The sequence below is a fragment of the Xenopus laevis genome, chromosome 3S (assembly GCF_017654675.1).
Source record: "Xenopus laevis strain J_2021 chromosome 3S, Xenopus_laevis_v10.1, whole genome shotgun sequence".
In the NCBI taxonomy this organism is placed as follows: Eukaryota; Metazoa; Chordata; class Amphibia; order Anura; family Pipidae; genus Xenopus; species Xenopus laevis.
Window position 1 is genome coordinate 30,396,079 of NC_054376.1, and position 72,089 is coordinate 30,468,167.

The 72,089-nt window shown below is 41.7% G+C and overlaps 1 protein-coding gene across 3 annotated transcripts; it reads left to right on the forward strand.

Annotated features, from left to right (window-relative positions):
- Nucleotides 1-22,143: 22,143 nt before the first annotated feature.
- prnp.S (prion protein S homeolog) lies at nucleotides 22,144-37,874 on the forward strand. 3 transcript variants are annotated; one of them, XM_018254266.2, is made up of 3 exons: nucleotides 22,144-22,286; nucleotides 22,585-22,635; nucleotides 34,349-37,873. In XM_018254266.2, exon 3 carries the CDS (start codon nucleotides 34,359-34,361, stop codon nucleotides 35,064-35,066), a length of 708 nt encoding a protein of 235 aa, XP_018109755.1. In that variant the 5' UTR covers nucleotides 22,144-22,286; nucleotides 22,585-22,635; nucleotides 34,349-34,358; the 3' UTR covers nucleotides 35,067-37,873.
- Nucleotides 37,875-72,089: the final 34,215 nt, after the last annotated feature.

Consider the following 72,089-nt stretch of genomic DNA (forward strand, 5'->3'; position numbering starts at 1 on the left):
ATAATGGATTCTAGTTTGGTCAGACTTTTTAATTTTGAAAAAATCTGATAAATTTGGGTTTTGATAACTAACCCCCTATGAGTTGACTTTATTGTAATGATAAAGTTATAAGGATAATGAATGTAATAAACCAAGCGATGCAATGGGGTTGCCCTATAGAATGGGTAAAATTAGGGATCAGGGGTAGAATTAGGGATCATGGGTAGAATTAGGGAACATGGGTAGAATTAGGGATCATGGGTAGAATTACGGATCATGGGTAGAGGAGTCTCCAAATGGTTGTGGGCTCTGGTTGCTGGAACGGGGTATGTGGTTAGAAGATTGATAAAAGATGGGGGCTCAGAGGGACTTTTGGGCAATGTCCCCTCTAATTCCTTATTGACTGTGTGTGCAAAACAATTATTTCTCTAGACCGGCCCTCTGTCAGTACAGACACTATGGGGTTAAGTTCCACGTCCTGAGGCAGGACAGAAGAAGAAAGACTTTGGCTCCTCCCTCCTGATATAAAGGCATGTTCCTCTATTTTCCCTCAGTTCCTTCTTCTGTCCTGCTGGAGGTTAGGACAGTAAAAATCTTTTTTTTTTTCTTCTTTCTTTTTCTTTATAGGGATCCTGGATCTACTTCTTCCTTGGCCAATTACCAACCCACAGGTCTGGTGGCGCTTAGAAGGATTCGGCACTTATACAGCACATTGAAATCTTTCAGAAATACCACTGCTGTGTGCTGCCGGATCACTAGTGGCAGGAGAACATTATCGCCACTAACATGGTGAAATCTTCTCAAAGATACCACCGCTGTTCAGGGGTTTGGACCGTGCATTCTGGATCCTGCGCAACCTCCATTCACAGTCTCGGCGATAAAGCACCCATAGACTGACCGCACTTCCAGCTTTGCGAAGGCACCAAATGTCACGATGTGCGCTGCGTGGGCACCGTTTTGGTTTCCCATTGCGCGCTGGTTCACAGCTCCGGAGCGGTGCAAACTTGAAATTGGAACAGGTAGAGCCTCTTTTAAGAGCTACTCTTTATGGAACAGGGGAAACATCTTACCTGGGTGTTACAGACTATAGGATATGTACCACGGCCACAATTTATACATTTATTACCTTTAGAGTATGTGATCATAGGTGGCTTAGGACACGTGTTGCTCTCTTCAGGAGCCAACAAGTCTATATATGGAGGAGCATAGAACCCTTACACGGTACTAAGCACTTATTTGTCCACAGATAAACTTCACACCCTGGGAAACACCATTGACAAAGACAACATGGAATCAGATTTGGCACTCGAGGACATTAGAAAAGACATTTCCAACCACCACCACAACACCTAGGAAAAGGGCAACAGATAAGAGGTCTCAACTTAAAAGTGCAGAGTCTGCAAGCACTCATTACGCAAGGGAGACCAAGGGATTTGCAGGGACTGCTCAGAACCACCAGAGTCGGCTCCAACTTTGTCCCCACACCCTATCCCACAAACTACAGAGGAAAGTTCCTTAAAGGGATACTGTCCTGAGAAAAAAAATTTTTCAAAATGAATCAGTTAACAGTGCTGCTCCAGCAGAATTTTGCACTGAAATCCATTTCTCAAAAGAGCAAACAGATTTTTTTATATTCAATTTTGAAATCTGACATGAGGCTAGACATTTTGTCAATTTCCCAGCTGCCCCAAGTCATGTGACTTGTGCTCTGATAAACTTCAATCACTCTTTACTGCTGTACTGCAAGTTGGAGTCAGCAGCCAAACAAAAGAACAATGGGAAGGTAACCAGATAACACCTCCCTAACACAAGATAACAGCTGCCTGGTAGATCTAGGAACAACGCTCAATAGGATAAACCCATGTCCCACTGAGACACATTCAGTTACATTGTGAAGGAAAAACAGCAGCCTGCCAGAAAGCATTTCTCTCCTAAAGGGCAGGCACAAGTCACATGACCAGGGGCGGCTGGGAAATTGACAAAATGTCTAGCCCCATGTCCGATTTCAAAATTGAATATAAAAAAATCTTTTTGCTCTTTTGAGAAATGGATTTCAGTGCAGAATTCTGCTGGAGTAGCACTATTAAGTAATGCGTTTTTAAAAAAACATGTTTTCCGATGACAGGATCCCTTTAAGTGATTGATTTTAGACTTATATTATTTCACTCTGTATACCAGCCATTCACCCATCAAGGAATAGGTTGTTCTCAAATTGTTATTATCACCTTTTTTTTCACATTTTTTTTTAAATTATTTTTTTTATTAATTTTCACAATAAAGTACAGATGTTTACAGTTGTGCCAGTTATCTGTGTTTGTTTTCACTTTTACAATACTGGCATTTGCACTTTACTTGTATAATCCAGTCGAGAACATAACAATATGAATAAAAACCATAAGCAGCAATGAGAGAGGGGGAAGAGTAAACAGAAAAAGGAAAGAGCACTATAAAATGACATAAAGTGAAATTAAAGGAGATGGAGCAAGAGGACAATCTCTTTTACATATATATATATATCTCAACAGATCTTTTTTCATTAATCTTGGGTGTCAGCATCCCTGGTTGTTAGAAAGTAGTCCCAATTACCCCATACCTTACTATGTAATTGCAGTGTGTTACTTATTGGAGCGGTCATTTCCTCAAATCTCTTATTGCTTTCATGCCTAGAGATAACCTCCTTGATTGTAGGAATTACTGGGGATTTCCAGTAAAAAGTGATTGCCAATCGGGCGACCGTAGAGACCTGGTTAACCCACTTTTGAGTTGCATTGTTGATTCTAGTGATAGGGAGGGTTAGTAACATGGAAAATTACAAATTGGGCTTCTTGTTTAAATAACCAAAGGTAGTGCATAAAAACGGAGGACAGATAGGGAATAGGCCACACTTACTTAGGTACCTCTGAGAGGACAAAGCGGCAGTTACTCTATGCACACCGTATTGGAAACATATATGTCTGTATAATCCTGCAAGGTGCAGTACACTGGGTCTGTCCTCCGTTTGTATGCACTACCTTTGGTTATTTAACCTATTGTGTTCATGTCCAAACTTTTGGTGTTGCTTTAACACAAGACATAGGGAATAGGCCACACCTACTTAGGTGCCTCTGAGAGGACAAAGTGTCAGTTTAATCTCCTTGCACACCATTTTGGAATTAACACTTGTGCGATACTTCAAGGTCCAGCATACAACGTGTTGGTTTGTCCATTGTTTTTCCCACAATGGGAGCAACCTAATTTCTCTTACTATAGACACCCTCCTGCTCCCCAACTCATACTACTATCAGAGGGCATATAGGTTGATGTAATGATCTAGGTGGGACCAGTATTTTCATTACTCAGATATACTGCAATCCTTATAACTGTGAAACCAGATCGGGATACATCATATTTTTAAGTGTTTTTATATTTCATTAAATCCCTCTTTTGATTTTAAATGAACTATTAAATGTTATGTTTTATTGAGTGATTCCTTCTTCTACAGACTAGTGGAATGCCAACTGTTGCTTACGTAATTAGCACCCCTTACACTATTGCACTTTATTAATAGGGATGTAGCGAACTGTTCGCCGGCGAACTTCGACCGTTCGCGTCCGCCGAATGTTCACGAACGTCGCGCGACGTTCGCATTTTGAGTTCGCGTTCGATTCGAATACAAATCGTTCAACCATTCGACCATTCGAATTCCTTCGACCGCTAAAAATCGAACGATTTCCATTCGTTCGAACGATTGTAAGCATTCCATCGAAGGAAAAGCATTCGATCGAATGCTTTGATCGTTCGATTCGAATGAAAATCGTTCGATTCGAATGAAAATCCTTCGATCGTTCGAATCGAACGATTTTAGCGGGTGTTCGAAGTTCGCGAACGTTCGCATTTTTTGCCGGCGTTCGCGAACACCAAATCGGCAGTTCGCTACATCCCTATTTATTAACTCTTTATTGTTTATCACAAGATATAATAATGACAACACATCAAAGTGTGGACACAATGAATTTATTTTGAATGAATTTGCACTCATCAAGAACATCTTTTAAAGGAAAACTATACCCCCAAAATTAATGCTTAAGCAACAGACCCTTTTACATCTCTTGCCTTGAACCACCATTTCGTGACTCTATCTGTGCTGCCTCAGAGATCACCTGACCAGAAATACTACAACACTAACTGTAACAGGAAGAAGTGAGGAAGCAAAAGGCAGAACTCTGTCTGTTAATTGGCTCATGTGACCTTACATGTGGTTTGTATGTGTGCACAGTGAATCTTACAATCTCAGGGGGCGGCCCTTATTTTTTAAAATGGCAATTTTCTATTTATGATTACCCAATGGCACATACTACTAAAAAGTATATTATTATGATAATGGTTCATTTACATGAAGCAGGATTTTACACATGAGCTGTTTTACTCAGTATCTTTTAATAGAGACCTACATTGTTTGGGGGGTATAGTTTTCCTTTAAGGCATTAATTATTCCTTTCATGGTTTCCAAGTTACATACAATCTAATTATATTTATTAATAAGGCTGTGCGACCTCGTTAGCTCTTCTTTGCAGTTCCTTTCTTTTTGGTACAAATTCATGTTCATTTTTAAGAGCTGTCTGCACGTCTAAGATTAAAGGACTTCTAAACAGTGGTGATGGGTGGTTAGAAGGTGCGGAAAAACCAAGAAACCCAATTTGTAATTTTCCTTTAAGGTTTAACAAAACCCTGAACGGGGATAAACCTTCATTTCCAGCTCCTCATCAACACTATTATCTTACAATATCCATCTAGACCAGATAAACATGTCCTCTTTACAATCCCGCATTGGAAAATGGGAGGGTAAAATGTTAGAAACCTTTTCTCGGGATAAAACTGATTCCCAATTACAATCTGATCAGACACTAATGACATTGTTAAATGAATATCGGGGAGATAATGTTAAATTACTAAAGGCTTGGTGGAATAAAACCACCTATATGAAATACCTGGAGGATCAGATTATTCCCAGGGGCCTAAGAGTCAAATTATTCCCGGCCTTCATTACCAATGCACCCACTTTCAAACAAAGATGGGAGGATATCTTATCGAAATGTTCCTTTGAACTGATAAAATTACTCAGTGAATATAAGGACACAATGGTCAATGAGCTCACAGAAAAAATTAAAAATAAAGAAGAGTTATAAGAGTATAAAGATTGTCTAGAATAAACCTCTTTCATCCACAAGATGGATGAACACTTGGATAAATAAGAACAGGAAACGACTGCCAAGGAAAGACAGAAATTTATGAGAGATGTACATGATTTCAAAACAGGTAACATTTATAGATGGGGAAAGAAAAGTGAAAGATACACACACAATCGATCGTATTCTGAACATGATTTAACGGGCACAGGTACATCTGATGTATAAACAAATGAAAACATTAAAGCTCATTCTGACCATCCAATTGATTCCCAATCCACCAATGATTCTACTTCTAACACAAACGTTTTTTTAGGCCTAGGAGACACAAGCCGACCAGAAGGGGATATAAGAAGGTTAAGAAACAGAGACAGATGGGGTTATCCCAGACAGAATATGTGGGTGAGAAACAGAGGGAGGGATCATTGGAAATACAAGAGACATCAGATGAACTAAGCGTTATTAATTTAAGTGAACATGTATTGACAGACACACAAAAGGAGGTTCTTCAAAAAGGTCTGTCTTTTTCACCGAGTTCTAATGTCGATAAATTTACACTATACAAAGACTTATTTCTATTTTGCAGAAAATTACTGCTAAAGAAACTTTTCTCCTCCAGTAATAATTCTAGAACCAATGAATTCAATCCCATATCACAATTAACAAGATGGGACAACCCATTTGATACTCATAATGCACAACAAATACTCAATGAAGAAGACATGATGTTTGATCATGCCTTAAAAGATCTATGCTCCTTACTTAATGAGGACAATGTACCCCAGAGACAGTTTAAAGCACAAAGCACCTTTACCCCCACTGGGCAAATATGTCCTGCAGAACAAATATTCGGGGAATTGGTAATGAAAGACTTCAGCCTTTTACCCGATAAAGGTATTGATAATAATTTATCTCACGCAGAGAGATGTGCCATCAACCAAATCAGTAAATGGGATGATGTTGTTATAAAGGCCACTGACAAAGGGGGAAATATAATCAACACAGCAGGGGTGATCTATATGATCACATGTCCTTGCAAACTACACTACATAGGCAAAACCAAGAGAGCTCTGAAGAAACGAATTTCGGAAAATCTGTCAAGTGCCATGTATATGGCTGAGGCCTTAAGCAGAGTGACAATATCTGCTATGAGAAACTTGATTACGACCCTACAGATTTATTTAGCAAAAAATACCACAAAATATTAAAAGATGCTAAAGATTCTGGAATGCTATTGCCACAGGAGCACAAAGCACTAACTAATTTGAACCCGATGATACCAACTTTCTACATGTTGCCAAAAATACATAAAAACAAAGATAAACCTCCAGGCCGACCAATTATATCTGGTAATGGCAACTTATGTGACGTTGCCGGGCCAATTCATCGATACAAAATTACGTCCCTTCATTTCATCACTGCCCTCCTATGTCAAAGACACAGGAGATGTCCTGCGAAAACTAAAAGAAATCAGAGTAGGCAAAGAAATTATATTGGCAACTTGCGATGTTACATTGCTATATACATGTATCGACCACAAAATAGGTATCAAAGCAGTTAATGCTTTTCTCGAAAGTGAAAGCGATTTTGGCATAGACTTCAGAACCTTTCTTTCAGACTTATTACATTTCTGTCTTACACACAATTATTTTGTCTTCAATGACTGATACTACTTACAAACACAGGGGACCGCCATGGGAGCCCCCTTTGCGCCCACCTATGCCAATTTATTTTTGGGATGGTGGGAACAGTATTATGTTTTCTCAGAAAAGACAGACCAATGGACCTGTAACATCAATCAATGGATACGCTATATTGATGATCTGCTTATCATATGAGAAGGATCACATGAATCTCTACAGCAGTTCATCACTTTTTTGAATGACAATAAATTGAATCTCAAATTAACCTTTGTTGCTGATCTGCACCAAATTGACTTTTTTGGACATTACTATAATAAAGGATAAAAATGGTTTCTTACAAACAGATATATACAGAAAGGAAACGGCAACCAACTCCACATTACATTTCTCCAGCTACCATGCATATAATGTAAAGAAGGCCTTCCCAATAGGGGAATTCCTGAGGATTAGGAGAAACTGTTCAGATGACACCAACTTTAAGAAAAGAACTCATGAACTAGCAGACAGACTTAAAAAGTGTGGTTACAGTAACAAAACTATTAGGGAAGGAAAAAGAAGAGCCTTCAAAACACCCATATCACAAACTTTATGTTCCAAAACGAAGAAGACCAATCCTGAAACTATAAGATTTATTACTATATATATTAACCAGTGGCATGCTATTAAAACAATTCTAAAAAAAAACACCGGCCAATTTTACATACTGATACAGGGCTTTCCAACCATCAACCATATTAAAGAGATTCCACAGATCACTTTGAGACGAGCCTCTAGCAGTGGCGGAACTACCGGGGGAGCAGGGGGTGCGAGCCAGGACCCGCACCCCCTCAGGGCCCCCCCCGGCAGTCCGCGCGCCCCGGACAGTTTCCGGGTGTATGGAGGGGGGCGGGGGCCCGGCTGCGCGTCCTGTGCCAGGGCCCGTCCCCTCTAGTTACGCTTCTGGCCTCTAATTTACAAGACAAACTAGTACGCAGTCATTTCTGTGACAGTAAAAACAAGTTACAAATAAGGGACCATAATCAGGGTACTTTTCCCTGTGGAACATGTAACATCTGTCCCTTTGTTGTAAATAGGGATGCACCAAATCCAGGATTCGGTTCGGGATTTGGCCAAGATTCGGCCTTTTTCAGCAGGATTCGGATTCGCCGAATCCTTCTGCCAGGCCGAACCGAATCCTAATTTTCATAAGCAAATTAGGGGTGGGGAGGGAAAACACTATTTGGCACAAATCAAGGAAGTAAAAACAGTTTTTCCCAACCCACCCCTAATTTGCATATGCAAATTAGGATTCGGTTCGGTATTCGGCCGAATCTTTCGCAAAGGATTCGGGTGTTCGGCAGAATCCAAAATAGTGGATTCGGTGCATCCCTAGTTGTAAACACTAAAAAAAATTGTAGATAGGTATGGAAAAGTATAGCATCTTAGACATTGGAGCAATTGCAACACAGCAGGGGTGATCTATATGATCACATGTCCTTGCAGACTACGCTACATAGGCAAAACCAAGAGAGCTCTGAAGAAACGAATTTCAGAACATCTGTCAAGTATTAAATCCACCTATACTGTGATGAACAAAATGCAGACACAAAACCTGACCAGGACAGAAATGGAAACCAATAAAAATAAAAAAGTGAGCCCACTTGGAAAACACTTCTATTTACATCATAATGGAAAAATGGAGGGAATAGAAGTGACTGTCTTAGAAAAAGTATCTTTGGGCATCAGAAAGGGTGATTTGGATCGGAAACTATTATCTAATGAGTGCAGATGGATATATAAACTGAACACCTTGATCCCTTGTGGATTGAATGAAAACCTGTCACTACACACTTTCATTGGTCAATAATATTTCATCTAAAATCATAATACAATATCTGCTTAGATATAATCTGCTAGAATTGGACAAGTTATCCCCCTCATCTGTATGAATTAACACATCTCTCTTTATGCTAAATACACAATAACACATCGACTAGTTTAGTGTTATGCTTTGATTAACTTTTCTGGTACTACAAGATATTATAAAATAAACACACAAATAAATGTATCATTTTGGATTGGTAATACTATGGTTTTTTCGTGCATGATAGTCTGATCCAGTGGATGCACAGTGGAATTGCAGTTATTGCGCATTCCTTATTATTTAAATTACAGCAGAATTCGGCACTAGGACCCTGTAGAAACTGGAGAATTACCTAATGATCACATGACTACTGACAACCAATGGGCGCAACCGAGAGGATGTAAATATCGCGAGACTTGGGCGCCATTTTGCCTTTGAGAAAGCCTATACAGGCGAAACGTACATCAGGCATTTGCTCTATCGAGTGTTCTAAGGATGGGGAGGAGGCACTCTGGAGGGTGGGCTGAATGGTGGCAGCAATTTTCCTCTAATAATGGAGGTAGCGTTGGACAGACCGGTGATGTTGTTACCAGCACTCGCACAGACTTAATTTTGGGCTTTGCCTGTTTCTAATTTTCGGTGTTGCATTTGCACTAGTGATAGGGAATAGGCCACACTTACTTAGGTGCCTCTGAGAGGACAAAGCGCCAGTTACTCTATGCACACCGTATTGGAAACATATATGTCTGTATAATCCTGCAAGGTACAGTACACTGGGTCTGTCCTCCGTTTGTATGCACTACCTTTGGTTATTTAACCCATTGTGTTCATATCCAAACTTTTGGTGTTGCTTTAACACAAGACATAGGGAATAGGCCACACCTACTTAGGTGCCTCTGAGAGGACAAAGTGTCAGTTTACTCTCCTTGCACACCATTTTGGAATTAACACTTCTGCGACACTTCAAGGTCCAGCATACAAAGTGTTGGTTTGTCCGTTTTTCCCACAATGGGAGCTACCTCATTTCTTTTACTATAGACACCCTCCTGCTCCCCAACTCATACTACTATCAGAGGGCATATAGGCTGATGTAATGATCTAGGTGGGACCAGTATTTTCATTACTCAGATATACTGCAATCCCTACAACTGTAAAAACCAGATTGGGATACATCATATTTTTAAGTGTTTTTATATTTCATTAAATTCCTCTTTTGATTTTAAATGAACTATTAAATGTTATGTTTTATTGAGTGATTCCTTCTTCTACAGACTAGTGGAATGCCAACTGTTGCTTATGTAATTAGCACCCCTTACACTATTGCACTTTATTAACTCTTTATTGTTTATCACAAGATATAATAATGACAACACAGCAAAGTGTGGACACAGTGAATTTATTTTGAATGAATTTATTTGCACTCATCAAAAACATCTTTTAAGGCATTAATTATTTCTTTCATGGTTTCCAAGTAACACACAATCTAATTATATTCATTAATAAGGCTGTGCCTGTGCGACCTCGTTAGCTCTTCTTTGCAGTTCCTTTCTTTTTGGTACAAATTCATGTTGGTAACAGATGGGGCATCTCTACATTTAAGGGTGTTTTAAGAACCTTTGTTATTAAATTAACAATTTCCAACCAAAAGTCAGTTTCGGGCACGCCTCTACTATATGATGTAGTATACATTTTTTTTTAAAATTTCTTTATTTTCAGTTTTTCAAGGGTACAGAACAAAAAAGGGGAAAGTAAAAGGGTGATATATTTACAATTACTAAATCCACGTATATAGTATATATATTGCAATATCATCGTTCCAATCCTTTTATTGCCTTTTAATCTATCCTTAAAAGGTCCTCCATAAATCTATGCCAAGGGCACCAAATTCTCCAATATATATTACTAGTGTTATGATATAGATGGGTTAACTCTTCTAATAAGCTTATTTCTTTCACAGCTCTAAGCCATTCCTCATAAGTCGGTAGTATACATTTGAGTTGGCAGCCTCTCCAGCACATAGGACTGCTTTACAGAAACATTAGAGAGTCTGTCCAGATGAGGTATCACTTCATCATGGTTTTATATACTCTTTCTGTTGAGTACATACTGTTATTCTACGTGCATTCTCCTACATGTTCCCCTTTATTGTCATATCCCTTCTTGTGGTGGTGCACCAGCTGCACATTAGCATAATAAGGGTACAGAGGGGGCCCCCAAGAACGATGGAGGTTTTGTTATAATTGGGACAGTGGCTTGTGAGTTATAGTTGAACACTGGCAGCACGAGTACAGAACTGAAACTGAAAAACTTAATACAACGAAAAGAAAGCTGGGGGACTAATGGTACATCTTGCTTAAGGAAATAACTTGGTTAAGTAAGGTTAGCAACCGGAAACCTTACAATTAGTGATGGGCAAATTAATTTGCCAGGTGCAAATTCCCAGCGAATTCCCGCGATTCGCCGCAGGCGAATAAATTTGCGAAACCGCAGCGAAAATGTGATTCTGAGCATATTCCACTTAAAAGAAAATATTTGCATGTAAACAAAACACAATACTGTTAATTATGCAATTTTAAGCAAAAGTTCACTGTTTCGTTTCTAATCTCCTATAGGTATATAGCTAATAGAAGCTTTACCTTATATGTGAAAATTAAATGAGAACAGAAGCTTAGGAGGAGGTACAGCGACTTATAACATAAAGCAGAATTCGAAGAAATAAATATAGACCAAATACCAATGCTAGGATGACTAGGATAGGTTTAAAGAAACTTCCAATAAGGTTGTTTAACCAGCTGTAGACTTTACCTAATCATCTGAAAGAACTGCACCCTTCTTTAGAAATATTACACTTATTGATGCAGCTCTAAAACCTTGGCCATATAACATTCAACAAACACTTGAAAAAATATAAGTACAAACTTCTTAGGAGGTAATATATAGTATGCTTACATTCTTATTTACTGGTTATCAGCTGAGATCAACAATAAATCCATTAAGTTACTTCTACTGCAGCAGCGGCACTAGCACATATGCTGCACTTCTCACAAACTGAAAACTTTTTTTCTGGCCAGTAAAACCCAGTACTCTGTCCCACTTTTCCGCACTGCTGTGAAACCTAACAAGGGCTTTTCAACCTTAAAGATTTTGGGCACTCCTCTGGCATAGGTGTGAGGATTTTTTTATGCTATAAACCAGTGATCCCCAACCTGTAGCTTGTGAGCAACATGTTGCTCTCCAACCCCTTGGATGTTGCTCCCAGTGGCCTCAAAGCAGGCGCTTATTTTTGAATTCCAGTCTTGGAGGCAAGTTTTTGTTGTATAAAACCAGGTGCACTGCTAAACAGAGCCTCAATGTAGGTTGACAATCCACATAGGGGCTACTAAATGCCCAATCACAGCACTTATTTGGCACTTGTGTTGCTCCCCAACCCCTTTTACTTCTGAATGTTGCTCATGGGTTCAAAAGGTTGGGGATCCCTGCTATAAACCGATGGAAGATGGTTTTCTGTCAGACCACAATAAAACTTAATACAAAACAGAAAAAGAATAACCAATCCAACCCATATAGACAAAATAAAAGTAAAGTTAGTTTGGGACAAAAACTGACAATTGAAGTATATTATCATTGTTCACGTGTAACCCATTCACAAACAGAAATCCACAAGAGAACTAAAATTACTATAAGAATAATAACAAAGAAGACAATGTAAGGATAAGACAAGAATAGTAACATGATATTCAAAGACAATATTTTCTCATATATAATAGTGACACAGAGAACAAATATTACAATTTGGTACATATTACAACACATGAACGACATTAAAGAGAACCAAAAACTATAAGGCAATTGTATTCATATCAAATTGCATCAAATTCATATAACCGTCAAGACAAGTCCTTTTCTTTATAACACACACACACTAGTATTACATTCTAATTAGGGATGTCGCAGACTGTTCGCGCTCGTCGCGCGATGTTCGCCATTTTGGGTTCGCCTTACCTGGCGCTTTTTTTTGACCTCTCATCCCAGACCAGCAGATACATGGCAGCCAATCAGGAAGCTCTCCCTCCTGGACCACCCCCACACCCCCTGGACCACTCCCCTTCCATATATAAACTGAAGCCCTGCAGCGTTTTTTCATTCTGCCTGTGTGTGCTTGGAAGAGCTAGTGTAGGGAGAGAGCTGTTAGTGATTTCACTGATTTGAGGGACAGTTGATAGTAACTTTGCTGGCTAGTAATCTACTTGATACTGCTCTGTATTGGAGGGACAGAAGTCTGCAGGGATTTGAGGGACATTTTAGGTTAGGTAGCTTTGCTGGCTAGTAAACTACCTTCTACTGCAGTGCTCTGTGTGTAGCTGCCTGCTGTGGGCACTGATCTCTTCTGATCTCATCTGCTGACTGCTGTAATAACCCAATAGTCCTTGTAAGGACTGCTTTTATTTTTTTTGTTTTACTTTGCTAGTTGCTACTATAAGAGCCCAGTGCTATTAGTCTAGCAGTGTTGGGGAGTGGGACTGGTGTGCTACTGTGCTGCTCCTAGTAGTTCAGCAGCACCAACCCGAGAATTTTTTTTTTTTTTTAATATACATATAATTTTTTTTTTATTTTACTTATCTTACTGTTCTTTAACGTGTACAGTGCTGTTCTTCATAGTAGTGCACCAATAGTAGTGCACTTGCAGGCATTATTTGCCCAGTGTGTTCTTCAAACAACTGCCATCTAGCTGTGTGAGCTTGTTCACATTCTGTCTAAATATCAATAATAATACCGTCTCCAGAACCACCACCTGAGTGACGTTTTTCAAGCAGCAATAATATATTCCGTATCCACTGCTGTAGTAGTGTATACGTTGACCTTGTAGGCATTGTTTGCCCAGTGTGTTCTTCATTTTCAAACAACTGCCATCTAGCTGTGTGAGCTTGTTCACATTCTGTCTAAATATCAATAATAATACCGTCTCCAGAAACACCACCTGAGTTGTTGTTGTTTTAAAAATAATGCCAGGCAAAGGCAGGCCGCCACGCAGAGGCACTAGGGGCCGTGCTGCTATGCTATCCTGTGGCCCTAGGAAATTGCCCAGTTTTAAAAAGGCAATGACCCTGAACTCCCAAAATGCTGAAGAGGTAGTTAACTGGCTTACACAGCACACCCCATCCTCTACCGTGTCTAACTTTACCACAACATCCTCATCCTCCACTGCTATGGCCACCCCACGTAACACTTCCTCCACCACCGGCGCCCCTTCTTCACTGGAGTCAGAGGAGTTATTTTCACATGAGTTTCTTGAACTGAGTGATGCGCAAATATTATTGGCAGAAGAAGATGAAGGAGATGAGGACGTTACACCAGATTTAATTCTGGCAGAGAACACAACAGAGATGGACATAATGAGTGATGAGGAGGTCCCCGCTGCTGCTTCCTTCTGTGAGCTGTCAGAAGAAATTGATGCATCTGAGGAGAATGAGGATGAGGAGATTGATGTTTTGTAGGTGCCCAGTAGAAGAGAGCAAGAGGAGGATAGTTCAGATGGAGAGACGGAGAGTCAGAGAGGCAGGAGGAGAATAAGACTTAGAAGAAGCAGGGAGGACAGCTCGCAGGGAACAGTAGGGCAACAACATGTATCGGCACCTGTGGTCAGCCGGCCAACGCACCCGCCATTGCTGCCAACGCCGCCAACTTCTACTGTTACCGCCAGATTGCCAGCTTCAAAAAGGTCAGCAGTGTGGGATTTTTTTAATGTGTGTGCCTCTGACAAAAGTGTTTTAATTTGCAATGAGTGCAGTCAGAAACTGAGTCTTGGGAAGCCCAACAGCCACATAGGTACAACTTCTATGCGAAGGCACATGAACGGCAAGCACAAAGCACTTTGGGAGCAACACCTCAAAGGCAACAGGCAAACTAAAAGCCACCCTCCTTCTGGCCCAGCATCTTACTGCTCTACCTCTGCTGTCCTTGACCCGTCTGAACCACCCTCCACTCCGCCTTCCACCTTGACCACCAGTTCCCATTCCCAGTCATCTGCCCCCAGCCAAGTTTCTGTGAGGGCCATGTTTGAGCGTAAGAAGCCAATGTCTGCGAGTCACCCCTTGCCCGGCGTCTGACAGCTGGCTTGTCTGCACTCTTAGCCCGCCAGCTTTTACCATACCAGCTGGTGGACTCTGAGGCCTTCCGCAAATTTGTAGCAATTGGGACACCGCAGTGGAAGGTACCCAGCCGCAATTTTTTTTCAAAAAAGGGAATACCACACCTGTACCACCATGTGCAGAGCCAAGTCACCACATCTCTGTCACTTAGTGTTGGGCCAAAGGTCCATATGACTACTGACGCATGGTCCTCCAAGCATGGTCAGGGCAGGTATGTCACCTACACTGCCCACTGGGTGAACTTGGTAATGGCTGGGAAGCAGGGAATGTGTGGCTCAACAACGACAGTGGAGTTGGTGTCACCGCCACGGATTGCACGCGGTTCTGCCACCACCTCTACTCCTCCTTCGCTCTCTACCTCGTCTTCTTCCTCTTCTTCCTCCTCTGCTGCTGGGTCCTCCTCCTCCACACCTGTGCACCCCCAGCTCCCCCTAGGCTATTCGACGTGCCAGGTACGCCGTTGTCATGCTGTCTTGGGGATGACGTACCTGGAAAGCAGAAACCATACCGGATCTGTACTCCTGTCATCTCTGCAGTCACAGGCCGATCGGTGGCTGACCCCACACCAACTGAAGATCGGAAAAGTGGTGTGTGACAATGGAAGCAATCTGTTGGCAGCACTGAGACTGGGCAATTTAACACATGTGCCCTGCATGGCACATGTTCTGAATTTAATAGTCCAACGTTTTGTCTCGAAGTACCCAGGATTCCAGGACGTTCTCAGGCAGTCCAGGAAGGTGTCGGCCCATTTCAGACGTTCCTACACAGCCATGGCACGCCTTGCTGACATTCAGCAGCGGTACAACATGCCAGTCAGGCGTTTGATTTGCGACAGCCAGACTCGCTGGAATTCAACGCTCCTCATGTTGGAACGTCTGCTGCAACAACAAAGAGCCGTCAACGAATACCTGTTTGAACTGGGTGGTAGGACTGGATCTGCAGAGCTGGGGATTTTTTTCCCCCGTTACTGGGTGCTTATGCGCGATGCCTGCAGGCTCATGCGCCCTTTTGAAGAGGTTACAAATATGGTCAGTCGCACCGAAGGCACCATCAGCGACCTAATACCCTTTGCTTTCTTCCTGGAGCATGCCGTGCGACGAGTGACAGATGAGGCTGTAGACCAGCGTGACGAGGAGCAGGAAGCGCACGATTTCTGGTCGGAATCACCAGAACGAACCCAGGCACCTGCTGCAACGCAGGGAGAGGTGTCAGAAGTGGAGTCAGAGGAGGAAGGTGGCTTTGTGGAGGAGGAGGACCAACAGGAGCAGGCTTCCCAGGGGGCTGGTGGTGACCTTTTGGGGACCCCTGGTCTTGTACGTGGCTGGGGGGAGGAGACCGTGGATGATGCAGTCCTTGATAACGAGGAAGCGGAGATGGATACCTCTGCATCCAACCTTGTGAGAATGGGGTCTTTCATGCTGTCATGCCTGTTGAAGGACCCCCGTATCAAGAGGCTTAAGGAGAAGGACCTGTACTGGGTCGCAACGCTACTAGACCCTCGGTACAAGCATAAAGTGGCAGAAATGTTACCAACGTACCACAAGTCCGAAAGGATGCTGCATTTACAAACCAGCCTGCAAAACATGTTGTACAATGCTTTTAAGGGTGATGTCACTTCAGGAACTCATCAACATTCCAGGGGCAGAGGTGCCAGTAATCCTGCCACGAGCGCACCTGCAAGGACAAAGCACTTTGGCCACTCTGTAACGTCAGACATGCAAATGTTTTTCAGTCCAAGGCAGCGCCAGAACCCTTCTGGATCCACCCTCAAAGAACGTCTCGACCGGCAGGTAGCGGACTACCTGGCATTAACTGCAGATATCGACACTCTGAGGAGCGATGAACCCCTGGACTACTGGGTGCGCAGGCTTGATCTGTGGCGAGAGCTGTCACAATTTGCCATGAACCTCTTGTCTTGCCCCAGCTCAAGTGTCCTCTCAGAAAGGACCTTCAGTGCAGCAGGAGGGATTGTAACTGAGAAGAGAACTCGCCTAGGTCACAAAAGTGTGGATTACCTGACCTTTATTAAAATGAATGAGGGGTGGATCTCGGAGGGTTACTGCACGCCGGAAGACTTGTTCTGAGTTTCTGACTCCCCATGCAGCTGTCCTTCTCTGCACGCCTCATGACTCCACACACAGCTGTCCTTTAGCGTCCTCCTCCCTCCGCCACCGTTACAAACTAGGGTGCAAACCCTACTGGTTTCATTTGAATCCAGGTAAATCCTGAGTTTTTCTGGCCTCTGTGCTTCAGTGGCTGCAACCAAAAAAATGAATATTTTCAGCATTTATATGGCATATTGTTTCTGGCCTCTGTGCTTCAGTGGCTGCGACCAAAAAAAATGAATATTTTCAGCATTTATATGGCATATTTTTTCTGGCCTCTGTGCTTCAGTGGCTGCGACCAATTTTTTTTATATTTTCAGCATTTATATGGCATATTTTTTCTGGCCTCTGTGCTGCAGTGGCTGCGACCAAAAAAAATGAATATTTTCAGCATTTATATGGCATTTTTTCTGACCTCTGTGCTTCAGTGGCTGCGACAAAAAAAACATAATTTTTCAGGAAAGTACACATGCCTAATTTTTCAGGGTTCTGCAACAGTGGCAAAATCGCATCTTTTATGGTCACCGCAGGTGATCAATAAAGTAGACCAAAACTGGGCCCACACTGCAGAATCAGTGTTTTTTGGTTCACTTCACAGTACATTGAATTACCTCTGCCTGACCGTGCACGTGCGCACAAGCACGGTGACTGCTAAACACACCACTACAGAAATATTGCCACCAACAGGACGAACATCCTGGAGGTGACAAGCTCAACTAGTAATTAACAACTATTATTTGCTCACTTGACGGTATCATTCATTAAAGCTCTTTGCGTTTTTTTGCGTTGCAGTAAGCGCCGCGTTTCGTCTTTGCGTGTGAACAGGCTGTAACCTTTACATGACTTGATTGGCATGTAGACGCCGGACGTTTTAAAGCATTTTATTACACAGGTTTAGAAATGTAGTGTGATTTCTGCCCTTTACAGCACAAAACGCAGCGCTGTGTCAACAATGTATTTTTCAGATACATTTTTGCCCTTGATCCCCCTCTGGCATGGCACTGTCCAGGTCGTTGCACCCTTTAAACAACTTTAAAATCATTTTTCTGGCCAGAAATGTCTTTTTTAGCTTTTAAAATTCGCCTTCCCATTGAAGTCTATGGGGTTCGCGACGTTCGCGAACCGTTCGCATTTTTGACGCAAGTTCGCGAATATGTTCGCGAACTTTTTTTCCGACGTTCGCTACATCCCTAATTCTAAGTATGCACTAACAGACACACAGAAACACACAAATTACAACAACCTTTATTACAGTGCAAGGATGCAAAAAAACATAGCAGCAAGCTATTAACATTTGTTTATAAAAACAAAACAGTGAAGACAAACATACATATAAACTTGCGTAATCTGCAGGAAAATGTATTTTATATATTTCTTTCATTTAGATGAATTTAATTTAGAATAATTTTAGAGGAGGGTTTTGGGCACAGACTTTATCCAAGAGGTCTGGAAGGGGTTTGAATTTAAAACCTCTGAGCATATTGTACCATATAATAGGCACTAATAATGATACAACCCAAAGAAACAAGGATTATGACAGTAACATAACTGGATGGGGGCAGGCCCTGCTGAGGGACGTGCAGCCGGGCCCCCCTCCATACAAGATTATCTGGCCGGAAGTAGGCCGCTGCGGGCGGAAATCGCCAGTGCGCAAGCTGCTGGGGGCCCTGAGGGGGTGCGGGCCCTGGTCCAATTGCACCCCTGCTCCCCCGATAGTTCCGCCACTGATTATGACAATCCCAACTGCTACTTCTACCCTCTCAGCAGTATTATTCTCTCCAGGTGAAGTCATGGGAAATCTCCCTAATATAGATTGCGGGAGTGTGTATGTAGTGTTTATATACCGTGTGGGGCTTACAACTAAGGGGAGAAAAGAGGTTTGAAGTTGCAGATGGTCAACAACTAGATTGTTTTCTAGGGCTCTCTTTTTTACATCTGCCAATTCAAATGGACAGGAAAGTGATTCACACTCCACGCGCTAAAGAAATTCCCTTAAGAAAAACCTAGTTTTTTCACAATTCTGGCCTGCTTGGTCACCCAGTAAACAGTAAAAGCAGAGAGCTTCTAAACTGCAAACAAACTCTGTGAAAGAGTCACGAATCCCTCATGTGCAAGGTCACACAACATACAACTTATATTATGTCCATTCACGCACCAGGGTGGGATCCGGTTTCAACCTGATGGAATTTGTTTATTATTTGTTCTTTATTACTTGAACAGATTGTACCTAGAGCCCTCTGCCTTCATGTACTTTTTTTTGTTTACTTCATAAGGGAAGTAGGTTAAAGATGATATTATCCAGGGTCCGACTGGCCCAGTGGGACACAGAGAAAAAACCCAGTGGGCCCTGCAGGCCCAGACCCACTATTTATGCTGCCCGACCTCCCTCCTTGGCCCCATTCATGGCCACAAGCAGGAAAAAGTTAAATGCGGGGAGCCGGAGGGAGGCTGCAGCTGGGGAGAGGGCCTCTGGGTGGTGTGGTGGCCCCTGAAGCAGCAGCCCAGGTAAAGCTCTAGTACAAGCTTGATATTAGCTATCCTGTATCTGTTGCCCATATATAATACCATTTAAACAGTTGCATTTTCCTTGTCGATGCTTCATAAATGTAACTATCTCCACTTTCTATAACCTCTCATCTCATCTGGAGACCCTTGTGTTGAATAATTACTGCAGGCCTGGCAATACTTTCCTTTGATTTGGTGGCCTGAACCATCATGAAACAGAGGTTTGCACTTTACACTGCATTTCTGTTTAAAACAGCAATAGGCTCATGTGATGTAAGTTCATTTCAAAAACAAAAAAACACATCAATTATATAAAACATTATAGTTGGTTTCTTACATTTGTACTGTACTTCTAATTAAGCCATTAGGTACATTACATTTCAAGGCTTGAAGAATGCAAGTTAGCATTTTACTTTGCCCTGATTATTGCTCAGTCTTTGCTCTTATTCCCCCCCGCACACACTTTATTTAAGGTGCATAATGTTACAGATAAAAAGAACGTTTGGAGACACACAATATCCCTTTAGTAAAGTAAAAACAGCTTATTACGTACATTAATCATATATCTGGAGACATAACTTCCTGTTTGTTGATTTGTATTTATAGGAGAGGTAAAGATCTAATAGCTGTAAAATGCCTATGACAAGTGGTATTAGTTAAAGAAGGCCCAGCTTATGCCTTTCATGCTTAATATATGTGAAACATAAGAGGCAAGTTATAGATCTAAGGAAATCCTCATAAAGAATGAATTGCTATTGTTTACTATTGCTGAGTCTAATAAAACGGTGCTGGACACATTATTTACAGCTTCTATAAGTTACAAATTTATAGCGCGGCTGGGAAAAACTGTCAATTAAATATGATTTTCATTGACTACCATAAGCAGCAATTAATTCTGTGTTTAATAGATGTTCAAACACTGTGCGTTGAGCTGTCATGGTGGAATCAAAGATCATTTGACCTCTTGGCAGCAGAGGAGGGACTAAATGTCATTATTATAAATGAAACAATTTCCACCAGAGATTGCAAGCAGCATACAGAAATACATATCCTACACAACATTTATCATTTGAATGTCCCCCACCAGCACGTGGCTCACCTCCAAATTTCCAAAATAGGCATGTTGGCACAGGCTGGGAGGTGCAGTGCCGCCATTAGTAATAATACATACCTCTCTAAATTTTGGAAATAAAAAAAGGGACAAAAAACGTAGCATGGCAAGTTTTTTTGACCACACCCATTTTTGTGGCCACACACCCTAATTATCATGTTCATTTTACAAAATCTCGAAGGTTATAAAAGTTTGAATACATTTCTGTGGTTTTTCCAGTTGTTACAGTTTTGAGTCTAACATTTCCCAAGGGACCTTTGTTTCTTTTTCTGGCTGTTTCTTGCAAAGAAAAACTGGACTTTCCAGTACAAATAAGGGTCTGAAGGTTGAGCTGTCAAAAGAGGGAGTGTTTTGCTAAAAACAGGACAGTTGGGAGGTATGGTTAATAGGGGCTCATACTAGCAAGATGGCACAGGGCCCTACCGAAGGATTAGCCTATATATTAGAGAAAGGTCAACCCCCTATTTTTTCTGGAGTTACCAGATTTTGTGGTCTGTTCCCCGGTGTCCCATCATTCTTTTGCATTCCCCTGATTTCTGATGAATTTCCATGACTTGCAGGGAAAAATTCGAAGTGTCCATGTTTTTTGCCTTTTCCTTCTGCCTCTTTCTAGCTTTTAAATGGGGGGTCACTGATCCCATCTAAAAAACAAGTGCTCTATAAGGCTACAAATGTATTGTTATTGCTACTATGCATTACTCATCTTTCTATTCACTCCCTCTCCTATTCATATTCCAGTCTCTCATTCAAATCAATGCATGGTTGCTGGGGAAATTTGGACCCTAGCAACCAGATGGCAGTAGAGCTACTTAATAAAAATCTAAATAACTCAGAAATAATAAAAAATAAAACACAATTGCAAATTGTCTCAGGATATCACTCACTACATCATACTAAACGTTTGTTTAAAGGTGAACAGTCCCTTTAATGTTGGTTGTAGTTATTCACATGGCACAATTCTACTCACACATGCGTGTGGGGCATAGTTTAACAGTTGAGAGGGGCCCCGGTGACTACCAGGAGGGCTTTGGGTTGCAGTCCTATTGAGCCCCCGATGCTCCAGTCTGACCCTGACCCTATATCTGAAGCTCTTCCTTCTCAGCCTATTTTACTCACTGATCCAAAGAGGCTGCAGTCACATATCTGGCTCCTAAGCCAGGCTGATGGCTGAGGAGGGAGGGCTGAGGATGGATAGTTTGTAGTGATGGCTGAGGAAGGAGGTCTGATGGCTGAGGAGAGAGGGCTGAGGGTGGATAGTGTTTGCAGTGAGGGCTGAGGAGGAAGAGCTGATGGCTGAGTATGAAGACCAAGGACCCAGGACAGAGGTGTGACTGCAGTCTTTCAGGATGGGTAAGAGAAAAAGCAGGCAATGCTGCTTTCCTCTACCTTAGGAGATCACATGCAGGAGAGCGATTTCCCCTGAGGATGTCCTAAAAGGCTCTCCATAAGCCTTTTCCATCGAACTGCAAAGAGGTCCCTTCCCTTCTCAACCCTCATCAGCCAGTAGCACTTCTTTTGAGCATCTTGCAATTGATAGGCACAATTACGCGCTCTCATTGGCTCGTCGTTTCTATAGCAACTGTGGCATTCCCAGACGAGCCCATTCCCCTCCTCCGACACGGACGTGAGGCCCAATTAAGGGAAATGCCCCCCCCCTTCCCATGAATGTAGACTCGTCTCCATCAGCTCCTCCCTAGTCCCACTGCTCTCCCGATCAGCCTGGCACAGCCGTCCTGAACCTCCCCCTGTACAGGCACAGTCTTTCTGAATCCCCCCTGGCACAGAGGTAAGTGGCACGGCCCCTTTACTGCCCCCTGGCACAGAGCTGCTCCCCTGCTGATAAGCCACAGTAGCCCCCAAGCATCTGCTGCCAGTGTCACATAGGAACCTGCGCGGTGTTTAAATGCCAGTGCGTATTAGCGCCGTGACACGTGACACAAGCCATTAATAGTCTAGGGCAGGGGGAGGTCACGTGGGGAGGGTCTCTGCTCTTTATAGAAACTGATGGGTGCTGTTCTGGGTGTATCTGGTGCGTAGCTGTAGTGTGTCACCCTCACACGAGCTTCTCATTTGCCTTCCTGTAGGGCCTGACAGCCAGCTAGCTTCTCTTTGGGCTTACTTATCCTCTCACACAGGTAAGTGACATCTCTATCTAAATAACAACATCGCCATGGACAGTGTCCTCCCCATTGCATGTTCCCCTGTAGGCTGCATTGCTTCTACCCTTTCTATTTGCTGCTATCCCTTATAAACACAATGCTCATGCTTGCTGCAGCTCTACAGAGCAATATTATTATGAATATATTCATGGGGACTGTGTTTCTAAACTACAACTCCCAGAACCTGCCCTCGGCTGAAGGTGGCAGTTGGACGCTTCTAGGGTAAGGGGCATATTTACTACGCAGCATAAAAAATGTCAGGATGCTACACCACGTATCGATAGGGTTGCCACCTGGCCGGTATTTTACCAGCCTGGCCGGTAAAAATGATGGTTGATCCCAATGTTATTAATAGGGAAAAAAGATAAATGTATAGGAAGGCCGGTATTTTTTTCCGGAATAGGAGGCAACCCTACACATCGCCAGGCTTCAGCGTGTAAAAAATGTAGACAAAAAACTTAATTTTTGCGCGTTTAATTTTTCTTCGATTGACCGCCGGAAGCAGTGAAAAATAACCGAGGCATTCTCGTGGGTTAAAAATACACACGCCGTCCAATATTTTACACCGTTTTTGCGGCGAATTCCGTTTAAAACCACATAATAAATATGCCTCTAAGACTTGTAGCTCTTCAACAGCTAGAGAATCACAAGGCTACCATAGATTTTATAGATTATAATTGTTCTACCAAGTATTCCTTTCCTGTTCTTTTAGATTCTCATTAATCTGCATTGCCAGCTCTTTTGCTTCTTTGCATTGGAGCATTGATATTTTTATATCGTTTTGGGTAAAAGCTGATATTTAATCCAAATTTGCATTTTTTTCACATTTTTCATTTGTTTTTTTGATGTACACTGCTTGTGTATACCACTAACCCCCCCCCCCCCATTAAAGTGCCACCTTTCTATACTGCCTGCGAGGTATGGTCTGGAGGAGATCCTTCCATGTGAATGTGCACATCTGATTTATTTGGTGCGCATTATTATGCCCTTTGTTTCAATGCAGCCAGTTAAATTGTTGCTATTAGGTAGCAGAGTAAATTTATTTCCAATACACAATATAAATCAATTATTCAGAAGCACTGCTGTTTTCCTGCACTCGCAGTTAGACCGTTAAACGCATTGATAGAAATAAAGGCATGGCGACTGAGGTTGGGCATGTTAAGCTTAGTGCACGGAGATCTTCAGGCACGAGCAGGGAATCCACCATTTCCCTCATCAAAGAGCAGATTTAGCTGCATAATGACAATACCATGGTACACTCTGCAGCTGACACAAATGGAATACAAATAAATTCACTTATTGAATAGTAAGAAACGACCCCTCCGCCTCCTACCGTCATATAATATTCATCCCTCTATTGGTAATTTGAGAACAGAACAACCACTTGTTTTCTTGCAGAATGAACCAGGGTGTTGTCGGATCACAGACTCTGTCTTGCTCTAGGAGGGGAAAGGGCCAGAGCCTGCCTGAGACTAAATTATCCCTGGCACACAAACCACAGCAGCCCACATGGAGATGCACACACTCAGAAACCACAGAGGGGCACAACCACAGCACAAAATAGACTGGGATGTGCTGAATATTTGTTCCTTTGCTAGGCAGTTAAACAGCAAGACCCAGTGATGCCATATCTGTGCCGCTCGTATATGTGACATGCCAGTCTTGCTCATGAATGAGACACTAAGCAGAAGGTAGAGCTGAGGGCATGTCAGAAGCCCTATACCCTTTTGGGAATTTAGAGAAGGACGGTAGCCTGTATATAAAAGGCTGTTACCACCTGTCAAACACCTGAGATTTGTAATATCTTTTTTTTGGTGGCCAGCCTGGAGCCTACAACAGCAACATTCATCTACAGCAGGGGTCCCCAAGCCACATTCAAATATAAAGAAAGTGGGGGAGCAGCACAAGCATCCAAAACGTTCCTGGGTATGCCAAATAAGGGCTGTGATTGGCTATTTGGTAGCCCCTATGTGGACTGGCAGCCTACAGGAGGCTCTGTTTGGTGGTACAAATAGTTCTTTTTCAGGTAAAGTTTGACTTCAAGCCAGGAATTGTAAAATAAGCACCTGCTTTGAGGCCACTGGAAGCAACAGCCAAAGGGGTTGGTGAGCTACATGTTGCTCACGAGCCAATGGTTGGGGATCACTGGTCTACAGTCTAACACTGTCCCATTAGTTATTCCTCCCCCCCAAATTCCACATCTGCCTTTTTAAGTAATCTACTTAACAATGCTAAGGTACAGTTTGTCTCTCCAGCTCACTAGCATATATAAAGGTTTCTACAGGTGCTCCTGAACCTCCAACTCCCCGCATCCTTTGTTGGAATTGCAGTTCGGCAACAGCTGTAACATGATTTCTGCAATTTAACTTCCATCTGTTTGCGATCTAGTAATATTCAAGGTGATCCTAAATCCAACCATTGGCGCAATCCCTATCCCAGTAAAGGGCTGCAACACATCAATGCAATTCCTTATTGAAGACCGATTAAGAATAACTTCAGATGGAGCAGGCAGCAGAAGATTATTTGGTGGATTTAGGTTTCATAGGTTGATTAGGGGTGGGGTGTTACCAGTTTGTAGCACCTTCTTGTCTGCTCTAAGCTATCCCATGTCCACACTGGATCGGTGCATGTGCAGTACTGGACTTCGTTGGGGCCTACTTTACTCTGCGCATGTTCCAACCCAGGGTGACACGGGATACCTGGGAGCAGACAAGGAAAACCCCCTATGCTGGTTTGTATTTTAAAGACTAGGCAAGTTGGTCCAATTTAACAGGTTAACCATTATAGTCAGGGACCTAAATGTATTTAGGTCCCTGCAAGGAAATCAGCTTAACTTTACTGGAAATAAACATCACTGCCTCCCAAGTCCTCTTTATAAGCAGTGGATCCTCCTTTGTTTTCTGTTTATTCAATATATTATGCTTAGCCCTGGGCTCATTGTATAATGGAAAGGCCTTTTATTTAGAGGAAATAAGGGAATACATCTGCTCACTGACTGGAAACTAAGCCTCTCAGAAGTACAATGAAAGGATATTAAAGGGAATTTGTTGTACTGTATTTCTGTGTGTGTGTGTGTGTGTATATATATATATATATATATATATATATATATATATATATGTGTATGTATATATGTATATATGTGTGTGTATATATATATATATATATATATATATATATATATATATATATATATATATATATATATATATATATATATATATATATATATATACTTGCAAAGAAGATCAGCACTTAACAGGTCTTAAAAAATAAACTTCATTTATTTAGCAACAGACTGACGTTTAGGCTGACTTCTCAGCCTTTCTCAAAGTGCCAAATACAATTTAAACCATGTCTTTTGAACACTGGCTGGTGGGAAAACCACCAGCTGTAACGATATCACATGCTTAGTTATAGTTAAACATCAATTAAATATTCAGCTATGATTACATCCGGTCAATTTGTATACAAAATATCAGTACATACACATCAAATTTATCACACAGACAAGATTAAAAACAAATATCAAAATGCAATAATGTTGGTATCCTGGTGCTTCACAAAACTGTTCATACATGTTACCAGTTCAATCTACATTTTTTTTCTAATCACATTAAACTTGCACTCAGGGAAACAATTAGTTAAATTGCTCCTGTGAAAATCATTGAGGCAAACACAACGGGCTCCTCTACTTTAGTTGGACTATAAAACTTAACTTATATTGGTATATTAACTCTTGGTTCTATAATTAATCCCATTAGGCTATAGCCCAGCCGTGAACGGCCTATCTATGAATGCAAACTAACCCCATGTGACCAAGTTCTGGTTTCCCTAAATTATATAGTGGATAATGTACCCCCTACTGTAATTTATAAAGATATTATGTTACCGAGGAGTTATGTGACCATATAAAAGCACGAGGCCGAAGGCCGAGTGCTTTTATACAGGTCACATAACTCCGAGGTGACTTCTAATATCTTTATAAATTATAGCAGGGGGTACATTATGCATTATAATCTACAATTTCTAGGTGCAGTGTCGTGATTCCTAAAGATGTCTGGCTTTGCTTTATGAACTACAAAATGAGTCTGTTTTGCTTCTGTCCCACTTGCTGTTCGACAGTACATGTAGCTGAATTCCTAGTTTTTTCTCCCCTTGCCTTCTTGCCTGCCATGGGTAACATCATAGGAGTAAGGCCAGGGTTAGGAGGGAGATTGAAGGTGGGAGGGGGAACAAGGGTTGAGAGAGAGACGGGGAGAGAGAGAAGTTATGCAAAAACTGGGAGGGTCGGTGGAAAAGAGGGGAGGCAAGAACAGAGAGAGACCATGTGAGGGGAAGGGAGATCGAAGAGGGGGCCTAGATAGAGTGAAAATGGAAAGGCAGGTAGTGAAACTTGAGACGGGGTGCGAGAGAGATAATGGGAAGAGGAAAGGGAGAGCAGACATGGATGTGCTGGGGGGGGGGTGAGACATGACTGAGACCGAAGCAATGAGGGCCAGTATCTGAGGAGTGACAAAGGTTCCATTCCTAGGGGGATAGAGGGCTGAGTTTTGTTCACTTCCATCTATTCTGCGAGATCCCCTCAATCTCAGCCTATCGCAAATGTGCCCAGGAACAACCTCTGCGCTGATCATTCCCCCAATTATTTTCTTTTGGAGCACAAGCCTTTCTGCTGCTGCTCTTAGAGAGCCTGCCCTGCCTGCATTGCCTTTGCATTAGAAGCAGCAGCAGGGCTACTTGGCAGCCCGAGCACTGTGTCAGGCTGCAGCAGTCACTCAGCACTAACAGGAGGGGGAGGGAATCGGCGCCATATAAGGTCAAAACTCCGCCTCCTAAGACGTCACGTCTGACAGTGCAGCTCCCCGTGGCTTAGAATTTTGTCTCCCAGGAAAGGAGGAGTGTTCCGTGCTGCTTGTGCTGGGTAAGGTACATTTAATCATTTAATCCTGGCAGTCAGATGGGCGGAGGGGCAAGAGCAGAGGTAAAGCTGCAGGGAGACGGAAGTACTGAGCAGCGTGGCAAAAGTGCTGACTCAAATAAACGGCGCGTTCTGACGTCGGAACACGCCGTTTATAGGGATATAATTTACAGTCTGGTCCCATAGGGAAATGACCAGACTGTAGATTATATAAGTATATAACATCCCAAACATCCCACTGTTCTGCTGTGTTGTATGTTCTAATCGCTGGCTTATCAGGAGACTGGAGACCGCTGTTGCTATGGATTCTCCTACCCCACAACCTCTCTTTTCCACCACTGACAACCCCAAAAAAAGTGTAACCCCTTAGAATTAAGAGTAAAGCTAAAATGCCACCAACATACATAACCCCTATTATGGGCCTTCTCGTGTATTCAGAACCCGTACTAAAATAGTACTCATTATCGTAGTTACAAAGTCACCATATGTATAATCAATAACCAGCGATTAATGTGTTAAATTAATAAAACAAAAAATACAATAGATAAATATAAAAATAATAAATTAAAGGAAAACACCACATATACACCCTCCGTGTAGGTGTTGCATCCTATTGTCTGATCCAAAATTCATTCAACGAAACCCATCATTGTCATTAACAGTCCCAGTGTTCATCACATAGCCTAAGTCCATAGGTCGGTACTTGTCTCACTCACAGCCTTCAATAGTGTTTTAAACGGAATTGCACCGAAGCAGTAAGTTGCAAACCGATAAGTGGTGTTTGACTCACCGCAGGCTGTCTGGGAACCTCCCGCAAATAACGGGGTCCGTCATCTTGTGCCGCCACATATAGATATATATATAGCTCGGTCCGGTGAGTATCCACATTCCCAAGACAAATATTGTTATGGCATATATAGCCAGGGTGCATGGTTAAAATGTGTATATAACCATGTGTTTGAAGAAACCGGCACTCCCATGTAAAACTTCAATTTTTTATTGTGTTGTACCAATGTCCAATGTTTCAGTCCTTATTAGGACCTTTCTCAAGGATGATACAAAACCATTTCGACCAATCTTAAATAACCCAACACATCTGAATTCTCCAATCGGTGCTTGATATCAAATTTATCAATTAAGTGATTTAAATCACGTGACCATCTTTACCTAAGTGGCATAAAAACAACATTTTTTTTTACCCAAATAGTGTTAATATCATAAACACTCCTCATATATACATCATAAATATCATGAATTAGTGTGTAAATACAATTCAAAAAATCTGTGATATAAATCAGTGCATAAATTATACATAATTTAACTGCATAAAAAGAAAACAGACAGGTTGCTGAGTGTGGGCAAATGAAGGGTAACTTGGTTATTTCATGAACGGTTCCAAATGTTTGATTATATTTAGGAATATCCTTATTTTACTGGAACGAAGCTTGTATTAATTTTTATCTTCTTGATAGATCTTCTTTTAGTTACCTGTAAGGTCATATCCAAGTACTAACCACTCTCTGTGCATATAGTTGTTGGGCATGTGTGAGTGTAACAAATATAGATTTGTTTGCCAGGGAAATAGATTATGTTTGTGAGATTACACTTTCAGTTGGTGGGGTACATATTGCTTTGTACCGCTGCTTATCTGGCACAGAACCATCCTTGATCAACTGATAACTGTCTTTGATTGTGGAGAGTCAACTTTTTGCCACTTTCTTTACTGTTAATGAAGCTTTTAACCATTGCAGATATTGTAGCAATTTTCTTTTGCATCCCTCACATTCTCGTTAGAGGTTGTAATTTGTTATGGTATAGCGAACCAGGGTCACACCACAGAATTTCATCAGTGGATACAGATTTTACTTTATGGTTTCTGAACAAAATGGGTGCCGTTTGCACATTAACTCAGCTGTTCCTGCATTTTGATTCTGATTTCAGCCCCTCTTTCCTTGGGTTTTTGGGATAAGCTCACGGTTAGACTTGCCACCCATCTGGTATCATTCTGGCCATTAAAAACGATGCTTGATGCCAATGTAGGATGCCAAAAAGGTGGCAACCCTAGTCATGGGGTAAGTATACCTACATATTACAATATAGTTTTGTTGGAAAATAAGTCTTGTTTTTATGAATCATCCAAACTGGAAAATCTGACATGGCTGTGGAAAGAAAAAAGTGTGAAAATTTTTTTTTTACCCACCATTTAGGATAATTCTAGCCTGTTTATAAAGTACTTACAAACATGATCCATTTATTATAATGATGTGAACTGAGATAATGGAATAGGACAATATCAGACTCAGGATGCATTGATGTTTGTGTAGCGGGGCTCATTTATAAACACTGGGCAAATTTGCACCTAGGCAGTAACCCATAGCAACCAATCAGTGAGTGGTGTTTTTCAGCCAGCTGCAGGTTGAGCAATGAAAGCAGGCCTCTGGTTGCCATGGGTTACTGCCCAGGTGCAAATTTGCCCAGTGTTTGTAAATGAGCCCCAGTTCTATCCCAAACACCTTCTTGTAATAGGCAGTGGGTGCACCCCTTTCTGAGACCACTTACAATTTAACACATGCTACAGTTTGAGGTTGGCATAGCATATGGTTGCTACATCCCATTTTTACCTCTTTAATGATCAGTGGCTGTGTTTCTACCCAGCCCTCATTCTGGCAGTATGGCGAGGATGTGACCTGATTCCATATCCCCCCCCCCCCCAAGAGCAAGCATTCACGTTTGCTGTATGGTGTATGGGCAAGGCAAAACCCAATTTTCCCCTTGCAAATATATCCGTCATACCAGTTTAGCAAAACTGAACGAACAGTTTATATGGCGAAACACAATGGCACGGCTGTGTTGCAAACTTTAAGCAGTGGCGGAACTGCCGGGGGTTCGAGCCGGGCAGGGCCCGCACCCCCTCTGGGCCCCCCTGCAGGCCGTACGGAGGGGGGGCGGGGCCCGGCTGCGCATCACGCACCCTTACGGTACTGACTTTGAGGCTGATGTTTCCCACAATATTTTGATTTTACTTGAATCTCCTCCGCAATGTCTGTCATTCCAACCTTACCACTGTTTGTTCCATTAGTGAATACCGGGAAAAACGGCCGTGTTGTGTTGCATGGAAGCTTTATTACGTCATCTAAGGGGTTAACATTTCTCGATGGCATCCAAGGGGTTAACAGCTGAAATACACTTTAAAGAATGTGGCAGGGAGCAGCCATTATACCTCAGGAAAACCAATATCGACTGCATTTTGCACAGATATAATTAAGAGCCAGTATGCTTCTCCAAAAGTATTTCCAGTTCTACATAACAAAGGAACAGTCTCGCACCCTCCTTTTTTGTGATGCTGAAAGCACAGCGCTGCAGCTGCCATGTTGTTTTCATTTCAGCGCAGCTGAGTAAATGCAAAGGGGATGGCGGTGAGGAGAGCAGATGGTAGGACAGGGTCTACGGTTGCCATAGCGATGCACAGAGCTGAAGCTCTTGAGCTCTTGTTGCTCCTGTGGAAGTAAACACTGTGAGCCTTTAATGTTCAGCTGACATGACTTGCAAAATAAATGTTTTTTTTTTTTAATTTAGATGCTTAGTTATAAGGCTTTCAGCACTTGACTTTCTGGTTTTAAAATGAAAACATCAAATTAGCAGTCAATATACAGGATTACTGCACATTCGTATTGCCTTAGTGGTACAATCAATAATAAAATTTGTTTTGCCTAGCAATGGTTGTTTTTTCCAGTCTATCTGTTCTTCCTTTTAACCATTGGAAACGGGACAGTGGGAGAGGGTAAAACGTCGATGGTCAAACACCAGTATGTACCATTAGGCTGGAGGGGGGGAGAACTAGGAGTCTAACACAAGCTTAATTTGTTAGTACTATTGAATCAGTCTCCACACACAGCCCTACATCTACACTCTGATCACTACTTGCTTACGCATCTAAATTTAAGGGGGTTATTTATCAAGGTCCAAATTTATCTCAATATCGGCTGCTACAAACTCTGATCTAACGATTATTTATTATTACATTTTTCCGAAAATTTGCTTTGTGGGAAAAGCTCAGATTTTCACGATTTTTTAGTGAATTTCCCCCGAAATCGCAGAATTTTCACCTGAAAGCTCCGAAGACATTGTGAAATTGCCCGAAATAAATTCTGAGTTTCATAAATTCCGAAAAATTCGTCCCATTTTATAAAAAATATCACAAATTGTTCGGATTTCGGGGAATTTCACGTATTCGGAGCTTAGTAAATAACCCCCTAAATGTGTGGTGCTGCTGTACACAGAGACTCATATAAAAGATGTAAGCTTTTTTCTGACACAACCTGTACAAATTGGTAAGGTTTTTGCTTAAAGGAGTGTTTCGCTTTTAAGTAAAGCTTTGGTATGTTACAGAATGGCTAATTCTAAGCAACTTCTCCACTAGCCTTCTTTTTTTTTTGTTTTGTTTTTTTTATAGTTTTTTTTCTTTAATTATTTGCCTTTTTTCAAATAAGGGTCACTGGCCTTATATAAATACTCTAATCTAATCACTTATGGAGTGCTGAAAACCAGCTTCGATTCCTGTGAAGAAGCCGTCTGAGGCAAAACAGAAAATCCGGCTCTTAAAAGTACAGGAGCGGCTTTTTGCCACCCCTGGAAATGTATGTGGCGCTGCCGCCTGAGGCGAGCACCCCTGCTCAAAACCTTAATTACGCACCCAAAACAGGGTGTCAGATGCTCAAACTGGATGACCTTTGCCTGCCCTTCAGGTCTTACATTCCATGTAAAATAAAACCAGTAGCACACTGATAAAAGTGAAAAATGAATCAGTGGTTTATTTAGCCCATATGCATACAAATTAAGGGCAACGTTTTACTGGCCTTATATAAAAACGCATACTCTGTAAGGCTACAAATGTATTGTTACTGCTACTTTTTATTGCTCATCTTTCTATTCAGTGCCTATTCATATTCTAGTCTCTTATTCAAATTAGTGTATGGTTGGGTAATTTGGATTCTAGCAACCAGATGGCTGAAATTGTAAACTGGAGAGCTGCTAAATAACTCAAAAACCACAAATAATTAAAAAAAATTAAAGCTAATTATCTCAGAATATCATTCTCTGCATCATAAACGGTGAACAAATCCTTTAATCTTTAAAAGATAAAAATAATTTTATGTGCCTCTGTGTAAAAGAACTGAATATGTAAACCAGGTATTAACAAAACAATCCTAACCATTCAACTGCAGCCTCTGATTCCTGCTGTCGGCAACTCTGGGAACTAGATATCATTGCAGATTCAAGCCTAAAAGAGGCATGATAGAAAGGAGGGCAACTGTATGGGAACATACTAACCAACAGAACTGGATGACCATTGGTCTATATGGGGGTCCGATGAACAATTATATAGATTTGTTTTGTCCCTTGTAGTAATAATAATATTCAGATGTAAGCAGGCAAAGGCCGGGCCTCTCTGTTATAGTTTTGCCTGACATTGTGGAACATACAGAACAGCTATAGGTGACTCTTACATAAGTCTTTTATATGGATATCTGCCACTTCACAACTAGGGCACAGTTGTACATATTCCCAGTAGAAAATAACAGCTCTATTGTTATCTAGCTGCAAGGCATCATTTCTGCTCCAGGGCTCTCATTATACATCTCTATTTATACATCTTGTAGGCAGGACACTCCTCAGCATATTGTAAATATGGCTTTTTCGGAGCCATCCTTTGAGTGTTCCCGCAATAGTGTTTCATTCACTACACTTCAGAATCTCTAGTTGACATAAATATACGGCATACCTTAACTGCTGTTCAACATTGCTTTCAGATAAACTATAATAAACTTTTTTTTTTCCTTTTCTTGACCTTTTGTGGGTGTTTTTCCCAGAATGGTTTTGCAACATGTTCCTTAAACATGTTGTATTAATTTGCAGTGTGCAAGTGTCTGGGTGTGTGAAGTTTTGCAGGCGGCTGTCAAAAGCATCTCAGTTTGGCTTCTCGGGATGCTGAATATAATCTATTACAACGTGATCCTGCCCCCCCAATCAGCTAACTTGAAAGGGAACGTTCACCTACTGAACCGTCCGTAACTTGCAAGTAGCTGCAGCATATCCATACAATAAATTTACACTTTAGAACAAGAAAAACAAAATCCTGATTTAAGTGATACAGCATGCAGAGCCCAAACCCATTTCATTCTTGCATTTTAATTTTAAACCTTTTGCATTGGTCGAATGTGGTAATTAGCGAACGTTTTACTATGGACGGAGGCATCAGTGCACTTTGGGCATCTATTTGTGTTTACCACATTGTTGGGTATCCCAAGTTTTGACCTGTGACTGAACAGCTTTGGGCTACAGTCTTGCAAAAAGAAAAACAATTTGCATGGATAAGAGGATAAATTCACACTTCACAATGTTATATTATTCCTTAGACTGTTATTGCATTACGAATTTTAACTACTGTGCTTTTTTATGAAGTGCTTGAAAGTGTTGTAATCTTTTGGAGCAAATAACTTTTTCAGTTAGTTCTATTACATACAGAACACTGCGCACTGGCGAAAACTATAAAATTCCGAATCTTTTTTCCATTATCAGAACTGGTCGCTAAACAGTTTACTAGTTTGCAAAAGCTATATTAAATTTGGGCAGAGGCATACATTTTCATTTTTTATTACATCCCCTCACTTTAATATATCCAGTTTAAGAAAGAAAACTGACGCTGTAAATAAATTGTGTCACTTTTATTTTAACTCAAATGAATTGAAATGGTGTTTTTCATTTTAGGTTGGCCAAGATGCCAAGAAGTCTCTGGACTTGTTTAGTCCTTATCTCCCTAGTGTGCACATTGACTGTATCTTCCAAGAAGAGTGGTAGTGGGAAAAGCAAAACCGGAGGCTGGAACAATGGGAACACTGGGAACACCGGGAACACTGGGAACAACCGGAACCCCAACTATCCAGGAGGCTATGGCTGGAACACAGGGAACACAGGGAACACTGGAGGCAGTTGGGGGCAACAACCTTATAATCCTAGCGGAGGAAGCAATTTCAACAACAAGCAATGGAAACCTCCCAAGTCCAAAACCAATATGAAGGCCGTGGCCGTAGGCGCTGCTGCTGGTGCTATTGGAGGCTACATGCTTGGTAATGCAGTGGGTCGTATGAATCATCATTTCGACAATCCCATGGAATCCCGTTATTATAACGACTACTACAACCAGATGCCAGACCGCGTTTACAGGCCAATGTACAGAAGCGAGGAGTACGTGTCTGAAGATAGGTTCGTCACGGATTGCTACAATATGTCAGTAACAGAGTACATCATCAAGCCATCCGAAGGGAAGAATGGCAGCGATGTAAACCAGTTGGATACCGTGGTGAAATCCAAAATTATTCGCGAGATGTGCATCACTGAATACAGGAGAGGATCAGGATTCAAAGTGCTTTCTAACCCATGGCTGATCCTCACTATCACTCTCTTTGTTTACTTTGTGATAGAGTGACCAGAGGGAATCGAAATCCAAAGGCCAATTGTATGTATATAGAGAGTATCAACCAATTCTGAACTGTCTCGTCTCATGCCCAATATGACACTGTTGGGTGCTATGTTAATCCAGCCCAGCTTCCTACCATCAGTAAGCAACCATGGATCTTGCTTCAATACCAACCTGAATTCCCACTTCTGCGTCAACTACAATTTCTGCTTGACAACACATGTTTCTGACATTGCAAATGGGCTTTATGTATCAGTGCATGTATATTAATAAGAGATCTTGCAAGTTCCAGTATTGAAGAGCCCCGTTTTCTTTCATTTATGGATGGCTTTTTAGAATCCATCAGCTGCAGGCATGTTTTTATTATCTTGGACACCCTAAAGAGTCCACTGTACAGATTGATACACAACTCACACTTTGTGCGGAAGAAGGTTTTTTTCTATGATAGTTAAAAATGAATCTTAATAACCCACTATACAAATTATCATTTTTATTTTCTTGCAGGTTACATGCTCCACACAACGGCTATAGAATGGTAATTGACACTGATAATTCAGTCCCACAGCCTGCAGCCCTGTGTGTCTTATCACTACCCTTTATTTATGCAGCACCAACAGGTTCAGTAGAACACTGCAGACAAGGTAATATTTCCTATCCATCTCTACCCAACTGTAACCCCAGAACACACACGCACATCTTTGCATTGTAGCCTCATATAGTTGTGAGGCTACAATGCACCATGTGCTGTTTCTTAAGTTACAGCCCGAATGTAACCTGCCTTCGCATTTTGCATTCCACTGGTGTGGCCTTTGTCCTTCTATAGCCCATGGACAATGTGCCACTCCAAGGTGGTTGCAGTGCAGATTGGATCAAAGCACTGCAAATGCCTTACACCCCAGGCCAGGAGGAAGAAGAGGTTGTTTCTAGATGAAGCTAGAATTTAAGTTGGGGTTACAAGGGGAGATATCACTTCATGTTTAACTTAGGATTTATTTGCCCTTTCTTTTGGGGAAATGAGGGTGTTTTGTAAATTTACTGCAGGAGGTTTTTCTCTAGATGTTAAACTGCAGCTTACAGAATCCCACAGCAAGATTTCAGAGGGCTGTAGATACCCCCAATGTGCTCCTATACTTAACTGTCTTTTCTATAGGAAATGTTTGGATACATTACTTATGGAGATACTGTAAATAAAATAATGTTTTGTACAGTTGCTGTGTAAACTTAGTGCAGATGTAGGGTAACTACATATTTGCACATTTTATTCAGATGGAACCATATTTTGTGCAACTTCTAAAATACAATCATACACACCCCAGATTCCTTGCTCTGCTGACATACAGTGCACGTTCCACAGCAGAAAACTGACAACTATTTATAAACACTGGATGTGCTTTTCACACATTGCTTACGACACATACCTCAGCCCCATGAAGATGCAGAGAAGCAAACAAAATCACTGTCCATGTCGTTTATTACAATCTTTTTAATGCAAAACGTAAGGGGAGATAAGCTGCAGATAATAATCAGATTCCCAGAACAGGCAGTTTATCTGATGAGAAATGTATGTGCATATTTCAAATAAGGACGCCATGTTGGCATATGTACAAATATTGTAGCTGAATCCATACCCAACGATCCCGCCCACCCCTCACCCCTTTAGGCCTGATGGTGGCCCTGGACATAACAAATCAAGAGAATAGCTAGCCACACTACAGCTTTTGCTGAACTTACTTACAGCTTGCCATCTCTGCAGTAGTTGAAGGCTGTCTGTCTATGCCCTGGCTTGCCGAAAGTAGCTGTCGATGCTACCACCTTCTGATGTATTATTTGCATACTTCCCCCCCCCCATTTACAGGACACTTGGTACCCCCAGTTTTTTCCATACAGGGAGCTGTACTTCCAGTTAAATACAACAACTCAATGGCTAGGTTTGAACACATTACTGCCAGTGACATAAATGTAAATACCTGCTTATCTGAGCTCTGTCTTTTAAACAGGGGTCCTTCCTCCTCCTCTATATAAGGTCCCCAGGTACTAGAGAAAGGTTCACATTGACATAGACTTTATCTCTGACATTTTGGCATGAGATGCGGACACACAGAGGGTACCCTCCTCTCCTCCAGTGAAGGTACAAAAAGTTCACTCACTCCCCTTTATAAAATACATAAGCCCTGCACTTAATAGAATCATACACCAAAAGATCTCATTTTCACATGCGTTGCCAAACTGTCATGTATTCTAACTTTTCCAACTTAAAACTGAAATGGAAACTAATGTCTTCCCTCAGTTTATTGGAAATCTGGGCACAATATATCAATATATATATAGCATCATAGCAAGTGACAATAATATGATGTTGATGATAGGCCCCTGGAACTGCCACTTAGTACTGCAGTTTATTTTAACTTTTTTTTCCATTGTTCCACATTCCTAACCAAAGCACCTTCTCCAGTAGCCCTCTTTGGCCGTACCAAGACGTATGTGTGACATTCTCCCTGTTACTGCCATTGTATTCCTGTATTGTACCATGTTTTTAATAAATGACTGTGCTTCAAAGGTCACTTGAGTCATATGTCACTTTCACTATATCTGGAGTGAGAGAAGAGGATTACAGTGAAATCCCACAGAATCCTCTTACAGGAAATTACTTTAAAGGAACAGTAGCCCTGAAATGAACTGACTTATTATATCATGTACATGACAATTTTCTTTTTGTCCTAGAACCAAAAGAATAAGAAGACTTGTATTTTATTGTTCTTAGCTCTACTGTGTGCAGCCATCTTTAATCTGTTTAAAATAAAGCCTTGCCCAGTCTTCTTTCTTTGTTTATTTTCTGGTGTTACTGGTCCTTTATTATCATGTTAGACCTTATTCTTAGAGATGTGGTCTTAAAAAGTCCCTTGGTGACAATGTTGTTTTGACCGTAGCAGGTGCCCAGACAAAATGACTTCAGAGAAATCCCTTCACCAATTTCCTGAAATAAGGTTTGAGAGAGTAGACTGTAGTCATTTGAGATTAAATTTGCAGTAAATCAGTTTCTATATTTTCTTGTAGAATTGCACACTGACATTTAAATTGCTGTGTGGTTATTATGGGCACTACCTCCGCAGTAGAAATGTATAAAGCTGAATTAGGTCATTCTGAAGAATGAGTAGACTCACCACATCTCACAGGTGGTCCAAGTGCAGAAGCCCCAGACCTTCAGCTTAGGGACATCAAGCAATTATTCCATTAAAGGAGAAGGAAAGGTTAAAACTTAGTAAGCGTTATCAGAAAGGTCTATATGAATACACCATGTAAACCCTCATGCGGTTCTGAGTCAAAAGAAACATTGCATTTCTGTCCTCTTGTGAACACATGGGCTTTTGTATCAGACTTCCTGTTTTCATCTTTAACCTCCAGGGCTAGGGCTTGAGCATGCTCAGTTTGCACCTTTCCCTCCTCCCCTCCCTGCTGTAATTTGAGCCCAGAGCTATGAGCGAACAGGGACTCAGTCAGGAATTGATGTCACACCAAGCTAATATGGCAGCTGCTATCCTAAACAAACAGACAGCGGCTAGAGCTGTTCACTCAGGAATGGAAAAGCATTCTACAGAATAAATATAGCATTCTAGCTTGCACTATTGTGACTAATCTATAGGCAATAAACTGCCTTGGGAGCTTTCCTTCTCCTTTAAACAAGTCGGCACAATCAGGACCTCGGTTAGTAGACGTTGTACAATTTTATTATTATTACTATTATAATTAAAAGGTTCCAACACGTGTCATAGGTCCCAGTGGTGACTGACTGATAGGAAGGTGAATAGAAGTGGGCCACAACATAAAGCTAATACTGTAATATTAATATAATAATAATACAGGGCCGGTAACTTGTACCACATTCAGTTTGGCGTCTGGTTACTTGGGTCATGGAAGGTGGCAATGTTGATTAATATAAAATATGTGGGACAGGACTCTCAGGAGCTTCTGGCCAATCAATATCTGGCCAAAAATCTGCCAGGCATGTGCGAAAATCCCATCCCAAACTTGAGTGTTTTTCCTGCTGCCTAACAACCAGACTTCTGGTACAGCCACTGCAGGTTCATGGATTTGTTGTTAAATGACAGTTCCCATCTAATCCCTTGCAGAGAAGCTTACTGACAAACGAAACACTCAGGCAGCAAATGGGGAGAAGGACACGTGCAATCAGGCTGATGGCTATTAGAATCATAAGTAGCTTACTGTCAGCCTAATGGCACAAAAAGAACACACGTCAAACATATCCAAATACCGTACCACCGAAATAACAAGAATTATATTTAGGGGTGTTTGTGTGTGATATGTTTATTGTGGGCCCAAGTGACAACATGTTTTACGTGGGAAGACACAGTGACACCCTGAGTAATTACAAGCAGGTCTGTTTCTATGTTTTATTCACATAGAGTTCCCAGGCTCACTTCATAGCTGCACTGATGGCTCAGCTCAATCTAGTCAGTGGCTGACTCAGGATATGGTTCGTAAAGCTTTGATAAAAATGAATGTGAACAAGGCTCCAGGGCCTGATCGCATACATCCCTGGGTTTTAAGAGAGCTTAGTTCAGTTTTAGATCGGCCCCATTTCTGATTTTCTCAGATTCACTTTCATCTGGTATGGTGCCTATGGATTGGAGAAAAGCTGATGTCATTCCTATATTTAAAAAGGGATTACGATCTCAGCCTGGCAATTGTAGGCCAGTAAAATTAATATTATGGTGGGAAAATTAAAAAATTAAGCTTGTTAAGGGATCACATTCAAAATGTTGTCCTAGTGAATGGCATTATGAGCAACAACCAGCATGGCTTTATGAAGGATAGGACATGTCAGACGAATCTGATTGCTTTTTATGATGAGGTAAGTAAGATGGGGGGCAGTAGATGTGATCTATTTGGATTTTGCCAAAGCGTTTGATACTGTGCCCCACAAACAACTGCTTTCTAAACTAAGGTCTGTTGGGCTTAATGAAGTCATTTGCACATGGATAGGAAACTGGCTACAATATCAGGTACAGACGGTGGCTGTTAATGGTACATTCTCTACTTGGAGTAAGGTTCTTAATGGAGTTCCTCAGGGCTCAGTATTGGGTCCAGTTTTATATAACTTGTTCATTAATGACTTAGGGGAGGGTATTGTAAGTAATGTATCAGTGTTTACAGATGACACAAAAGTATCCAACCCAATTAATTCCATCCAGGATGTGGCATCCTTGCAACAGGGTCTTGGCAATCTGGGCAGCTAAGTGGCAAATGAGATTCAATGTTGATAAATGTAAAGTCATGCACCTGGGATGTAAAAATATTCAAGCCACTTATACCCTTAATGGGACTGTACTAGGCAAATCCATTACGGAAAAGGACCTTGGAGTCCTTGTAGATGATAAACTTGGCTGTAGCAAGCAATGCCAGTCGGCAGCATCAAAGGCAAATAAGGTCTTGAGCTGTATTAAAGGGGGCATTGATTCATGGAAGGTCATTCTTCCACTGTATAGAGCACTGGTAAGGCCCCATCTAGAATATGCCGTACAGTTTTGTTCTCCAGCGCTCAAACAGGACATTCTTGTATTAGAGAAGGTCCGGAGAAGGGCAACTAAGCTGGTAAAAGTTATGGAAAATCTTGGCTATGAGGAAAGACTGGCCAAATTGGGGATGTTCACGCTGGAGAAGAGGCGTTTCAGGGGAGATATGATGACTATTTATAAATATATAAGGGGATCATATAATAATCTCTCTAATGCTTTATTTACCAGTAGGTCTTTCCAGCTGACACGAGGTCACCCATTCCGATTAGAAGAAAAGAAGTTCCACCTAAATATTCGGAAGGGGTTTGTTACACTGAGAGCTGTGAAGATGAGGAATTCTCTCCCAGAATCAGTTGTACAGGCTGATACATTAGATAGCTTTAAGAAGGGGTTGGATGGCTTTTTAGCAAGTGAGGGAATACAGGGTTATGGAAGATAGCTCATAGTACAAGTTGATCTAGGGACTGGTCCGATTGCCATTTTGGAGTCAGGAAGGAATTTTTTCCCCCTCTGAGGCAAATTGTAGAGGCTTCAGATGTTTTGTTTTCTTTTGCCTTCTTCTGGATCAACTAGCAGTTAGGCAGGTTAAAATAGAATTCAAATGTTGAACTTGATGGACATGTGTCTTTTTTTTAACCTAACTTACTATGTTACTAAGGCAAATTAATCAAAATAAAAGAAAATGTTTCACTTTGCTGCACAATTTTCTACTTCCTAGACAGGGAGCACCACTAGACCTGCTTTTTGATCACAGATCATGACTCACAATTCTAACACCTGCACTGGCCTTTCAGCCTAAGTGAACACAACCCTTGTTTTTCTCCACAACTGCCTGATGTATTGGCATACTGGGAGAGATGTGCCTTCCCTCCAGTGTTTTCCAATTACTGTGCTGAAATTTATAGGGGAAAATGAATAAAGCTGTGTTAGGTGGCCTAAAAATACACCAGAATTTTCTTAATACAATTTACAGCATGAATTTGCAGCATTGACTTAAAGTATCTGCTCCATGTCTAAAGTGGTGCAAAATACTGCTCCTTGTGTCTGCCCTACTCTGTTTGTGTGCCATACTCTGCCTGTCCCATGCTCCCTGTGTGTGCTATACTCTGCCTGTCCCATGCTCCCTGGGTGTGTCATACTTTGCTTATCCTATGCTCCCTGTATGTGCCATACTCTGCCTGCCCTATGCTCCCTATGTTACTCACTCCCTTAAAGACTATATGAGTATTGTGGTCTACGATAGGCTAATGGAATTCCTTTTGGCTGTCGGTGGGATGTTGGACAGTAAACAAGAGCTTTTAGCCCTGGGTTGAATAACCATGATTTTTATACTGAACAAATCTGTAAATTTGTCCCCTACATTGCCATGTTTGTCAGATGGGGTCAGGCAGGGGATAGGAGTTACTGTTATATCATTGCTGACATCACTAAAAGGCTCATCTCACCAAGGTATCAAAGTGGTCAGCATTGCTGTGTTTGAAGCCCAGCACAGGCCACAAGCCTGCAATAAATACCAGTACTCCGTGTTCTCCCAGTGAATATTCAGCTGGCACCAATGATGGGGCAGCTCTACTACAGGGAAGCACTGCTGGTCACTACTGGAGACTTTAGCACTGGATGAAAGTCTCACATCTAAGGGTGGATGTACTGTATATGCCCAGATTTAGGCAGGACTTATTTCACGTGTGCATGCTTGGCACCCCAGGGAGCAGAAGAAACATAGACCATTCAGCAATTTTAAGTGTTCGTGTCTCATCATGTTTATGGAGTCTTGGCAGTGTTTGCAGCTTCCACTCATTTGGGTCTTCAGTCGGAATTAATGTAAAATGATTTTTTTATATCCAATGTAGGTTATCTGATCTCCCAATATCCAGATAAGTGTCAGTATGGCCAGGGGTGTAACTATGGATTAAGCAGACCCTGCGGCTGCAGTGGGGGAGGGGCCCAGAAGGCCCGTAATTCATATACAGTTTCAATAAATATTGGTAAAACGGGTCAAACTCTAAATATTTTGGGGGCCTGAAAAATAATTTGCTGTAGGGCCCAGTAATATATAGTTACGCCACTGAGTATGGCCACCTTATGTTTAAAGATACAGGCAAAGTGACTGTAACCCATAACAGCCAGGCATACATTTGCTTTTACTATACCGCCTGTGCCCAGCATAAATACATAACCAACGAGGCAAGCACTCCATTCCATACCCAGAGGTACTCCCCTTTAATAAAAATACTTACATATTGAACAAAGTGAATACTGTGCAATGTGGAGCACGGCTTGCCCAACTATTGGGGCTTATAACAACCACATTACAGGAATTTATCCAGGGAATGTGGTGAGTGTGAAAGATATCTGGTTTGTAGCACCCAGCATAAAAAACAGCACATTAAATATACATGACACATATTGCCTTCACTGTATGAAACCGTAAAAAAAAAAGGAAAAACAAATTGGATCAAGGATACTCTGGGGATGGAAAATAAACATGAGATTTCTGATATCAGCCAATGCTTACAGGAAATAAAAACCAACACATTAATTGAAGTTAATGGAAGACAGATATAAGCCAAATCCAAGCGAAGTAAAAGGGAAAAAAGTAAATGTGAGGCTAATGATTAATATATAAGTTGGCAAAACAGGAGTGTCCTTTCCCAGATATGACAAGGCTTTGGTTGATTGAGATCTGAACATTTGATCAGTAGTTAAAGAGGTGGTTCGCCTTTAGGGAAGATCCGGGACATTCTCAGATTTGGGTAGATTAGTCGCCCGGCGACAAATCTCCTCTTTTTCGGGGCGACTAATCTCCCCGAACTGCCTTCCCGCCAGCTAGAATGGAAATTCCTGCCCGAAGTTTCCTTGTGAGGCAACTTCAGAAAACGTAGCGTTCCCAGTGCCATCCGCCGGCTGTTTACATTCTAGCTGGCGGGAAGGCAGTTCGGGGAGAATAGTTGCCTGAAAAAGCGGAGATTTGTCGCTAGGCGTCTAATCTTCATGAGTATGTGTCATGTAAGTTAACTTTTAGTATGTTATAGAATGGCCAATTCTAAGCAACCTTTCAAATGGTCTCCATTATTTATTTTTATAGTTTAATTATTTTTCTTATACTTTCCAGCTTTTAAATGGGGGTCACTGACCACATCTAAAAGAACAAATGCTCCGTAAGGCTACAAATGTGTTGTTATTGCTTTTTATTAATCATCTTTCTAGTTAGGCCCTCTCCTATTCATATTCCAGGCCCTTTTTCAATCGATTCATGGTTGCTAGGGTAATTTAGACTCTAGCAACCAGATTGTCGAGATTGCGAACTGAAGAGCTGCTGAATAAAACGTTTAACTCCAAAACAACAAATAATAGAAAATGAAAACCAATTGCTAATTGTCTCAGAATATCAACCTCTAGATCATACTAAAAGTTAATGCAAAGGTGGAAAACCCCTTTGAGTTTATGAATTGGCAGTCCCAGAGTTTACAGTGTTGTATTTCCTAAGGGCTACTGCTTGCCTATGCCCTCTGAGCCCATCAGCATCATGTCTTGATTTGGTAGGACGAACCTTATCCTTGCAAACTCTACCACTTTATCAAATCTTCGACAAAGTGAAACTGTACGTTCAATATGTGTTCAGCCTAAATGGCAAACCACTGTATCGAGAATATATCATACGTATAACCATAATTCAAGGGAGAATTAGTATTACAGGTATGGGACCTCTTATCCAAAATCCTCGGGACATGGGGTTTTCCAGACAACTGTTCTTTCCAAAATCTTCACACCTTAAGTCTACTAGAAAATCATGTAAACATTAAATAAACACAATAGACTGGGTTTTCTTCCAATAAGAATGAGCTATAGATTACATCAAGTACAAGGGACTGTACTTGACACAGCAAAAGGAAATCCGTTTTAGGATTTGGATAAAATGGAATCTATGGGAGACAGCCTTTTCCATAATTCGGAGCTTTCTGGATAACGAGTTTCTGGGTAACGGATCCCATGTCTGTATAAAATGCCATACATCTAACTCAAATAATAGCTTGGACTAACACAGCAGAACTGGTCCATTTGGTCCAAACAGAACAAGTAGAAAACCCTTATCTACCAATGGACAGCAGACAAACCAAAAGGGCTCATTGACAAAGCACAAGTGAAATTGTGGGTGCACAATGTTGGCCCAGTCATTCAATCAAATTAATGCCATTCATTACAGCTTCTTGTGTCTGCGGAACTCCTTGCACTGGAGAGTTTTGGTGCCAAGCTCCATTGTGCAATACCATTCTTTTTGGATGGATTGCACCTATTGACACTGGGGAACCCTGAGTGGGGTCTAGCTCCATAGCTCCAGTGCATGGTGCATGAAAATGTGCAAAGAGAATGCAGAATGGGGCACACCAAAATATTGGAAACATCTCATTCACATAGGAGGGCATACACAATTTTGTGTGTTTTAATGCATAAAAATACAATTATTTCAGGTGCATCTCCCCCTTGAAACCCACAAATATGCCAGAATTGGGGGGGGGGACATGGCTACTAACACCCAAAATTGCCCCTTGCACACTGCACCTGTGCTTGTTAAAGAGCATGAAAATGTCTGTAGAATCAGCAGAAGCTACAATTTACCCCACACTGCAAACTTGTGGGCCAAGGCCTGCTTTAGTAACCTCCATATCATCTGTAATTGTGGGTTGAATGGATTTTCGGTAGCCATTAATACCACCATAGACTGAACTCTTGTACTTTTTGTATTAAATTTAGTACGTTTACAGTTGTGTTTTTCTCTTTGTTATTAGGGATGAACTGGGTTGGTTCGGTCATATGACTCGGAGTAGAATATTTCTTATCCTGTTGGCTGATAGTTTGGCAAATATTTTCTCAGCTTTATCAATTAGGGAGAATGGAACTGACTCATTCAAGTGGGGACTTTCCTCAGTTTTCTGAGAGATATCATTGGTTAATTATTATTTCTGTGCCTCTGCTTTGTTAGTTGAACATGTTTATTTTTTCCTGATGGAAGTTCTTTAATGGTTAAATCAAACCATGTGTGGGATTATAGTCCTAGGTAAAAGTGTTGTACCCTGGTAGCCAGTCGAAAAGCAATAGGGTTAAAACTTCTGTTATGAAACATAAAGCTGTGCTGTGATTATTTATTATCTTAGGTTGCCAATAATTTTGACACAACTTGGTTTCATATCTCCTAAGAGATCATAATGAGGGTGGATTAGAAAGAAGACCACAGGCTGGGCTCTAGTCCAGTTGACTATGCCTAGCTGTATTTCCTGAGATCCTGCCGGACTGCAGATGACTATACATGTTCAAAACTGTCATCTACTGATGCACTTGTCAGCCAGTGCTGCAGTTCCACTTCACTTTCTGTCATTCTGATCGTTCTGGCGATTGGCCTGAAAAAAGACAACAATGGGATATTACCTCTATATGTACCACCTGCTTGGCCCACACAGAGTATCAACCAGTGAATGGCCACATTTACTCTGATTGACTGGGGAGAAGTTCAAAGGCGATATCAAGTTGTACATATGTGCTGGTTTTTATTTAGAGGGGTACATTTAAGGTTGCCACCTTTGGCTGGGGGGTGGGGCAATGATGTTGGGTGGGCATGATGACATCAGAAGGCAATGATGTTGGTGGAGTTAATATGACACCAGGGGACGAGTTTATTGCATCTGGCTGGACACAACTGGCTGGATTTCTGTTCAGTTTTCTCGATGTTTTAAACCGGACAGAAAGTTTTAAAGGAGAAGGAAAGTCTCAAAACAACATTATCCCAAAGACTCAGCATAAATATAGTCATAAACATATTCCCCTAGCTCAGCGTCCTGACAAAGTCGTGTCACTGAATGCAGTACCTGTTCCAAGCCTGTGCAGCTTCCTTTTCTCCCTGAACAGAGATTTCCCAGGGCAAAGACATGCGCACTGCACAGCAGAGAGCTCTGTCACTTCTTTTTCTTTCTGTATTTGCATATTGAGCTAGTTTGTGCAGAAATGCTTGACCAGGTTAGCCCCACCCACTTTATCTTATTGTCCAATCGGAAAGGCTCCCATACTATGTGTCACCACTCTCTTCTCTTATTAGGGGGAGGTTTGAACAATTTCCAGCTGTTTGCTTGGCAGAAAGTACCTGTATGCAAAGTGGCAGTTTATTGGCATAATAAATGTTAAATGCGGTGGTTTATTTATGACAGATGCTATAATCTGTGGCAGCTGTGGGCAGACTGGGCTTTCAGCCACTGGATAGAATGATAAAATATTCACAGCGGGCAAAGGAGTTGAATAAGAAAAGCCTGTCCGATTTCCAGAGACAGCTAGTACTGATTTTCCCCTTAAAGGATATTGCATAAAACAGCTCATATGTAAAATCCTGCTTCATGTAAATAAACCATTTTCATAATAATATACTTTTCTAGTAGTGTGTGCCATTGGGTAATCATAAATAGAAAATTGCCATTTTAAAAAAAATAAGGGCCGCCCCCTGGGATCGTAGGATTCACTGTACTGTATGTTAGGCCACATGAGCCAATTAACAGACAGAGTTGTGTCTTTTGCTTCGACACTTCTTCCTGTTACAGTTAGAGTTGTAGTATTTCTGGTCAGGTGATCTCTTCGATCTCTTAAGCTGCTACTTTTTAGGTTTTGCTTTTTAGGGGGAAGTGACGTCAGTGCTCCTAAAATGGCGCCCGCAAGCTCCCGAAGAAACTTACTAGTTTGAAGACGCATAACTCGATAAAGGATACGACTAGAGACGAGCTATTATAGTGGAATAGGAGGCAACAATATGGTAATACTTTTGATGCTATTAGTGTTTAAAACCTTTCCTCTCCTTTAAATGGACAGTCCAGTTCAAAACTGCACGGGGGGCAATCCAATCCCTGTCTATATTCTGCCTAATAAGTAAACCCAATCCTTTAACTACGGGTATAGGATCTATTATACAGAAATCAGTTATCCAGAAAGTTCTGAAATACATCAATTAGGGTAAAAAAAATCTAGCTTTTGATTGATTTCTTGTTTCTGTAACAATAAGAAATTAACTGCACTTGATAATAAATAAGCCATGTTGAGGTGAGTATCTTGGTATTTAACCGTTTTGCAAGGCCCAGTCTACAGTCGGTTGGATAGGTTTATTTGTTAACTGCATCCAATAGGAGGTTATTTCCAGCCAAAAGTTTTGTATAGGGTGTTAAGGGGGTGTATTCGTTATCGCTATTTATGCAGATGTTTGATACTTAGTATTCATCCATAGGCAATATCATTGGTTGATAACTCCGCCTATTTATTCCTTAAAGAACTACTCTTAATTAACCTTTCACTATGTACGCTATATATTGTACTGTACTAACTATCTGCGTGCGCTTGCTACTCTAATTACATAATAACAAACACAACACAGAAGTTAGAAATCTATTTAATACGACACTCAACAATAGAAACAGCAACTACCTCTAATGCAGATATACCAATTACACAACATAAAACAACTAAATAAAACAATCCTCATTTACACTAACAATCCCCAAAATTCACCCACAATCTAACTACACATACACAATCACACACGTTATAATTGCCCGCCCTTCCTGGTGCTAAACTTTCCCTAAACCAACAAAAGGGAATTGGGGTACAGGGGATAGGGAATTGGTGATATCAGTAAGGGTTTTCGTTGGTGGGATAATAGGGGTATGAGTGGGATAGTAGGGGTTTGTTAATGGGATTCGTTGGTGGGATAGTAGGGGTTTGAGCAGTAGGGGTAAATGGGATTCGTTGGTGGGATAGTAGGGGTTGATATACTCAGCCAGGTTTAAATGCTCGTTGTCCAGGGGGGGTGATGTTCTCCGGGCGATGCACACAAGAAGAAGAGACCGAGTGCAGCTGCGCCGGGCCTTTTAAACCCTGCTCAGTCCTGCCCAGCAGCGTGCACACACGCCCCTCCTCCGACACACACACTACTCTAACACGTGGGCCGACACGGTGATAGGAGGATCAAAGCAGATCCTCCGGCCGGACCTTGCCTGGCTTTCCCTCCCTGCTGGGAGGCAGGGAGGGGTTGGGGGGGATGGGACCCATCCTTCCCTTACAATCCCCCTGTTGTCGGGAATACGACAATTAACTTTGGCGGGAAGGATGGATATGTATTTGCCCCTCTCTACCCCACTCTTGGTGACAGTTCAGGAAGGTCTGAAGTATACTATGGTCCTTAGGTACCTAGACATCACCCACTGCGACTATCTCTGACTTGCCATTCACCGTAACCTTAGTCTCCATCCTCAGAGTATCCCGTCTTCTTCTTCTCTGCATCTTGGTCTTTCTTTCACCATCTTTGAGTCAATTTCCGTAGACTGGCCTTTCTTTCTGTAACCAGCTGCAGTCTATGGTGGTCTTTGAGGTTTCAGCTGCTCACACGCTATCGTCTTTTAGGGGCCATACTTTCTGGAATGGCTTCACCCTCATAGTTTTTAGGCCAATCCAGGTTACAATCTTGGACTGGGTTTTTTTTTTTTTTACAATCTTCAGGAGTCGGCCACCCCCAATGAACCTGGAGTAGTCTCGCACACTGGCCTTTCTGTCCTCTGTTAGAACCGGACTTTCGTAGGCAAGACTCCCATCAGACATGTTTCTCTTTATCTTGATTGCAGAGGGGGTTCTCCCATGGACGGATAGATAGGTCTTTACAAGGCAGATCAGACTTGGAGTCAGAGATGATACCAGGGTACCTAAATTCTAACTGCGGGAAAGAACACCGCACTTATCTGACATTCAGTTCAAACTTGACTGCTCCTGGGGCGAGATTGGCAAATACACTTGGTTTAGGAGGGGACCTGTCCCTAATAAACCCTGTTCTAGTCCCCATTCACACTCACAATCCCATAATTACACACCCAACACCAACCCCTCTCAAAAAACAAAAAAACAATAATATATAAACACCATACCATGGGGCTTCAGGATAACAAAAGATCTGCATCCAGAAACCTTATAGAGAAATATATATACATTTCCAAGAATTGGGAATTTAGGGTAGCTTTGCCTGGAGTCTCTCGATAAATCAAGAACTTTATAAACTTGTTCATTTAAGTACTCTGTCAAGGCTGCGCCCTGAGTCTCCTTAAGGGTGGCTTCGTGGAATTCTGTCTGATTCCGATTTAATTTTTCTGCAAGTCTCTTGACTCTCCGATATATCAGCCACAATCCCATGTACATAATGAAGACCAGAACCAGAAGGATTATCACAGGATGGATCAATAGATTGAAGAAGGAGGTCGCCTTTGGGCTGTAACCAAACAAACTTTCCCACCAGGAAACCTTGGCGTCTTTATGTAAGGAAGTGGCAATTGCTTTTATCTTGTTCTGGTCGTGGACAAGTTGGATGGTGGCCTGCTTCTCGGACTCATGGAGTTTCTGAAGTATTTCTTCCTCTCGATTAAAATTCAGAAGGAGATTTTTAAGTTCTTTGCCGAAACCCAGAGGAATCTTTTGGAGTCTCACAGGAACGTCCGGGCGGATGTCAAGCCTCTTTTCGGGGATGATCGGTGTTCTTCCTTGTTGCTCTGCAACATCTAATCCTAAAACGGGACCAAGTACAATACACAGCGGGAGGAAGTTCTCCCCTCGCAGTACAGTTAGTTCCATAAATGATAAAGGTTGCATTGTTCCCTTGGTACCAACACCAATATCCCTGCCCTAAGTATACCAAATGAGAGGACGGCATTGGGTTAGTCTTCATCTCACAGGACCCCTCGGAGTTCCAACACCGATCCATCCGATCCTGATTACCCTGACAGAGGATCGCATCCTCTTTCCTCCAGCATCCCTCCACATTAACTAGATAGGGATGACCTCTCTCATAAGTGAGGACTTCCGAGGGGAGCTGAGGATGAAACACTGTTTTATTACCTACAACCACCCCTAGGTTGACGGCACTGTATCCCTGTAATAACTGACCAGATATAGGTGCCAATGATGAGGCGGTACAAGTGAGGTTCCGACACCCGTGCCATTGGACCACCCACCAATTCGTGTGATTGAGTGCAAATTGGGAAATAAATGGACTTACCCGTTGGCGGAGGTTGAATGGGAAGTGGCCTCCGTGCAAAGATGATACAATATGTTTAAGGTTATCCGAGAGCTCACCTTGGACCTGCGTACATGCCAGAGCCAGCTGTACTCTTTCTTGTACCTCCAAAAGACCCATGGATACCAAATCTCTCTTTCTCCTGAATTTCCTGCGTCGAGGGTCGTCTTTCCTAACCTCTTGCCCCGCCTCTATCCATCCTTTCATCATATCAATTTGGTTCTGAATAAACTCCCCACATCTGTGATCCCAATGATCCACTCTGAAAACCTCCAGGTGAAAAGAATGAACTTTGCCCCTGTGATGATTTTCCATGGAGATGACAGTTGAGGGGCTACTGGATCGGCCAATTGATGGATGGGGGGTTGCAAGAATCTGAATGCGGTTTAATTAGAGACAAGGTATTAAATATTATGGATTCCACATCGACCCCCCCCCCCAACCCTCCCCCTTTTTCACCCAACTCTCAGTGTCTTTATGTTATTGAGTTGGGGAGGCTCGGGTGGCCTTGGCCTGGTCGATGTGGACCCACAAAACCTCCTGACTTCTACACGACTTTTTCTTATTAGTCATTGGCCTTTGTACCTTTAACATGGTATTGCCCATTACTTCTAGGACCCGATAGGGACCTTCCCAGTTTGCGTCCCACGGACCAACATGCCGGAAGACCTTTACCATAACCATTTCTCCTACAGAGGGCATTGGCGTTTCCCCCTGTAGATACGGTTTGTGCAACCGTATTGCTGCGTAAGGCAGTAACTCCTTCAGGTTCTGCTGAACCTGTTGGAGAAACAGGTCTCTGGCGATGGCATTTTTTATGGGTTCAGAAACCAAGGGTTCACTAGGTAGGCATAAGGGCATTTTACGTCCGGTCATTATTTCAAACGGGGTTATACCAGTACTGGTGGCTTCAGTGGCTCGGATGCCCATTAGTACTGCTGGAAGAGAGGTTACCCAAGAGGAACCTTTCTCCAGTAGTGCTTTAGCCAGCCGTGTCTTTATGGTCCGATTCATCCGTTCCACAATTCCCGCTGACTGAGGATGGTAAGGCACATGAAATCTCTGTTTTATGTCTAAAAGACCACAGAGCGCCTTCATGACCTTACCTGTGAAATGAGTTCCTCTATCACTCTGGGGATACCCCATTGTGATAGAACCTGCTCCCAAAGGACACGGGCAGTGGTTGCCGCCGAATCATTGGTCGTGGGAATGGCTTCTACCCATTTGGAGAAGACATCCACTACCACCAGTGCGTAGCGACAATTGCGACTACCGGCTGGTAAAGGTCCAATAAAATCGATTTGGATTACGGACCATGGACCATCTGCAGGCGGGACCCGCTGCAACACCGGCTTCAGAGCTGGGGCCCTGGGGTTAACCTGAGCACACACCAGACACTGCTGAGTAACTTCCTCTACCGTATTGGACATCCCCGGCCAGTATAATTTATCTTTCAAGAAAGACAGGAGCTTATTCCGGCCGAGATGTCCAAAGAGTTGGAGGTTCAATCTGGTCAGTTCTGCTTGTAGATGTTGTGGAACCACTGGAAGAGGAAGCTGCTGGGTACCGGTATCATAACACAAAATACCCTGTTGCAATGACCAAGGATGTTGAGGTGTTTTGAGGTGTGTCATTAGAAGAGGATCTTTGGCTTGTTCCTCTTCAAATGACACTGGACCATCCTTCAGATGGGATCTTGTTGCAATCCGGTGTGTGGGTAACTGTTCAGTGTCTGGTTCCCGAAGGGTTCCAGACACTGCCGCTAATTTTGCCATCTTATCTACCTTGTTATTCCCCACTATCAACGGTTCATCCCCTTTTTGATGCGCCGGGATTTTGATGATTGCTGCTTCTGCCGTGTGTGTTGTACCCCAATCCCACAGTTCCTTCAGGACCGATACATGAGCCAGAGGTTTGTTTTGACTGTCTACAAATCCTCGCCTCTTCCATATGTCCAGGTGCAGGGTGAGGGAGCGAACTACATATGAACTGTCACTATATATAGTTCGTTTCCCCGAGGGCTAAAGAAGTAAAGCTTCCTTGACAGCCTCCAGTTCTGCTCTCTGTGCTGACATGTGACCGGGTAACTTGACAAGACTCTGAGTACCTGTGGTCTCATCTAGCACAGCAAAACCTGTGACATAGGTTCCCTCCAGGTAGAAACGAGAGCCATCAACAAAGATGACCCTATCTTCTGGATCTCGATTGGTCCTGAACATCTGTGGTACACTGGTTTGCATTGGTTGGCCACAGTCATGTTCGGTTCCAGTGGTGTTCAGTAACTGGGACAGAACATATTTAGCTTTGTGGTTCACCTGCAGATTCCGGCCACTAAGATCCATAATCCACCTACCGAATCTCTGTTGAGAGACTACAGGTAGTGTATCACGGAGCAAAAGGGCCAATGGAGAATGTGGAGTCTGCAAGGTGAGTGGCCTGAAACCTACAATATGCTCAGTGGTCTTAACAGCATAATGTATGGCTGCCAGTTGTTTGGCACACTCATCGAACCCTTGTTCGACAGGCGACAGCAACCTGGAGAAGTATCCCAGCGGTCTGGTTTCATACCCTACCTTCTGTAGAAGGACCACTGCGTCCCCGCATGCGCCTGTACGGCCATTTCTCCATCGGGATGTGGAGTAGCCAGTTCAGGTGCCGAGGAGAGATCTCTTTTCAAAACAGAAAAAGCCTCTTCCTGCGCATCGGACCAACCTTCGATTGAGGGTTCTTCTCCTCGTAAGAGTTCATAGAAAGGTCTTGCTTTAGCAGCGAAATCCTCTATGAACTCCCTCATGAAATTGGCTACCCCCAGAAATTTTCTCAAATCCTGAAGAGTGCCTAGCCTAGGTAACTTTACCATGGCTTCCACACGGGCTGCCATGATTCCTTTGGCTCCAAAAGAAATTTGGACCCCTAAGAAAGTCACCTCTGCTCTAGCCAAATTTGCCTTGTGGGGGCTCAACTTGAGTCCTGACTTGTCCAGAAGTCCCAATAGCTCCCTCAGCAGAACCAAGTGTTCCTCCATGGTTTCCGTATGCAGGAGCAAGTCGTCCACATATTGTAACAGACATTCGGGCCGCGAAAACAGACTCAGCACCGCTGCCAATGCCTGGTGAAAATATTTGGGACTGCTATGAAACCCCTGTTTGTCTCCCACCGTGAAGGCAAATTTGTATCTGCAATTCTCGGTTAATTCGATGGATTGGCAACATCTAAGGTCGAGAACACACGGCTTTTGCCACTTATTCTGGCCATGATGTCGGGAGTCTGTGCCACTACAGGGGCTGACATAGGGGTGTACTTATTAAGGACCCGGAGGTCTATGGTAAGCCTCCATGTGTTTGTCCTTCTTCTTAACTGGCCAGAGGGGATTATTGCATTTTGAATTTCCTTCAATGACCACACCCCTAATCTTCAGTTCCTGAACTGTGTCCATGATCGAATGAGTGGCTTCTGATGGAAATCTGTATTGGCGTTGAGGTGGAGGGTCTGGACCTTGTATGTCTACCTGAACGCCAACCAGTCTACCACAGTCATTTTTGCTCTGGGCCCACAGATCGGGATTCTCGTATACAATAGGCTCCAGGTCCGCGTTATGCGAGACATTCGGCCATTTGTGTTCGAGTATATCAGTTCCCTTATCTACTGCTGGCAAGGGTGGTCCCAAACACTGGCGTTGTATGACAAACACTTTGGATCGTTTGGGGCCCTTCCATACAATACAGTTTACCAGATCCAGGATCCACCCATTCTGTGTCATCACGTCCGTTCCGATGATGTTATCAGAGCCGGGGTAGTACCACATTGGGATCTTAAGAGTCATGTATCTGGCAATCTGAATGGTTACTTCATCAATTCTGTGGGCCCTCACCCCCCCTTGTTGGTGATCAAATCCGATCACCACACACTGAGGGCTATTGGGGTGTAAATCATGTTTGACATTGGTAATGGAAATTTCCGCACCAGTGTCCAGCATGATTTTTGTGTCCTGATCTTTTATGGTGGCTGTAATGTGGGATCTCCCTGAAGAATCCAGTATAATAGGACATACTGGAGCCAGCTCTTTAGGGAGCCCTAACCTTCAATCGATATCTACCAGACTCCCAGTAGGTACCTGTAAGGTACATACTGCTACTTGTGAGTTCTTGCTCTGATCCTTCGGTATGGATTCATTTGATTCCATAACCTCTGGGGTATTCACAATAGCCACACGTTTTGGTGATTGGCTATGTAAATATCCCAGGTCTGTATCCACATGTTCCGCCAATGAGTTGTAATAATTAGGTTTCAGCTTGAAACCATTATTATTGCCCGTTTTCTCAGGGATAGTGCGGCTCCTTAGCCATTGCGGACAATTCCTTTTCATATGTCCGGTTTGTAGACAGAAAAAGCAACGAATGCTCCCTGTCCATTGAAATGGCGGGGCCATGGGGCGAGCATTTGAGGTGAATTTGTTGTGCGGTACCCGTTCATCTTGCGATTTAACATGTACTGGCACATGCTCCCTAACTTTAACAAATTTCGTATTGTGCAGTATATCCTGTCTGTACTGCTCAATAATTATGGCCGCATCCGCAAGGGAAGTTTCCCTGGCTGCGCTTAACCTGATTGCAGTATCAAGATATGGGAACTTTTCCACAAACATGCGGACCATGCCTTGTGGGATTCCCATACCCTGATCTTTAGTAACCCTCCTGTACATCGCTTCAAACCGACTACACAGAGACAAAGGTTCGTCCTGTATAGTGGGCTTGAATTTTGACAGAATATCTGGAGTGACGTCCCAATGCCCTGTTGCCAGTTTCATGAGAATGGAGAGTCTTTCCTCCTTATCATAATACTGTCCATTCATTGGTTGTGTCCTCCCTGTTACCTCATACCTTTGGTTAAAGTGTGTAGGTAACCAAAGTTTAAACAACTCCATGCGATATTCAGGAGCCACTGAATACTTGTTACAATGACCCTCAAAAAGATCACATGAAGTAAACGGATCCACATTAGGATCATATTTTTGGATCTCCTGTCAGATCCGCAACAGGAAATTTATCCTTTCCATACTGGAATGGTTAGGATATACCTCTTCCTGTCTATCCGGACGAGTTGGAAGTGGAAAATGGCCATCCATTCTCCTGTCCCCAACTGTTGTCCTGTTCCTGGAAGCGGCCGTTCCATCTGTTCTCCCCAGGTGTCGGAGTGAACTGTAGCAACCGTTCCACCTGTCCCCTAGTGTCTATTGCCTCGGATCTTTGATCATTGGGAGACCTTGGCGCTATCGCCGCTGTCTCCCCCTGTGCCGTTCCCGAAACACAAACCTCTTTCGTGGGCACCGTGCTATTAGCACCAGGCCGTGACAGATTGACAATTACCTGCTGCAAATCCGCAATGATTTGTGTTTTTGCAGCCAGATCCTCTCGCAACTGAACAATCACAGCATCCGTATATACTGCATTGTTCCTCAACTGATTGACTTCAGTGTACAGTCCGAGCAATTCTTTGTTTATGTCAGAGTAGAGGCTCTCTTTGTCCGAGAGCCTAGACTCCAACACACAAATCTCCCTGCCCCTCTCCACTGTACACTGGACTTTCTCTTGCACCTGCGTCTCTAGCGCATGTATTTTTGCTATATTTTCTACACAACAATTGCAGTGAAAGTTTAATGCATTTGAAACCTCCCCTGCCTTTCTAGTGCTAGCTAGTGTCTCCATGTGTTCTGGCTTCCAAATGATATCCTCAAAGGTGTAAACCAATTTAGCTAACATTTGGAGGCGTTTGTTAGTTTTATTAAAGACACCCCTACTAATACAATTCTTATCATGAGCATATGCCTGGTCCAACAAATGGGACCATAGCAGCTCAGTAGATTTGTATGCGTTGGGTATTATGGGATTAAAAGTGCTGTGTTTACTCAAGTGTTGAAGTGTGGAAAAAGTCATACTCACTTTTGGTTGAGATGTCATCATTCAATCGGTGCTAACCTTTGTCCTTGCTGCTTGTAGAAGGTCCTTTAACTTCCGGAACGCCTTTCTCCCTACCAGACTAGACTTTTATCCTGCTCCGATAACGATGGATCTCTTCTCGTGACGTGATTTTTCTTTTCAGCAATGCGTACACGTCGTGACCGTGAAAGGTAATCAAAAATAAATAAAAAATTTTAGTAACAGATAGATTATAGATGCTCTGCTTAAGCGTGATTTACGTTTGGTACTACACTATAACTCGCGTTACCTGTCCGAATTATCAGGGCAGACATTCAACCTTGTCTCTACCTCATGATAATCACCGTATAACCGATCCCTAGCCTCAAAACCGAAAGCAGAAATAACGCTATATGCCAATGTTAAGGGGGTGTATTCGTTATCGCTATTTATGCAGATGTTTGATACTTAGTATTCATCCATAGGCAATATCATTGGTTGATAACTCCGCCTATTTATTCCTTAAAGAACTACTCTTAATTAACCTTTCACTATGTACGCTATATATTGTACTGTACTAACTATCTGCGTGCGCTTGCTACTCTAATTACATAATAACAAACACAACACAGAAGTTAGAAATAACACAATATCTATTAAATACGACACTCAACAATAGAAACAGCAACTACCGCTAATGCAGATATACCAATTACACAACATAAAACTAAATAAAACAATCCTCATTTACACTAACAATCCCCAAAATTCACCCACAATCTAACTACACATACACAATCACACACGTTATAATTGCCCGCCCTTCCTGGTGCTAAACTTTCCCTAAACCAATAAAAGGGAATTGCGGTACAGGGGATAGGGAATTGGTGATATCAGTAAGGGTTTTCGTTGGTGGGATAATAGGGGTATGAGTGGGATCGTTGGTGGGATAGTAGGGGTTTGTTAATGGGATTCGTTGGTAGGATAGTAGGGGTTTGAGCAGTAGGGGTTAATGGGATTCGTTGGTGGGATAGTAGGGGTTGATATACTCAGCCAGGTTTAAATGCTCGTTGTCCAGGGGGGGTGATGTTCTCCGGGCGATGCACACAAGAAGAAGAGACCGAGTGCAGCTGCACCGGGCCTTTTAAAAATCCAATATGGGGGTTAGGAGCAGTCAGTAGCCGGTCGGGAGCGCCCTTGAACAGGGAATCTGCACGCCGATATATCCCAAGGGGGCCGCTCTGGCCGCGGCTTGCGAACACTTCGAGAAACAGGAAAGGGACTTCACCGGACAAACTGAGTCATCGCGTGGAAACCATCTTAATAAAATCGTACATGCTTTATTGAGAATCCTTCTAAAATCACAAGCGGGCAGGGGATATGTGCTTGACGCATTTCGTGACCTCTGAGTCACTTCATCAGAAGCATAGGTGCCCCCTACTGGGCTCACACTAATATAACAGTTATCATTAAGATCAAAAGGAAACACCTGGTTAAAAAGATCACATAGAAGCGTGCACTAGCACACAGTAAAGGGATGTAAATTATCAAAAAATAATAATATATATTAATAGTGAGGCTATTATGCAGTCCATACATGCAAAGGTATATCCAGATACCCATCTGTCAAACAGGTATTACAATGCCAAAAATAAAGATTAAATTACCACAACAAAATAATAATTTAGTAAATTAACAATTTAACTGAATTAGACATTGTAAGCCGGGAGAACAAAGGAGAAAAATATTAATAATTAAATAAATAGATCAAAAAACAAAAAACTAAAGCATAATAATGTAAGTGTATGTAATATCTAATATAGATAAAGCATTAAACATTCAGATGTCCCATCCCATATACATATATATTTATTTCTACATACCCTGCACTATTTGCAGAGAAAGGAGGAGGAAAGGAGGGAGAAGGAAGAGAGAAAGGAAGGAACAAAATAGAGAGGGAGTAAATGACTATGGAACTAAAGCAAGTCAATCATTACTGGTCAGATCCCGTTACCTAACGGTCAATGAAACAATTCAGCTCCCATTCCCTATTGAGTCCATTTGGAGCCACAGTACCCAATCTAAATATCCACATAGCCTCTTTCCTAAGAAGTGGTAAGTCAATGTTTTCCTTGCGTACCCCTAAAGTCACCCTATCTATAATCTGCACATGGACACAGGGCGCTGTTATGATATTCAATCAAATGTTTAGCCACCGCAGAACTACAGTCGCGACGTGTTACACACCCCAAATGCTCAGAAAGTCTTTTTCTGAGGGGTCTAGTCATTTTGCCAACATACTGGAGACCGCACTCACATGTGACTAAATAAATGAAATTCTTCGTCCCGCAGTTGGCATAAAAATGAATATTATATGACTTAGAATCATGATTACCTTTAAAAGTTTTGGACGGCTTCATGTAACGACAAGTGCCGCAACGGGTTCCGCCGCATCTATAGCAACCCTTGGTTGTTAACCACCGAGTAGAACTATAGACATCAATGTCCTTAAACAGACTGGGGGACAGAATAGATCCCAAACTGGGACCCCTCTTATACGTAAAATTAGGTTGTGCAGGCAAAAAATCCCTCAATTTAGGATCCAATCCCAAAATACTCCAATGTTTCTGGATTATCCTACGTAGTTGTGTACTTTTACGTGAATACGTTGTAATTATCCGTGGACACTCTCTCTTAGGTGAGGTCAGACGTCCCCGAGGTCTCAAACTACGGTTACGGCTACCCTGTATGTCAAACTTCGTACTTTTGGGGACTAAGAGATCTTGTCGATTCGCCCCAACAGCTCTATCGTATGCATTTTTAACGTCCCAAAATTGGTACCCACGCTGTATGAACCTGTCCCATAGCAGCATGGCCTGTTGGTTGAAAGAATCCCAAGTAGTACAGATCCTGCGTAGACGCAGGAACTGACCAAACGGGACACCCCGCAGCACATGGGAAGGGTGGCAGCTGGAAGCATGCAACAGGGTGTTTCTAGTAATAGGCTAACGAAATAAATCAGTCAAAATCTTATTATGCTCAATGATAAATCTGATATCCAAAAAAGGCATAGTACTAGGATTATGTTCACTCGTAAAAGAAATACCCCAGCCAGTTCCATTACAGTAGTCTACAAAGTTTCCTATAGATGTATCATCACCATCCCAAATCAAAATCAAATCGTCGATATATCTGAAAAAACAGACAATATGTGATTGAAAAGGATTGTATTCACCATACACAAAAAGGCGTTCCCAGTATCCCATGAAGAGATTGGCATATGAGGGCAAAACGCGCCCCCATAGCCGCCCCTCGCCTCTGGAGATAATGGGAACCGTTGAACATGAAATAGTTACTTGTAAGAAGATACTCTAAAGCCTGTTGTAAAAAATCATTCTGAACATTCGAGTACAAGTTAAAATGTTCTAACCAAAACTTGACTGCTGTCAGACCCCGTGTATGTTCAATAGAAGAATACAAGGATGCTACATCCATGGTAACCCATTTGTAGGAAGGGTTCCATGTAATTTGCTGTATTTTATTGATGCAGTCCAAACTATCTCGCAAAAAACTCGGTAATTCAAAGACCATAGGAAGAAGTAAATTATCCACATATTCAGACAAATGCTCATAAAGGGACCCTATGCCCGAGACTATAGGTCTTCCTTTCACATTAATGGTTGATTTATGAACTTGGGTAACCAATGAAATATTGGAATGACTGGAGTAGTACAATCTAAATAATTAAACTCCTTATCTGACAAGATAGACTCATTTCTGGCCCCATCCAACAAAGAGCTTAGTTGAGTTCTGGGATCACGGTCCAAAAGCTCATAGGTCTCCCTGTCACTCAGCTGTCTCAGAGCCTCCACTTTGTAATATTCCACATCCAAAACCACCACTGAGCCTCCTTTATCTGCATTTTTTATAACTATTGATTTGTTAGACCTTAGAGTGGAAATAGCTTTGCGCTCCAAATTATCGGGTCCCTGGCTCACCGTATGTCTAAATTTGGACAGATCGTCAGTAACTAGTTTCTGAAAAGCAACTATATAAATACCCCTACTGTGTACGGGATAATAGCTAGATTTACTACATAGATTCGTATGCACATTAGGGGCCTCAGCACCGGTAAAATTACCAGACTCCACTAACTGCTTTATCTATATTAGATATTACATACACTTACATTATTATGCTTTAGTTTTTTGTTTTTTGATCTATTTATTTAATTATTAATATTTTTCTCCTTTGTTCTCCCGGCTTACAATGTCTAATTCAGTTAAATTGTTAATTTACTAAATTATTATTTTGTTGTGGTAATTTAATCTTTATTTTTGGCATTGTAATACATGTTTGACAGATGGGTATCTGGATATACCTTTGCATGTATGGACTGCATAATAGCCTCACTATTAATATATATTATTATTTTTTGATAATTTACATCCCTTTACTGTCTGCTAGTGCACGTTTCTATGTGATCTTTTTAACCAGGTGTTTCCTTTTGATCTTAATGATAACTGTTATATTAGTGTGAGCCCAGTAGGGGGCACCTATGCTTCTGATGAAGTGACTCAGAGGTCACGAAACGCGTCAAGCACATATCCCCTGCCCGCTTGTGATTTTAGAAGGATTCTCAATAAAGCATGTACGATTTTATTAAGATGGTTTCCACGCGATGACTCAGTTTGTCCGGTGATGTCCCTTTCCTGTTTCTCGCCGGGCCTTTCAAACCCTGCTCAGTCCTGCCCAGCAGCGTGCACACACGCCCCTCCTCCGACACACACACTACTCTAACACGTGGGCCGGCACGGTGATAGGAGGATCAAAGCAGATCCTCCGGCTGGACCTTGCCTGGCTTTCCCTCCCTGCTGGGAGGCAGGGAGGGGTTGGGGGGGGGATGGGACCCATCCTTCCCTTACATAGGGCATGACCAGAGCATGTGCAAAAGATCAGCTGTGGGAGTCCGACATCGATTACACCTGTCCGAGGAGAGATGTGCCATTTTAAACCGTTTTCAGGTGTTAGGTAGGAATTGTGGAGGATTTGCGATTTCCTGGTATCTGCTGGTAGTTAGTAGCTGAAGTATGTGTGTGTGTGTGGGATTTCAACATTTCCACAATTGGTATTTGTGGTGTGAGTGTTGTCCATTTGAACGGGAGAGGTCCTTCTGAATCTATTTTATGTTGGTTCTTAGTAGATGGTATATTTGAGCAGTTGATCTTACTATGGTTGTCCCTTTCCACAAGTTGTCTATTACATTATCGTTTCTAGTGTTTTTTATTTTGTGAATAGCGTGTCTTGCAAAGTGCAATATTTGCATGCTAAGGAAGATGTGTGAGTTTGTGAATGGAAATTTTTCTTTTAGTTCTGTTGGGGAAAGCAAGTCCCAATTCTTTTTGATAAGATTTTTTACATTATATAGACCTTGACTTTGCCAGGAATGTAGGATTTGGTTTGATAAGCCTATAGGGAATCCCTTGTTCCCTATCCATGTGAGATATGGGGATTGGTATGGGGATAATTGGTGCTTCAATCTTACGGATTGCCAAACTTTGTAGGTATCTAGAAATAGTGGGTTGTCCTTTAATGATGGGGGAATAGTGGAGGACGGTGAGTGCAAGAGGTAATTAAGTGTAAGCCCTCCTGATTGGGATTGATCTAGATCTGTGTTGGTGAACCAGTTTCTGTTAAGTAGCCAATCACCTGCGTATCGTAATAATGCTGCTTCATTATATTCCTTAATATTTGGCAGGTTTACTCCCCCTAATGTCTTAGGTTGTTGCAATTTATATATGCTGATTCTAGGACGTTTCTTTTGCCAGATAAATGTTCGGAATATGTGGGTTTTGTAAAAAATGCCTTAATAGAGGATCTATGGTTCTATGATCTATGCTTGTTTTTGGTTGTTATGGACAAATAGCTCACTTCAGAGAATAGCCGGTTTGGGCTTGTGTTTTATAGTCAGTTGTGAGGTAATTTCAAATAATGAATCATCCAAGTGGTAGGGATTAGGTGTAGCGTCCAGGCGCTAGTGAACCGTAACCCCCAATGTCTTTTCCATATTATAGCAGGTATCCGGTTCCGTGTTGTTGGTTATGCAGTATGAAGCAGGGTTTTACATATGAGCTGTTTCATGCAATATCTTTTTATTGAGACCTACATTGTTTGGGGGTATAGTTTTCCTTTAAATACAAAATATCCTCATTACATACAAAGCCTTATACTGGTTTATGGCTCTAGAATGATCATTGATCACTACTTTACAACTGGACTGGCACAAAGTAAATTAAGACCTTATGAATATATCACTTTTAATTCAGTTTTGCTAATATTGTCATTAAGTCGTCCAGTTAATTAAACAAAGTGTTGGTGTTTGTGCTCAGTGTCGGACTGACCCTCTGGGATACCAAACTCCTGGTGGGCCCTTCTACTCACCCAACTATTTGCATTGTATGCCTCTAAAAGAGCAGTTGCCCCATTTCTACATAAGAATAAAGAGAAGAAATGGAGGTAGAGACTGATGATAATATTTGAGGAAAAGTGATTAAAAGAATAAAGTGAATGACAAAAAAAGGAAAAATGTTTGGAGCATGGGCCTGTGGCCAAAGGTTTTCTGGTGGGCCCCAGGCATCCCAGTCCGACACTGTTTGAGCTCTTTTTAGCCAGTGAAGAGTGGCATTAACAACCAGTAGTGCTAACTTTGGACAACAGTACCATCTGCTGCTCAGAATTCTATATTTCAGAACAAAACAATAGCATTCAGGTTTAAGCAGGAGAGAACCCAAAAAGGCTCTGTTTGGCAGTCCATTTGGTTTTTATGCAGCCAAAACTTGCCTCCAAGTCTGGAATTTAAATCTAGGCGCCTGCTTTGAGGCCACATCCAAGGGGTTGGTGAGCAACGTGTTCAACATGAGCCACTGATTGTGGATCACTACTCACTCTCCAAACTCCAATTTTCCTTCTCTTGTCTCTTCTTTATTCTCTTTTGCATATTATGATCTATCCTTCTCTCCATTTGTACTATATGTTCTCAAATTGAATTTGGATATGACAATGGTATAGCCATAAAAGGCTAAATAGTTGGGTGAGACCCACTCCTTTCCAGTGTTGGACTGGAATGCTAGGGGCCCACTAGAAAACGGTAGGCTGAGGGCCCACTTTCTTAACTCTTATACCTCCTTATTCTTCTAGACTCTTTTCCCTATCTACTATACTCTATTCTTCCATTATTAAGCCTCTTTGTTCCCATAAAGAAATAGGAAATGACCATGAAATATGCCAAATGGTTAGAAGCAAGAGGCCCACTGACACCTGGTATCCCTGTGGGCCAGTCCGACACTGCTCCTTTCCATTTGCTTCCTAACTGTTTTCCATCAGCCTTCTTTTCTGTCTCTTATCCATCATCTTTCCCTCTAGTTTTTAGTCTCTTTTTTCCTTTCCACTGTATTCTCTCCTCCCTGTGATATTCAGGTTTCTTCCACCCCTGCCTTCATAACCTACAAGAGCAGACATCGGAGGGGTGAGAAGATACTGTTGTGCCAGACCAGTTGAAATCCATTTCTGAATGGAGGCCTGGCCACGTCACATAAGTTACATTAAAACATACACAATTTATGTAACTTCCCCAAAAACTGGAAACTTACATAACTTATAGAAGCTTGTGTAAGTTTTCAAAGGCAAGGCAGAGAAGTTTAACAGGAGCAGTAGGGCAAACTTCACTGGGGCTCATTTATAAACTTCTCGCAGGCAGACTGATTCGCACAGTGAATATATTGCCCTGCGCATGGTTACATTTATAAAGCTGAAAAGAGTGTGCAAAAAGATTTGCGAATTCGTTTTTCGCACTGTGAATGTCTATAAGAGCTTTTTAATTATGTCAAAGATCACAAATTGCGAGTATTTATGCGCGCACTCTGCGTTTGAATTACGCCACAACTTTGGTGAAGGAGAAAATATTCGCAAAACAGTTTCACAAATTGCGAATTTAAGTTACTGATAACGCTATTTTCGCACAGTGGGCGCACTCACACAAACACTCTGCGAACCATCTGCAAAAATGTATTCACAATGCGAATTTGCAAAAACCGGAAAGACGGGCAGAGCAGTGCAATATATTAGCGTTCAGGAAAAAACATGGGTAATACAACCATCTGCGAATAAATATGCGCTGCGCAAACTTTAAAAATGAGCCCCACTGACTGACTGCAGGGTGCGTCTCCTCTATATTTACACTGCTGCTTTCACTACAGTGATTGGTGGGTTTGTATCATAGTACTTGTGTTTGAAAAAAAAAATACATCCAAGTTCAACCTTTTGTCCTAGGAAAACTGATTATCCCATTTAACACAGAAAACTGTGTCACAACATCCCATCTAATTAAAGCATTCGCCATTGTGAGCAATGGTGCTTTGGTATGCTAATGAAAAGGTTAAATGCATTAAATGAGTTAAGATGACTTTAGATAACAGTTTCTTCAATTAACCCTGAGTCATGACGCATTTAACTCACAAATCCAAGTGGCTTCATCTGTAACTTGCACAGAGCCCCAAAGTTTATGATTGCAGCCTAGAAAACTACACATAAAAAGTATATAACACCAAGGGGGTTATTTAATAAGCTCTGAATTTTTCTATTTAAAGGAGAAAATACAATTTTTTCGGAGAAAAATAACTTCGATTTTTTTTTCGGGATTTATTAAAGTCCAATGGTGTTAAAAGTCAGACGAAAAAAGTACTTAGACCCGCTGAGAACATTTAAAAGTCAATGGCAGATGTCCAACAATTGGAAGATTTTCTGAGTTGCGCTGGGTTTCCAAAATAATCGTAGCTTTCGGGCGATTTTACGAAAGAATCGCAGGATTCATGCACAAAATCCAATAAAACTTTTTTTTTTTTTACGATTTTATCGTGATGTTTTTCCAGCACAACAAAAATTCATGAGAATTTGTTGATAAATAGTGGGGGGAAAGTCAGTGTGGATTTGGTCGGGGTAGTTTTCAGAATATAGTGAGATTTTAAAAAATAACCTGTGTTTTAATTGTGTTTCTATGAGTCTCTCGGAAGTAATTGAAACACACCGGCTACTTAGTTACATAGTTAAATTGGGTTGAAAAAAGAGAAAGTTCATCAAGTTCAACCCCTCCAAATGAAAACCCAGCATCCATACACACACCCCTCCCTACTTTTAATTAAAATTCTATATACCCATACCTATATTAACTATAGAGTTTAGTATCACAATAGCCTTTAATATTATGTCTGTCCAAAAAATCATCCAAGCCATTCTTAAAGGCATTAACTGAATCAGCATCACAACATCACCCGGCAGTGCATTCCACAACCTCACTGTCCTCACTGTGAAGAACCCTCTACGTTGCTTCAAATGAAAGTTCTTTTCTTCTAGTCTGAAGGGGGGGCCTCTGGTACGGTGATCCACTTTATGGGTAAAAAGGTCCCCTGCCATTTGTCTATAATGTACTTGTAAAGTGTAATCATGTCCCCCCAATCGCCTTTTTTCCAGAGAAAACAACCCCAACCTGGACAGTCTACCTTCATAATTTAAGTCTTCCATCCCTCTAATCAATTTAGTTGCACTTAGTCTCTGCACTCTCTCCAGCTCATTTATATCCCTCTTAAGGACTGGAGTCCAAAACTGAACTGCATACTCCAGATGAGGCCTCACCAGGGACCTATAAAGAGGCATAATTATATTTTCATCCCTTGAGTTAATGCCATTTTTTATACAAGACAGACCTTTATTTGCTTTAGTAGCCACAGAAAACACTGCCCAGAATTAGACAAATTGTTATCTACAAAAACCCCTAGATCCTTCTCATTTAAGGAAACTCCGAACACACTGCCATTTAGTGTATAACTTGCATTTATATTATTTTTGCCAAAGTGCATAACCTGCATTTATCAACATTGAACCTCATTATGGTCAGTATGCAAGCAACCCCTCTCTGCCTGTACGACTGGGAGATCCCTAAACAGTCCGTAGATCGAGGCTCAAACAGTTCACGGAAGGTCCTGCGGCCGCAAGCGTAAACCCCACAGGCGAATCTCAACTGACCAAATGGTGACCCCCAGTTTATATATGCTTTCAAACAGTAAGCTCATTGAGAGCCTTAGTCAATAACTCATAAGCTCATTTAGTGATTTAGTCAATAACTCATAATGATTTGGTTAATAACAGATCAGGATCTGGCCAGACTCCCAACAAGCACATCCGAAACAGAGATCTTATTTTAGATAGCTGAATAGCATATTGTACCCCTAGCTATAATAAAGAAGAGTCTGAAATTCAGAAATCAACAGCACATTAGATAATACATACTGTATGAGAATAATGAACAAGTATTAGGTCATTGAGTTGATTCCTTCCCATGATTTCTCTGCACAACGCTTTATTATACAGGATTATGGATTATAAATCCGCATTGTATACTATGATACAAAGCTTTGTTATACACAATTATACGTCACAGCACTGTCTTTTTACACTATATTGGGCTCAAAATACAACATTGGGTTCAACAGTAGAACAGTTCTTAGTGTTATGTTTTTATACAGTTATTTATCAAAGTATTGCGATGAGATATTGGGTTTAATCAGAGTATTACCATGAGCCATTATTGAAAAAACTCCTATTAATACAAACCTCCCAAGTGTTTAAGTCATACTGACACTAAAAATCTGCTTTTCAAAATATTAATCTACATGAAAAGACAATTGAGCCCTGATGACATCTCCCAATTTTGCAGAATTTGTGGAATTGAGGAACCAGATTTATCAGATTGGGAAAAACTTACCTTGGCTCCAGCGATTCCAGAGCTACCAGACAGAGAAAACTGGACAGAGGTGTCTACACCTAAGAGTAAGAAGAAGAAGCACAAGATGACACCGGAGAAGAGCCAAAAACCTGAAGGTTGAGGATGTCACTTGACTATTTTTGCTTTTACTTATCCCACTTGGGACTGTGGTTTTCATATCCTAGTGTGTTTTTAGGTTATTCACATCCGTGGTACGCTTTGTGAGTATGTTTTTCTATCATTCACAGTTGCTTTACTGTAATATTTGTGATGTTACACTTATATCTCCGCTTTAGCCTTAATCATTTTGCTCCAGTTTGGACGCACCTTTTAGGATTATTTTATGTACACCGGGAAAGGTGACTGCGAGCTTCCAATGCCAGTGTTATGGTGTTTATCACCCCCCCAGGGGTCTCCGACAGACAGTGTCTGTCGATTTTTAGCCACTCATGGAGTAGGCTAACACTACCCCAATATCGACGTATTCTGTTTAGATTACAACAAGTTCACGATTTTATGATTTTTGGTTTTGTGATTATTTTTTTTTGTCACTGCGCTGCAACATTATGTCTTACTTTGTCCTATCTTCAGACCTTGTTTTTTGCCAGACGAGGGAGACGGTACATTCATATTGCCTTGCACACCTCCCCGATTCACAATGTCTGATATTAATATCATATCTTTGAATACCAATGGGTTAAACGTTCCGGAAAAGAGAAGTAAAATAATTCAGGAAATGTATAAGCAGAAAGCTCACATTTTAATGTTGCAGGAAACTCATCTTAAGGGATCTGATAATGTGCTGGCGAAGTTTGGAAACTATTCTCAATGGTTCTTTAGCAATAATCCTGCTACTAAAACCAAAGGGGTGGCAATAGGTGTGCATAAAAATACTACTTTCCACTGTACTGATACTATAAAGGATGAGGAAGGTCGCTATGTTTTTGTTAAAGGCCTATTGTATAATACTAAATGCACGTTGGGAAGTGTATACCTTCCTAATCGACACCAGGCTCCTTATTTGCTCAAACTGTTGCAGGTTTTAGAATCATTTGCGGAGGGCCTCATATTGATTGGTGGGGACCTCAATATGGCGCTCAACCCCTTGCTTGACACTTCGAGAGGTTCTTCTCCGCTCCCCCACAATATTATTAATAGAATTAAAAGGGCTTTGAATCGTACTAGATTGGTAGACACTTGGAGATGTTTTCATGAGAATGAAAAAGACTATACATTTTTTTCTAATGCCCAACAATCCTATTCTAGGATAGACTATATACTAATGTCGCAACAGCACTTAGATTGGGTGTCCTTCTCTAAGATACATAGTATACTGTGGTCTGATCATGCAGCTGTTCAAATAACACTGAAATTACCCCACAATCCTAACATCCCTTGGCGGTGGAAGTTAAATGAATCACTCTTAGATGACTCAGATTGTCTTGGGGAACTCCGGGAAACCTTGGCAATATATACGGAGGCCCTACACACTGACACAGCTTCACTTGACTCCAAATGGCAAGCAATGAAAAGTTTAGCGAGAGGAATTTTGATCAAACATGGATCTAGGCTTAAAAAGGCAAGACAGGATCGTACTCGTAAACTGTTGGAGCAGATTCTATATTTGGAAGAGGAACATAAAAATACTCTCTCTCCTGCCTTATTAGCTCAATTGACCTCAGCTAGATTAGAACTACACCAACTTCTTAATAACCAAGTTAAGCACGTTCTCTCTAAAGTTCGGCAAACATATTATGAACATGGCAACAAAACGGGGAGGCTACTAGCGAGAGCGCTGAAAAGTAAGCAAATATTTGCCAATATTAGACAAATTAGGGACTCCACCGGCCATCTTCATATGACTCCATCTAAAATAGCGGAAACTTTTAGAGACTATTATAAACAATTGTATAACCTTAATACCCTATCGGGGACAGAGACTACTAATTTACAGGAGAAAATCAAAGCTTACTTAAAGGCCAATGCCCTCCCTAAGGTGCCAGAACGGTTTCGGCAATCCCTTGTAGACCCCATAACCGGTCCTGAGTTACATGAAGCCATTAAACACCTGAAATTAAACAAAGCTCCTGGTCCCGATGGTTATACTGCTAAATTTTACAAGCTTTGTGAACCCACTATCCTACCAGTTTTACTTCCCTTCTTTAATGCTATATCTAAGGACAATCCCCTAGACCCGTCCTTTTTACTTGCCCATATTTCCCTTATTCCGAAGCCAGATAAAGACCACACAATATGCGGAAATTATAGACCGATCTCGCTGCTAAACTTAGATCTAAAGATTTATACAAAAATTTTGGCACAACGCCTAAAACCTATTCTCCCACATAGTATTCACAGAGATCAAGTTGGATTTGTTCAGGGGCGAGAAGCGAAAGAGAATACAATTAGAGTGCTTAACGGTGTCTTGTGGAATGGCAATAGGAAATCGCCTTCTTTGTTGCTATCTACAGATGCAGAGAAAGCATTTGATCGAGTGCATTGGACCTTTTTAGAACTGGCACTGGAAGCTATGGGTTTGCCTAAATTGTTTACTGACAAGATCATGGCCCTTTACACTATACCATCGGCGCAGATTAGAGTTAATGGCATCCTATCCACACCCTTTGATATCCGCAACGGTACACGCCAAGGCTGCCCCCTATCCCCTTTGCTTTATGTGATATGTATGAATACCTATTAGTAGCAATTCGGAAAAATGTGGACATATCAGGATTACATTCCCCCCTTCAAGAACATAAAACGGCGGTCTTTGCAGATGACCTTCTTCTTATAGTATCCAATCCGATTGTTTCCCTCCCTAATATTTTGTTAGAGCTTCATTCGTATGGGAAATTATCTAATTATAAGATCAATATGGGGAAATCGGAAGCTTTATCCATTAATCTTACCCCGACTCTCCAGCAACAGCTCCAAAGTTCCTTCCCGTTTAAATGGCAAAAATCTAGCTTGAAATATCTGGGTATTCATATTTCAGCAGATCCCAAACTCCTTTTTGAATTGAACTATGTGCCACTTCTTAATGAGACTAAACAGTCCCTTTTGAGATGGAGTAAGAAAACTCTGACATGGAAGGGAAGGGTTAATAGTATTAAAATGAATGTTCTGCCTAAATTTATCTACCTTTTCTCTACGCTTCCAATAGCAATCCCGAATATGTTTTTTAAAGACTTAAATGGGGCTTTATTTTCCTTTATTTGGCAATCAAAAAAAGGGAGGTTACGTAGAGACACTTTATTCAAACCTGTCTCAATGGGTGGCCTCGCCATGCCAGATTTCGAATCCTATTATCACGCAGCAATCCTTTCTCTGATACTAGAATATAATACCCCCTCTTCGCCGATTCAATGGCGTGCCATGGCGAACGTATGGACGGACTATACCTTAGCCTGCTTGCCGTGGATACATAAAGACAACATCACCCCACTGGCAAAGGCACATGTTTTCATTGATAATAGCTTGACTGTATGGCACAAACTCAATAGTAAATACTTGCTAGCGCCCTATCCCTCACCATTGATGCCCCTATATGATAATGTAGAATTCCCACCTAGTCGCATAGACAAAGGTTATGACTCAGCCTTTAGGGTGGCTAATCCCTCAATTAAGTGTTTCCTACGATTACGGGCTCAAGGAGAGGAGATACGAGAGGTTTGGGACAGCAAAGATACATGGAGATACTTTCAAGTGAACCATTTCTTACAATCACTCCAATCTAAAGGTTCCCTTACCAGACCTTTAACTGATTTCGAGAAAATCTGCTCTGTAACGGCCCCATTAAAACATGTTTTATCGCTTCTATATAAAACAATTATCAACAAAAAATATCCTGCCTTCCCTGCATATACTAAGAAATGGGAATCAGATCTTGGCATATCACTGACTGATGAGGAGTGGGGTAAAATCATTCGGACTGTGTCTAAATGTTCCATTAGTAACAAGATGCAGGAATCATCCTACAAATTACTATCTAGGTGGTATAGGACGCCTGTTGTTCTTAAAAACATGGGCCTTATAGACAATTCATTATGTTGGAGGTGTAATAGTGAGGTTGGCACATTGGAACATCTGTGGTTCACATGCTCTCTAATAAAACCCTATTGGATAGAGGAAATGGAGGTTTGTTCTGAAGTTATTGGAGAGCGAGTTCGATGGAATGCCCCTGCTATCCTCTTATTCCACAAATTTGAACCTAAAGATTTTTCAAAGTCTGACTTATTGAGGCAATTACTTATGGCAGCTAAAGGCCAAATCCCCAAGTTTTGGAGGCTGAGGGATATCCCAAGTCGTGACGCTTGGTTCCGCGCAGTCAATGATATTTGCCTCATGGAAGAACTGACAGCCTTTCTGAATAATAAATATGGTACTTATATGGCTATCTGGTCACCTTGGCGGGATTATATGGCGAAGCTCACTTAATTGGCATTATATATGCATCAGACGTTTACACTTATACTTGCTATTCTGCAATGTCTTGTTTTTTAGACTTTATGCTTTATTGACTTGCCTGTGTATATGTGTCTGCAATCCGCTCCTGCAAATGGCAATTGAAATAATATGGAAAATTTCTCTATATATATAGATCTGTTGTGGGACACTTGAAGCGGTGACAAATTTATGTTTGTTTTACAACAACTTTATGTTTGTTTTACAACTACGTTAAATATA

Coding starts and splice junctions, on each gene's coding strand:
- prnp.S (XM_018254266.2), top strand. CDS start 34,359: ATGCCAAGAAGTCTCTGGACTTGTTTAGTCCTTATCTCCCTAGTGTGC.